The sequence below is a fragment of the Pseudorasbora parva genome, chromosome 20 (assembly GCF_024679245.1).
Source record: "Pseudorasbora parva isolate DD20220531a chromosome 20, ASM2467924v1, whole genome shotgun sequence".
NCBI lineage: Eukaryota > Metazoa > Chordata > Actinopteri > Cypriniformes > Gobionidae > Pseudorasbora > Pseudorasbora parva.
Window position 1 is genome coordinate 453,891 of NC_090191.1, and position 72,089 is coordinate 525,979.

The 72,089-nt window shown below is 40.1% G+C and overlaps 2 protein-coding genes across 2 annotated transcripts in view; one reads left to right on the plus strand and one right to left on the minus strand.

Annotated features, from left to right (window-relative positions):
• LOC137048996 (stonustoxin subunit beta-like) overlaps positions 1 to 2,003 on the plus strand; it is a 24,036-nt gene extending 22,033 nt beyond the window's left edge. Inside the window, exons 5-6 of the mRNA XM_067427380.1 lie at positions 698 to 733; positions 947 to 2,003. Coding sequence (XP_067283481.1) covers positions 698 to 733; positions 947 to 1,470 — 560 coding nt within the window. The 3' untranslated portion in view covers positions 1,471 to 2,003. The remainder of the gene's footprint in view (positions 1 to 697; positions 734 to 946) is intronic.
• An 11,356-nt stretch (positions 2,004 to 13,359) lies between these two features.
• Positions 13,360 to 23,826, minus strand: LOC137049935 (stonustoxin subunit alpha-like). The gene is made up of 4 exons (XM_067428679.1): positions 23,736 to 23,826; positions 21,892 to 23,574; positions 14,099 to 14,134; positions 13,360 to 13,880 (listed from the first exon to the last, which is right to left on the minus strand). Exons 1-4 carry the CDS (start codon positions 23,824 to 23,826, stop codon positions 13,360 to 13,362), a joined length of 2,331 nt encoding a protein of 776 aa, XP_067284780.1.
• Positions 23,827 to 72,089: the final 48,263 nt, after the last annotated feature.

A 72,089-nucleotide genomic window follows, 5' to 3' on the forward strand; every position in this document is an offset into this window, starting at 1 on the left:
CTCTTAATAAATCCAGCGAGAACGTGTCTGTCACCCAAGGCACCCTGTATGATTATTACTCTGTGATGCATTGTGATAAAAACGCCTTCAGCAATCTATTACTTGATCATTAATTCACTTCTGACATTGATTCTATTGATAACGAAGGTCGAAGGAATAGCTTATACGTTTTTTTATTGTTTTTTTATGAATTTAAGAAATATGATTTTAGAGTATTTGAAACCAAACATTTTTTTACAAATGTAATAATTTAAACAAAAATGAATACATGTCCATGTATTCACTGAAATGTTCATAGTAAACAGAATATTTTTTTACAGGCTAATCACATGATTGAGACATTCATTGATCAGTCAGTGTCTCTCAGAAAACACTAATAAGGAGTTGGAGGTTTAATCGAGTCTTATGAAGTGATTTGGTTACTTTATGATGAACAAAGTGAAATGTGAGTCGTATTCCCTCTCCAGTCAAATCTGTGATCAGTTGATGTCTACAGAAGCCAGATCAAAGATGATGACTTGTCAATAGTGTCAAACCCTCAATAGTGCTTGTGTCAGGATTTGGGCTCTGGAAACAGCAGGAACATTTCTCTAAATATCTTCTGTGTTGGAGGATGTTTGCATGTGTTAGCAATGGGTGCAGGATCATTTTTTCTTGAGATGATAATCACACTCTTCATGTCTGTTGATTTCCACAGTCCCTGCTCCCAAGACCAGGAGCGACTTCCTCCAATGTAAGTCACTGAGAACACAAGCAGAAAAACTCATGAGTGTGTTCATGTTCTTCCTGGAGAAGAGGAAACATGACAGAAGAGTTTTAGAGTAGATCATGTGAATGATGATTAAACTGAACTGAGACACTGCTGATATATTGAACATGAAGAGTTCAGATACAGTAAAAGATCAGATGCATAATTCCTGATGCTGATGTGTTTTCTCTCCATCAGATTTACCTCAATTCAATCTGGATCTTAACACAGCACATAGACGCCTCCGTCTGTCTGACAGGGACCGAGCGATTTCTCACAGTAATATTGATGAGTCGTATCCTGATCATCCAGACAGATTTGATTTTTATTGGCAGGTGTTGTGTAGCGAGAGTGTGAGTGGACGCTCTTACTGGGAGGTTGCGTGCAGTGGAGATGTGGGTGTATCAGTGTCATATAAGAGCATCGGCAGGAAGGGACAGGTTAATGAGTCTATGTTTGGAGCTAATGATCAGTCCTGGTGTTTTTCCTATTATCTCTCCAGGTACACATTCACACACAATAACATAGAGACTGAGGTCACTGCAAAGCCCATAGGCACTAGAGTAGGAGTGTATGTGGATCCCAGTGCAGGAACTCTGTCCTTCTACAGTGTCTCTGGAGACTCAATGAGCCTCATGCACTCAGTCCAGGCCACATTCACTCAGCCGCTCTATGCTGGCATTTGTATTTGGTCTAGTTCATCATCAGTGAAACTGTGTTGAAGAATCAGGATAGACTCATGAGAGATTCTGGTAACACTTAAGATTACAGCCCAGAAAGTACTGTGCAAGTAAAACAAATGTACAGCGTAACTTTTAGTAATTATAGTGTAATTATAAAGTATGTATGTGTTGGTATAAGGCAGTGTTACTCATTGCCAAAACAGCTGCATTACAAGATGGAAATATAGACTATAAAGGATATTTAAACATGCTCTACCCTTGCATCCATGACTCACTGCGGGGTTACTGGGGTTGACTTAACGCGACAGCAGCCATTAATGTTAGTCACTCACTGCTCTTGACTAAAGAACTTTTGTAGTTTTAATAAGGATTCATCTATATTTAATTCATTATTAATGCAGTGCAGACTGTTAACTTTATACTGATTACTGATAACTTTATTCAATTTATGTAGCCTATACACTGTAATGTTGAATAGCTATAAGTAATATTTGGGGAATAAAGGGGTAACTACCAGGAAAATTAACATGATTGTCACCCTCTTGTTTCATGTAGTTACAGGGTAAGTGTGAATCTGCAGGCTACTAAACGCCACTGTAATTTATAGCGGCAGATTCACTCTTACACTGTAACTACATAAAACAAACGGGAAACAAACACCCCTTTAATTTACAGCCCCAGATTCACACTTACCCTGTCACTACATGAAACAAGATTGGAACAAACACCACTTTAATTTACACCTGCAGATTCACACTTACCCTGTACCTACATGAAACAAGAGGGGAACAAACACCACTTTAATTTACAGCCACAGATTCACACTTACCCTGTAACTACATAAAACAAAAGGGGAACAAACAGCACTTTAATTTACACCTGCAGATTCACACTTACCCTGTACCTACATGAAACAAGAGGGGAACAAACACCACTTTAATTTACAGCCGCAGATTCACTCTTACCCTGTACCTACATAAAACAAAAGGGGAACAAACAGCACTTTAATTTACAGCCGCAGATTCACTCTTACCCTGTAACTACATGAAACAAGAGGAGAACAAACACCACTTTAATTTACAGCAGCAGATTCACACTTACCCTGTAACTACATGAAACAAGAGGAGACCAAACACCACTTTAATTTACAGCCCCAGATTCACTCTTACCCTGTAACTACATGAAACAAGAGGAGAACAAACACCACTTTAATTTACAGCCGCAGATTCACTCTTACCCTGTAACTACATGAAACAAGAGGGGAACAAACACCACTTTAATTTACAGCAGCAGATTCACTCTTACCCTGTAACTACATAAAACAAAAGGGGAACAAACAGCACTTTAATTTACAGCCGCAGATTCACTCTTACCCTGTAACTACATAAAACAAAAGGGGAACAAACACCACTTTAATTTACAGCCCCAGATTCACACTTACCCTGTAACTACATAAAACAAAAGGGGAACAAACACCACTTTAATTTACAGCCCCAGATTCACACTTACCCTGTAACTACATGAAACAAGAGGGGAACAAACACCACTTTAATTTACAGCAGCAGATTCACACTTACCCTGTAACTATATGAAACAAAAGGGGAACAAACACCACTTTAATTTACAGCCGCAGATTCACTCTTACCCTGTAACTACATAAAACAAAAGGGGAACAAACACCACTTTAATTTACAGCCGCAGATTCACTCTTACCCTGTAACTACATAAAACAAAAGGGGAACAAACACCACTTTAATTTACAGCCGCAGATTCACACTTACCCTGTAACTACATAAAACAAGAGGAGAACAAACACCACTTTAATTTACAGCAGCAGATTCACACTTACCCTGTAACTACATGAAACAAGAGGAGAACAAACACCACTTTAATTTACAGCTGTAGATTCACACTTACCCTGTAACTACATAAAACAAAAGGGGAACAAACACCACTTTAATTTACAGCTGCAGATTCACACTTACCCTGTAACTACATGAAACAAGAGGAGAACAAACACCACTTTAATTTACAGCAGCAGATTCACTCTTACCCTGTAACTACATGAAACAAGAGGGGAACACACACCACTTTAATTTACAGCAGCAGATTCACACTTACCCTGTAACTACATGAAACAAGAGGAGAACAAACACCACTTTAATTTACAGCCCCAGATTCACACTTACCCTGTAACTACATGAAACAAGAGGGGAACACACACCACTTTAATTTACAGCAGCAGATTCACACTTACCCTGTAACTACATGAAACAAGAGGGGAACAAACACCACTTTAATTTACAGCAGCAGATTCACACTTACCCTGTAACTACATAAAACAAAAGGGGAACAAACAGCACTTTAATTTACAGCCGCAGATTCACACTTACCCTGTAACTACATAAAACAAGAGGGGAACAAACAGCACTTTAATTTACAGCTGCAGATTCACTCTTACCCTGTAACTACATGAAACAAAAGGGGAACAAACACCACTTTAATTTACAGCCGCAGATTCACTCTTACCCTGTAACTACATAAAACAAAAGGGGAACAAACAGCACTTTAATTTACAGCCGCAGATTCACACTTACCCTGTAACTACATAAAACAAGAGGGGAACAAACACCACTTTAATTTACAGCCGCAGATTCACACTTACCCTGTAACTACATAAAACAAGAGGGGAACAAACAGCACTTTAATTTACAGCCGCAGATTCACACTTACACTGTAACTACATAAAACAAAAGGGGAACAAACACCACTTTAATTTACAGCTGCAGATTCACTCTTACCCTGTAACTACATAAAACAAAAGGGGAACAAACAGCACTTTAATTTACAGCCGCAGATTCACACTTACCCTGTAACTACATGAAACAAGAGGGGAACAAACACCACTTTAATTTACAGCCGCAGATTCACACTTACACTGTAACTACATAAAACAAAAGGGGAACAAACACCACTTTAATTTACAGCTGCAGATTCACTCTTACCCTGTAACTACATAAAACAAAAGGGGAACAAACAGCACTTTAATTTACAGCCGCAGATTCACACTTACCCTGTAACTACATAAAACAAAAGGGGAACAAACAGCACTTTAATTTACAGCTGCAGATTCACTCTTACCCTGTAACTACATAAAACAAAAGGGGAACAAACACCACTTTAATTTACAGCTGCAGATTCACTCTTACCCTGTAACTACATAAAACAAAAGGGGAACAAACACCACTTTAATTTACAGCCGCAGATTCACTCTTACCCTGTAACTACATAAAACAAAAGGGGAACAAACACCACTTTAATTTACAGCCGCAGATTCACACTTACCCTGTAACTACATGAAACAAGAGGGGAACAAACACCACTTTAATTTACAGCCCCAGATTCACTCTTACACTGTAACTACATGGAATAACAAGAACCACTTACCTTGTAACTACACACAGAATTACCACTTAATTAAAAAAATGCTTACAGCATGAATCATTTTTTAATTGTCCTGGTAGTTACCCCTTTTATTCCCCAAATATTACATATTGTTCCCTTATACCAGTGGTCGTCGCCTATTTTTTTCAGGAGAGCCACACTGATAGGACAAAATCAAGAGGAGAGCCATTTTTACCGCAAAGTATCAGTTGCATCCAATCATAAGTCATATCTGCTTATTAATCTGTCATCCCTGAACATACAATATGCAGTGCAATAAGCACAAAAGGTAGATAGATATGCATAATATATTTTTTTTATGTAAACTTTATTTTAGTGCTGTCAATCGATTAAACATTTTTTTTTAGAATAATCACACATTTTTGTGATTAATTGCGATTAATCACATGCAATTAAAAACAAGTGTTTATATGTTTTTATATAGTTTATGATGTGATAATTTCACAGTAAATTGCCAAATGAATGTAGAAAAAACATAAAGACAGTATATTTTAAATATTTGTTCAATGGAATCTTTTTATAAATGAAGGCCAGTATGACTTATTCTAGATATGTCTCTATTAAATATCCCTCCCCCCTTATTAAACATAAATAGTGTTCTCTTATACCTACATGTATGTACTTTATAGTTTCACTATAATTACTGATTCATTACACAGTACTTTCCAGGCGTTACCAAAATTCTACCCATAATGCTTTGAGCTCATGATAAATCAATGACAAATCAGATTCATGTAATAGATCTCTTCATTACATTGAACTATGGTCACTGAAACAACTTGTGTGGGTGTGGATGTGGGCATGTTTTAGTGAAATATGAGGACACAAATGTATATAATGACATGGGTATGACAAGGAGAGGGTGAAATATGAGGACATTACCCATGTCCCCACGTTTCAAAATGCTTATAAATCAGACAATAAAAGTCTTTTTGAGAAAGTAAAAGTGCAGAATGTTTCCTGTGATGGGTAGGTTTAGGGGCAGTGTGTGTGTGTGTGATGGGTAGGTTTAGGGGCAGTGTGTGTGTGTGTGATGGGTAGGTTTAGGGGCAGTGTAAGGGGATAGAAAATACGGTTTGTAGAGTATAAAAAACATTGCACCTATGGGATGTCCCCACTTTTCACAAAAACAAACAAGGTGCACATTTTACATTTTGTCAGTTCTTGCTTTCCCAGGGAATCAAATCCATGACCCTGGCATTGTTAGCACCACACTCTTACTGTTTGAGCTACAGGAAAATTGTATCAATGGTTTATAATTCATGTGTGTGTGTGTGATTGTGATGTGTTAATCATATTGTAATCCAGGTGTGTTTAGGGGTTCAAGAACATTATTGTGTGTGTGTGTTGATGATGATCAGGTTCATTTAAGTTGATCAATGGTTTATAATTCATGTGTGTGTAATTGTGATGTGTTAGTTATATTGTAATCCAGGTGTGTTTAGGGGTTCAAGAACATTATTGTGTGTGTGTGTTGATGATGATCAGGTTCATTTAAGTTGATCAATGGTTTATAATTCATGTGTGTGTAATTGTGATGTGTTAATCATATTGTAATCCAGGTGTGTTTAGGGGTTCAAGAACATTATTGTGTGTGTGTGTTGATGATGATCAGGTTCATTTAAGTTGATCAATGGTTTATAATTCATGTGTGTGTAATTGTGATGAGTTAGTTATATTGTATTTCAGGTGTGTTAAGGGGCTCAAGAACATTATTGTGTGTGTGTGTTGATGATGATCAGGTTCATTTAAGTTGATCAATGGTTTATAATTCATGTGTGTGTAATTGTGATGAGTTAGTTATATTGTATTTCAGGTGTGTTAAGGGGCTCAAGAACATTATTGGGTGTTTGTGCTGTTTTGTCTATGATTGTTGTTCTGCTCTAAAGCTTGGAAATAATAAAAACCTTCTTCTTGATTGTTTGTTCAAAGTCACTGGAAACACAAGATATGCAGAAACAGTGTGTGTGATGACCCTTTAATGATTGTGATGTTTTAGGTCATTAAAGCAACAGTTGTTCAACAACTCAAGAATATGTAAAGTATGGTGTGGCGAGGTGAACGAGCGAGAGACATGGGAGGAGCGAGCGAGACCGGGGACGTGATTGCGAAAGAGTGTCACCACGAGTCACACCGCTCTCGAGTCGTCTCATGAGGGAGCTCGGAGGCATATAAGGACGAGCGACACCAGTCAAGGACGAGAGAGGGCCAGGCCTGGACTTTATGTTATGTTGTGTTTACGTTTTATTATGTGTGTGCGGGCAGTCGTCTGTGAGGGGAACGGGTGTGAGAACTCGAGAACGGTGTGACTCGCAGGTGATGCTCTTTCGCAATCCTGTCCCCGGTCTCGCTCGCTCCTCCCATGTCTCTCGCTCGTTCACCTCGCCACATATGGTATTTGGGATAAAGACAATAATTAACATGATAATAAACAGACGGATGACTTTTCCGTTTGCTGACATGACATGGTTAAATTCCGATGGAAATATCATATATTGAGGTCCAGTGTAACAGATATCTCCATCTCTTTATTTTATTTTTTCTTTTCGTATTTGTTTATTTAAACAGGGACAGTGTAAAATATACATTAAACCTTAAAGGAAAGATGCATTTTACCAGGTTGTAGCACTTGTGCAAATTTACACCTGCAGTCCCTGGACATGCTGATGTAAACAAATCAAGTAAATAATACATTAACAACATTAAAATAATCAAACCCTACATTCATTCTATAACATACATTTACAAATACACTATGACCTACACATCAACTAAACATTATGTAAACATATTTGTTGTGAAAGAAGCCATTTTCTGACCCGCTGTGAAAAAGTGTTAAAATTCATACATGTAAGTAACTCTGTTGGCAGTTTATGAAGGATATTTTCATTTATTTCAAGGATATGTTCATTATTAGTCATGTGGCATATTATGATTCACAGTATAAAGTATTAAGTATACAGTATTAATTGTGTTTTTCATCATGAAGTATTGATGATTGAGTGATGTTCATTATGAATTGAGTTGTTCTTCAATTTGCTTGTGATGATTTAACTTACAAATGTGCAGAAGATTAGGAAATGTGCTGAGGATGTTGCAGGACGCTATAAAGAGTGTGAAACGTGTGTGTGTGTGTGTGTGTGTGTGTGTGTGTGTGTGTGTGTGTGTGTGTTAACCTATGTTCATAGAAATGCTGCCAGGAGACTGATGACGCAGGACACCCCAATTGGAGGAGACGGTACAGAAGGAGAAGGGGATGAAGAACAAGAATATAAAATATGCATGATAGAGTTGTGAATTCATTCATGAGCAGCCATAGTGAAGCCATCAGGACTTTCCTGATGCTGGTCTGGATCCTGAGCTCAGAAACCTTTTTTACTCGCTGTTACTTTAATAAATGTATACTTTAGATTGATAACTCGACTCCTGGCCGATCATTGAACTTGGGGAGGACTTTGGGGAGAAAAGTCCAACACTTATTCCACTGTCTGACGGCTACGCTAGAGAAAGCTGAGCCACCAAGTGCTGTTATTATCTTAGACAATAAACAGAGATGTGAATATATGATTATATTATCAAATATTTTAGCTATATTTTTTGAGAATATGACAATGATGAAATAACCTAGGCTACTTATCAAGAACCTTCAGAGAACTTTTGTACAATGATTCCAGAGGCCTCAATGATGTTTTACAGGCCTGTGACCAACTCGTCATGCAGTAACGAAAGTGGCGAGAATATAAAAGCATTTAGATATAAATTAGACGCCTCTATAGTCAAAGATTCCTAATATATCTAAACTGTGCAGTGTTAATTTTCAACGTATTCGTTATCTTTTTAATGTTTTTTAAAATTTAATTTTGGGTCAAGAACAACTACTAAATATTTAATTTGGTCAACCCTTGATATTTCTTGACCTTCAATTATAATTTTTGATTCAGGTTTACATGACAATAACTTATGATTATTTGTAAAGAACATAGAAACCGCTTTGTCGACATTCAACGTTAAGTGAGAGTTTTTCAGCCACCTGGATATCTTTTTCATTACCTCAGTTAACTTTCGGGCAACATCCTTAACAGTTTTACCATGAATATACACCACAGTGACATCAGCATACAAAGCAGCATTATGATCAAGATGTTCCACTAGTTGTGCTGCAACTACTTTTTCAAAGACTTTGGAAATAGTGGGAAGGATGCTTATTGGTCGATAGTTAAAGACCTGGAGCTTGTCTCCTGACTTGTGTATAGGGTTTACTATAGCTGAACATCAATATTTAACAGAAACATATGATATGAGTGTAATGTTTCTTAATCCAGTAAAGAAACAACAAGTTTTGAAGCAAACTTATCTTTTATTAACTTCCATGTTGGGTGCAGGATAATCAACAGCACATCTATTGTAACAGTCACTCTCGGTATATAAATCGGTAAATTGTGTTTTATGTGTGTTATTACCTTGCCTGCTAAAATTGGCATTCCTGGGTGAATATATCACATAATTGAGGTCACTTCAGAGTGTGTGTGTATATATATATATACGAATATACACACACACACAAACACACAGATAATATGGTTAATTAGAATCGCTTGAAGCATTGAAAATACATTTTGGTCCAAAAATAACAAAAACTATGACTATTCAGGATTGTCTTCCCTTTTGGTTTTGTTTTCAATCTGCGAATAAAGATTTGAACGGTTATGAATCAGCGTATTCATTCATGATTCGGATCGCATGCCAAACTGCTGAAATCACATGAAATTGCATAGAGTCTACATCTTGCAATGCAGAGCTGATATAAAAAATTGGATGAATAGTAATTTCCTGCAACTTAATTCAGATAAAACTGAATTTTTAATTATTGGACAGAAAAGCTCCACAAGTAGTAACCGAGAATACTGTCTAACACTTGATGACTGCTCTGTCAAGCCCTCGTCGTCAGTGAGGAACCTGGGTGTGCTCTTTGATACCAATCTTTCATTTGAAAGCCACGTTACTAGCATCTGTAAAACCGCATTCTATCATCTTAAAAATATATCTAAATTACGGCACATGCTTTCAATGCAAAATGCTGAACAGTTAGTACATGCGTTCATGAGCTCAAGGCTAGATTATTGTAATGCTCTACTGGGTGGTTGCCCTGCTCGCTTAATAAACAAACTCCAGCTGGTCCAAAACGCAGCAGCTCGAGTTCTTACTAGAACCAGGAAGTATGATCATATTAGTCCAGTTCTGTCAACACTTCACTGGCTCCCTATTAAACATCGCATACATTTTAAAATCTTGCTTATTACTTACAAAGCACTAAATAGTTTAGCTCCCCAGTACTTAAGCAAACTCTTAACGCATTATACTCCATCACGTCTACTGCGGTCTCAAAACTCTGGCCAGTTGATCATACCTAGAATATCTAAATCAACTGCAGGCGGTCGATCATTTTCCTATTTAGCTCCTAAATTGTGGAATAGTCTTCCTAGCATTGTTCGGGAAGCAGACACACTCTGTCAGTTTAAATCTAGACTAAAAACACATCTCTTTACTATGGCATACACACAGAACATTTTTAACTTTCATTATTCAGATCAATTGACTGATTGTTAGGCTGCATTAACTAGGTCAGCCGGAACCGGGAACACTTCCCATAACTTTTAATCAATCAATCAATCAACTTTATTTATATAGTGCTTTTACAATGTTGATTGTATCAAAGCAGCTTCACAGTGTCAAAGAGGACAATATTGCAACAAATATATATATATATATATATATATATATATATATATATATATATATATATATATATATATATATATATATATATATATATATATATATAATTGGTTTATGCAATACTTCATCTATCGCATTCTTTTCTGAAATGTAAACATGTATAAATGGTCTTTGTAATTATCATTGTGCATTTTGAGAAATGTCTTATGTAACTCTTGTTTATCTTGTACAAATCTAATCCATTAAAAAATATTACGCTCATTAGATAAATGTGTATAAAGGGTTGGCATAATAAGCAGTGGCTTCAGCCTACACCTTTAGCCTACATCAGCAAACAGTTCAATACTCCGCATACACAAACTACAGCTTCCTCTGTGCTTGAACTGCATTAGACTGCCCCCTACAGGTCATGCATATTCATATTCAACAGTTCACTTTTAAATTCCACATGGCAAAATTCCTGATTACTGTAGAAATGTACACTCCTCCCACCAACATTCAGCCCTCATGAAAAGTCTTACAGATAGTCTGCTATCATAATCTCTGAATGCAGAAAGAGCTGTGAGGCCAAAAACCAAAGGAAAGGGGAAAAGGAACACATAATAAAGGTTATGTGGCACATTGTTAAAGATTAAGAATGTTGTGTTAATGTTAAAATAAGAAAAAAATAATGCAAGTGCAACTATAGAAGAGAATAATAAATCAATGCAATGGCATGTGGAAACTATGTGCCAGCGTCGGCGGTCTCTACAATTTAGGAAGTCTACTTTTGCACAAAATGTCTTTTCTATTAAAGGGTGCACAAGTTGGAATACTTTACCAAACTGTAATTAGAGGAAGTCCCACTTTTATTTTGTTTAAGAAACATGGCTGTAAAAATGGCTGAATAACAACCAAAACTGTGAACATTAGGTACAAACTATGCACTGACACTTAGCACTTTAGGATGAGTATGCATAGGAATTTTTAAAATATCTTAAAGAATTATTATAACAAGTATTTTATTTAAGCACTGACACTTTTACCTCGATTTGTCTGTTTGGTGTAAGGTTTTCTTTTTGTTTATTTTTCTTTTTGTTGTTTGTTTATCCATATCTGGGACTACGGATGGAAATTAGCTTTGTGCTAAATCCGGTGTATCTGTTTCAATTTATATTGTATGTTTAATATGCATTGTCCCATCCAAATAAATAATGAAAAAAATGTTAACCAGAGGCATGAGGTTCAATGAAGGGTAAGACTCTCTTTTGGCCAGCGGGGGGCAACCTAAGGTAGGACATCACTGCCCTGAGCATAAGGGAAGTGTGTGTGTGAGATGGATAAAAAAGATCAAGTGGATATGACGCTTTTAGGCCAGAAGCATAAATGGAGAATCTGTTAGAAATCGCAAGCTAAAAAAGCCTCAACAAGAATCCCTATGAACCAGATCCCTTTACAACAACCACTTCATCCCACATTTGGCATATAAGAACCTAAATACCATCAATCAATTATAGTATCTATCTATCTATCTATCTATCTATCTATCTATCTATCTATCTATCTATCTATCTATCTATCTATCTATCCATCCATCTATCCATCCATCCATCCATCCATCCATCCATCCATCCATCCATCCATCTAGTATGAATGTGTGTATTATGTGTAGTGAGTAATCTGTACACATCACTAGTGGGAGAGCACAGAGAGTTCAAGTTTGCAACTATACCACCCTGGAATGTCACTCAGCAACTCGTTACTGAATGAATTTCCCCAAAGGCAACACAGGTTAGCTCACTGCAAATAAACAGGTGATGTAGATATAAAAATTAAACTTATATTACAGATAGAAAGGTATACTAAGACAACACCTACAAACTAGGCATTAACTACAAACAAATACCAAATACGACCCCAATAAAGGTCAGCAGGTACTGCACACACACACACACACACACACACACACACACACACACACACACACACACACTGTTCTCACTGTCTATATGAAGATTTATTACACACACTGATCTCACTGTCTATTTCCACAGGAATATTTGAATTGTAGGATTTATTTTTTGTCTTAAAATTGTGCTTTTCTTCTTTTTAGGGGGGGTGTGTGACGGGTCTCCTGTTATTATTGGTGTTGCTGACCGGTGGGTGTGGCCTAGGCTCATCGGGAGAACGATGTGCACCTGGGCAGGCTCTTTGAGCAATTTATGTGCACCTGTTTCTTCTTCTATTTAAGTTGAGCCTTTGAGAGTCGATGGAGGGGGCTTGAGGGACTTTGAGAGAGCTCCAGCTTGTGCAACACCATCATGAGACCGTCCTGAGTTGGTTGCTCCTCTTTTCAGTTTTGTTATGGTTTTGTTAATCTTCTTTTTGATATTACTTTGAATTTGGTTCTGTCTGATTTTCCTATCATTTGTTCAACGGAGATTTCTAGTTATTTTGGCCTTGATACAACATCTTGTATATTTTATGATTTAGGTAAATAAACCTTATATGCTGCAAAACCTCACCAACCTACTATGTCCTCCACTAATTTGTCGCGGCTTTGAGCCGGTCGTGACAGTATTTATTACATACACACACACACACAAGTTGTTTCAGTGACAGAAGTTCAGAAGTAGTATTAATGTAATGACGATGCTCTATAATATCTCACTGTCACTGATTTATCATGAGCTCAAAGCATTATGGGTAGAATCTCTCATCAGCCTATCCTGATTCTTCAACACAGTTTCACTGATGATCCAATAGACCAAACCCAAACCCAGGATAGAGCGGCTGAGTGAATGTGGTCTGGACTGTGTAGATGAGTCTCATTGTGTCTCCAGAGACGCTGTAGAAGGACAGAGTTCCTGCACTGGGATCCACATACACTCCTACTCTATTATCTTCACTGCTGATGGGCTTTACATGGAGAGGAGTCTGTATGTTATTGTGTCTGAATGAGTATCTGGAGGGAGAGCAGATCAAACTCCAGGACTGATCATTACCTCCAAACACACACTTATTACGCCATCCCTTCCTGCTGATGCTCTTATATGACACTGATATATAAACACCACCACTCCACTCAATCTCCCAGTAAGAGCGTCCACTCACACTCTCACTACACAACACCTGATACCAATAATCAAATCTGTCCGGATGATCAGGATAGGACTGATCTGTGCCAGTGCTAATAATCTCTCTGTTCCCCTTAGACAGGCGGAGGTCTTTATTCACTGTGTTCAGATCCAGATTGAGCTGAAGTGAATCTGATGGAGAGAAAACACATTAGCATCAGGAATTATGAATCTGATCTTTTACTGTATCTGAACTCTTCATGTTCAATATATCAGCAGTGTCTCAGTTCAGTTTAATCATCATTCACATGATCAACTCTAAAACTCTTCTGTCATGTTTTCTTTCCTCTTCTCCAGGAAGAACATGAACACACTCATGAGTTTTTCTGCTTGTGTTGTCAGTGACTTACATTGGAGGAAGTCGCTCCTGGTCTCGGGATCAGGGTCTGTTGAAATCAGCAGACATGAAGAGTGTGATTGTCATCTGCAGATCATAAATTCAGATTGTGGATGTAACTGACTATTGACATGATTTGTATTAGTTCAGAGACGATTAAATGTTTTGTGTTTGGAGAGTTTGGGCAAGTTCAGCAGATCGCTCCTACTAAAAATGGAGTGAGTGTAAATATTACGGCCGCCACTGTTAATGAAGAGAATAACAGGCAGGCAAATACGGCTGCTGTATCATCCGAGTGGTCAGCTGTTCAAGGAGCCACACCAAGTACCTCGCATGAGGAGAGTGTGTGTCAGACGTGCGTGTGTGAGTGAGCGAGCGAGCGAGCGAGCGAGCGAGTGTGAGTGAGTGAGTGAGTGTGAGTGAGTGTGTGTGTGTGTGTGAGTGAGTGAGTGAGTGAGTGAGTGAGTGAGTGAGTGTGTGTGAGTGAGTGAGTGAGTGAGTGTGTGTGTGTGTGTAGTGAAGGTGATGACTTGCACCTCCACCACTGGGTGAATTTATACAACAGAAGAACAGAAGTGGCAGGGCAACATAGTAAGTTTGGTCAAACTTTCTCGGGCCAGTACGGGCCTCAAATTATTGGAACTGCCTCCCGATGGAACTCTGAGAGAGCACCAGCTATTTATTATTTAAATTTACACTTAAGAAATGGATTAAAAACACTCAAAACTGTCATCATTAATAGTTGGTTTATCTTATCTTAGGTACTGCCCTTCTTTGTATTGTATTCATTATTATGTATCCATTTTGTTCAATAGTATTTTTGTTTTACATGTTTTTTATTTATTTATTTTTTATTATGATGCTGTGTCTACCTGCCAAGGGACTACAGATGAAAATTAGCTCTCTAGCTAACTCTGGCGCATTTACATTTTGAGTGTAAAACCAAAAATGTTAATTAATGTGCATTGTCCCTTTTAAATAAACAATAAAAAATAAAATAAAAATAAAAAAGTACATCTTACAAGGCCAAGGTCAACCAACCATCCATGAGAGAATCTTCTGTAGGGTAAGCATGAATTCATTCAAAGGGTTGTTGACCGATTATTGATTTTGTATTGTTCATTAAAGGGTAGAGAATCATTCACATAGATCACTGGTAAAGACTAAACAAGATAGTGTAGGTTTAGACCTAATTCTGACCTGACAGCACAAGGCTACTTCGCTGCAATTATTATTATTATTGTATTCTAAGGCAGTGGTTCCCAAACCTGTCCTGGGGACCCCCACCACTGCACATTTTGAATGTCTCCCTCATCTAACACACCTGATTCAACTTATTAGCTCATTAGTGGAGACTGCAATACTTGAATTAGGTGTGTATAATGAGGGAGACATACAAAATGTCCTGTGGTGAGGGGTCCCCAGGACAGGTTTGGAAACCACTGTTCTAAGGGTTAATCAGGACCTGAGATAAATACCAGTGCTGCGTTCCACTCCACTTTAAGACACGGACTTGCAAACTTCCCTAAGCACTTCCCCTTGGGGGAATCCCTGCCGCCATTTTGAAGTGCGTTCCACTTCGTTAATTGGACAAGGGAAGTTTATATGGACAGACCCTTACTCCCTCGATTTTGACCGAGTGAGCGAGTCTACTTCATATGTACACTTCAGGCAGCTTCATATACCACAATGCAACGTGATTGTGACGTCACCACATATCACTTTTAATTTACCCCACCACAAACAACTATGATATTTTTAAAAACATTTAAAACAACCCAAACACATCCATATACATATAGAATGCTGCATTAAACAGTTTCGTAAATGAAAAAAAAATAATAATAAATCAACTCCATAGTGGATTCCAAGTGATCAAGGGTTTAGGGCGTTCCAGTTCAGGCCATTGCAAAGTTTCCGCCAGTAGTGGGCACTCATGCAACGTAAGCAATGACGCACATCCGAGTGAACGAGACGGAGGGAAGTTAGCGAGTTAAGGGCATAATAAAAACGAACTGGAACGCAGCACAGCTCTCACCACAGTGCCCATGTTAACGGATTACAGCTTTCACACTGCACGCGGATGCGGTCCGTCAGTCCGTTCCAGGAGCGGTCGTATTTTTTGCTGTGCTGCACTGCTGCATTAAAGAGACAGAACGTTATTCGCATTTTATTTATTTATTTTGTATTTATTTATAACTTTTTTTTAATTTTCTTTACAACTGTTTCTATTTTTATTTTTACACAATGTATTATTTTTCTTATGCATGTGTTATCCCTATTTTAATTCCTTTCTATGTAAAGCACTTTGAAATGCCATTGTGTATGAAATGTGCTATATAAATAAACTTGCCCTGCCCTGCATTGAAATAAATATGTACTGACGTGAAAGTCAAGCAGTTTCACCACAGATGCATATAATTTAAAATATACTAGTTTCAAAGTCAAAACATGGCTTTCTTTCTCAAGTAAAGCAACGAAATGACACCTTACCTGGCATTTAAGTAAAAATGGATAGCACTCGTCCTTTCTTGGAGGTGGAAAACAAAGTTCTTTATGACCTGCAGTATTTCTTTTAAAAGGGTTTAAAAACGAAAGAAAAGACAAGAGTCGGTTGTTTTTGAATAGCCTATTGTAAGTTTCTAATTTAAAATGTTTATGATTTTAGGCTATAAACTATGTTTAAATGTTTTGCTACTTGTGTGAGCTAAATCTAAAGCACTAGGCTATATAAATATGAATTGCAATTCTGACGAGCCACGTTCAGTAACAACTTTTGGATTTTAAATAAAAAATAATGAATTAATGCTGTTTGTGGAATGCAACAGTGGATCAGATTCGCACTGCAAGTGCAGCATATGTGAAAGCACAACGGGGTGTGCGGCTCCTTTACTGCATACACAATGCAGACGGAGTACGTGTGAAACGGGTGTGACTGTTTTGAGAAAAGATTCGAAGGGCCGAGAGTGTCGAGAACAGTGCCATCTGGTGCTTATTTAAAATAACAGCCAGAAGCATGTGAAAGATAGCCTGACAAACCAGACCCACATCAAGATGTTTGGTCTGGAAACTCACCATTGACAGGGCTCAATCCGAGGGGCGGGATAAATGGCTGTCTTTCAAACTCCCTCTGTACGCGATAGGATAGCGCTATAACCACGGTCCACTGTAGCATCTTGTAGTTACATATATCTCAATAATAGAGGGGCCCACCAACATAGACAATTGGAAAAGTTTTTGGGGCCTGTTGAAGATAGACGGCATTCATCCCTCCTGGGCTGGTGCTGCTCTTCTCTCTAGTAATTTGGCACATAGTCTTAGAGTTAAACCTTGACTCACTGGGGCCCAGGTCAGGAAGCAGACAAACTGGCTAAACCAACCGTCTGCTAGCTGTCTCACGTCACCAAAGTCAGCTAAATCCCAGCACATAGAGACTCTTTCACCTAGATATTATCACATAGAGACCGTGTCTGTTCCCCGAATTAGTAAATACAAAAAAACATCAAAACCATTCAACAGTAAAAATTTAATTGATGTCCAACAGATATAATACGGATGAACAATTGATAAAGCTTGGGTTGCTGAATATTCGATCCCTTTCGCCAAAAACGCTTGTTGTCAATGATATGATTATAGATCATAACTTAGATGTGCTGTGCTTGACAGAAACCTGGCTAAAACCTGACGATTACATTACTTTAAATGAGTGCACCCCCCGAGATTATTGTTACAAACATGAGCCACGTCTGAAAGGTAAAGGGGGAGGTGTTGCTGTAATTTATAATAATATTTTCAGTATTACTCAGAAGTCTAGTTTCAAATATAATTCCTTTGAAGTTTTGGTGCTTTATGTAACGCTGTGTAGTGTAAATGATAAATCCCTTCTGACATTTGTGTTGGCTACTGTATACAGGCCACCAGGGCACAATACAGACTTTATCAGAGAATTTGCTGGTTTTGTATCAGAGTTAGTATTAGCTGTAGATAAAGTACTAATTGTTGGGGATTTTAATATCCACGTAGACAATGAAAAAGACGCATTGGGATTGGCATTTAGAGACATTCTAAACTCTATTGGAGTTAGACAACACGTATCGGGACCCACTCATCGCCTTAATCATACTTTAGATCTAATAATGTCACATGGAATAAATGTTGATACTGTTAAAATTCTGCAGCAGAGCGATGACATCTCAGATCATTACCTAATATCATGTATACTTAATTTACCTAAGGCTGCAAAGCCATCCCCTCGCTTCAAATATGGCAGGACGATAACCGCTGCGACTAAAGATTGCTTTGTCCATAATCTTCCTCATCAGTTCCATCTCCTCAGCATTACAGATAGCCAAGAGGAACTTGATGCTGCAACAGAAACTATTGACTCTCTCTTTACTAGCACTTTAGACATAGTTGCTCCCCGGCGCTTAAAGAAGATTAAAGCAAATAATCCAACGCCGTGGTACAACGAGCACACTCGGGCCCTTAAAACAGCAGCCAGAAAAATGGAGCGCAGCTGGAAGAAAACAAAACTAGAGGTTTAACACAGTTTGTGGAAAGAGAGCATGATGGCATACAGAAAGGCCATAAAAACTGCTAGATCTGCTTATTTCTCATCTCTTTTAGAAGAAAACAAACACAACCCTAAGTATTTATTCGATACAGTGGCCAAATTATCAAAAAATAAAGCTTCAGCTTCTGATGTTTGTAAACAGCACAGCAGTAATGACTTTATGAACTTCTTTACTAGTAAGATTGATAATATTAGGAATAAAATTATAACCATGCAGCCGTCTATTACAGTATCACTTCAGACAGAGCATTGTAGTGTCACTGAGGAAAAATTACACTCATTCACTACTATAGGAGAACACACACACACACACACACACACACACACACACACACACACACACACACACACACACACACACACACACACACACACACACACACACACTGCTCTAGGAGGAGAAGAATTGGCTAAACTTGTTAAATCATCAAAATCAACAACATGTATGCTTGACCCTATACCGACTAGGCTATTAAAAGAGATACTTCCAGAGGTCATAGATCCTCTGCTTAATATCCTTAATTCATCTTTGACATTAGGATATGTACCGAAAACTTTTAAGTTGGCTATAATTAAACCACTTATTAAAAAAACGCAACTTGATCCTAAAGAATTAGTCAATTACAGGCCAATCTCGAATCTACCGTTTCTATCAAAAATACTAGAAAAGGCCGTGTCTTCACAATTATGCTCCTTTTTAGAAAGAAATGGTATATGTGAGGATTTCCAGTCAGGATTTAGACCGTATCATAGCACTGAGACTGCTCTAATTAGAGTAACAAATGATTTACTCTTATCATCTGATCGTGGTTGTATCTCTCTATTAGTGTTACTCGATCTTAGCGCTGCATTCGATACTATCGATCACAATATTCTTCTGAATAGAATCAAAAATTATGTTGGCGTTAGTGGAACTGCTTTGGCATGATTTAAATCGTACTTATCTGACCGTTATCAGTTTGTAGCAGTAAATGAAGAGATGTCACACCGATCACAAGTTCAGTATGGGGTACCGCAAGGCTCAGTGTTAGGACCGCTGCTCTTCACCCTGTATCTGCTCCACTGGGAGATATCATTAGGAAGCATGGCGTTAGTTTTCATTGTTATGCTGACGATACTCAGCTCTATATTTCCTCACGCCCTGATGAAACCTACCAATTCACAAGATTAACAGAATGCATAGCTGATATAAAAAATTGGATGATTAGTAATTTCCTGCAACTTAATTCAGATAAAACTGAATTTTTAATTATTGGACAGAAAAGCTCCACAAGTAGTAACCGAGAATACTGTCTAACACTCGATGACTGCTCTGTCAAGCCCTCGTCGTCAGTGAGGAACCTGGGTGTGCTCTTTGATACCAATCTTTCATTTGAAAGCCACGTTTCTAGCATCTGTAAAACCGCATTCTATCATCTTAAAAATATATCTAAATTACGGCACATGCTTTCAATGCAAAATGCTGAACAGTTAGTACATGCGTTCATGAGCTCAAGGCTAGATTATTGTAATGCTCTACTGGGTGGTTGCCCTGCTCGCTTAATAAACAAACTCCAGCTGGTCCAAAACGCAGCAGCTCGAGTTCTTACTAGAACCAGGAAGTATGATCATATTAGTCTAGTTCTGTCAACACTGCACTGGCTCCCTATTAAACATCGCATACATTTTAAAATCTTGCTTATTACTTACAAAGCACTAAATGGTTTAGCTCCCCAGTACTTAAGCGAGCTCTTAACGCATTATACTCCATCACGTCTATTGCGGTCTCAAAACTCTGGCCAGTTGATAATACCTAGAATATCTAAATCAACTGCAGGCGGTCGATCATTTTCCTATTTAGCTCCTAAATTGTGGAATAGTCTTCCTAGCATTGTTCGGGAAGCAGACACACTCTGTCAGTTTAAATCTAGACTAAAAACACATCTCTTTACTATGGCATACACATAGAACATTTTTAACTTTCATTATTCAGATCAATTGATTGATTGTTAGGCTGCATTAACTAGGTCAGCCGGAACCGGGAACACTTCCCATAACACCTGATGGACTCGTTACATCAGAAGAAGAGTGGCATCTACGCTAATGTTAGTCTCTCTGTTTATCCCGAGGTTTATCCCGGATCTGGGCCCTGTCCGGATCGGATGGTGGACCTACCTGGACATGACCAGCTCATCCTGGAGTGTCTGCTGAGCCGTGTCAATTGGTGTCCCCTTCGAATTTGCCTCACCGGCACGTCATGCTCAATAAACCCGTCTTCGGCGCAATAATTCCGATCTTTCATGTATTCATACTCTTGTGTAATCGACGCCCCAACCTAAATAAATCCGTCTCTTCCGTGATACCCTGAAATTTTGAATATTCCGATCTAATATGATTTCTGACCTGTAAGGTTGCCAGAATAATAATCTTACACGGTGTGTTAATAGGCCAGAGGAGAACTGGCACCCCGACTGAGTCTGGTTTCTCCCAAGGTTTATTTTTCTCCATCACGCCCTGATGGAGTTTTGGTTCCTTTGGTCGCCTTTGGCTTGGCTTGCTCAGTTGGGGACACTAAAATTCTGATGAAATTATGATCACTGTTTTCTCCAGAACTACTGTACAGCCAAAGCTAATTTTGTTGCAATACTGTCTGGTTTGACACTGTGAAGCTGCTTTGACACAATCGTACAAAACAGTACAGATCCTTTGCATAATTAAACACTATTGTAAAATCTGTACAATTCTGTTTAAAAACCACACTTTGTTACCATATGAAACACACACGTTTCCCATTGCTAAACTCTGTTTGCACGAGTTACACTCTGCTGTGATAAACCTAAAACACTTTTAGCACTTCTACTTCTCTATGATTAGAGTAGGCTACCATCAACAAAGTACAAATATGATGTATATCTTCCAAACACTTCACAAGACCAATGATGCAGACTGATTGCAAGGAAGTGAGTTCATAATAGAATTTTGTGTGTTTTGCAAATCACTGTGTGTAGAGTTTTGCAACAAGTGTGAGGTTGACAATGTGCTTATAGTTGTGCAAATATGTGCTGATGTTTTGCTTTTTGAGTGTAAGGTTTTGCTAATAGTGTACTACTTTTAATTTTTGTGTGTAAGCAATCCAAAAAACTGTAATAACCACAACTGTGCAGGAAATACTGTATGGTTGTCAATACAAACACTGAGTGAGTGAAGCTAATTATAATTTTATATATATCAGGAAATATGCATATGACACTTACCTGGAGTCGTTATGGGGCCGATAGTGTCGCTGGCTTCACTCACTCCCACTTTACCCACTATCCTGCAGCGGATCAAGTACTGCTGTCCAAACTCCAATCCAGTCAGAGTAAAGTCTTCATCAGGTGTGTTTATGAAATGCCACTGTTCCCTGTTCACCTTCTGGTACTCCACTCTGTACTGCACAGTTTCTCCAGTTGGGGACTTCTGCAGTTTCAGGAACACACTATACGCCAGGACCTTCTTCACTTCTGGTGGGGGAGGCTTCGACACGGGCTGGAACTGAGTGTCTGTCAGCTTCCCTTTTTCATACAGACGGATGGAGGAGCGTGGACTGGATGGATCGGAGATGGCAGAAATAATGAATCTGTATCTCTTTTTATCTTTATTAGCCTCTGAAAAACTTCTGAAAAGAGAAATGGTCTCTCTCATCTTTAAGACATCAGTATTGTTGAAACACTTTTCTAATATAGACAGTGGATTCTTTACCACATCTAGCTCTTTGAATTCTTCAGATTCCAGAAACTTCTTCAGGGCTGAAAGATACGGGTCTTCATACTTCAGAGATGTGAAGGCCAAGCACACCACAACATTAATATTAGGATTAAGGAGACGGTTTAAGTCTTGAGTTTTGATTCCCTCCAGCAGCTCGGTGTGAGAACTCAAGAGGTTAAGTTCAGACTTTGCACCTTTTAACCACAGTTTATGCCTGTCATCTGTAAAAGGGGAGCTGTAGTGGATCATCAGGACATCTTCCAGTGACTTCTCCTCCGTCTCTCCTCCTCGTATAGCAGGCAAGACCCTGGCCACTTCTTTCATGAGCATCTTTTGGTAAATGTTAAGAGAGCTCTGAAATAAGCAAAGCCTCTCTTTGATGTCTCTGAAAACATTTACCAGTGTTTTTCTGGACAGGTCATTGCATGTCCTCTCTACTTCTCCCAGATCTTCTATTATAGCTTCAGTTTCAAAAACCAGACGTGTCGTGATTTCTCTTTCCAACCGAGCAGCTTTTGAATCCAGTAGAAAAAGAGGATAGAGCCAGACCCTTATTGGAACTGCATTCTGTGGATTCTCCTTCAGGATTACAGGGAGTTTCTTGTACACCTCTAGGGCCTCCGTGTAAGTGGTGGGGTTCTGCTTAAGGCGGAAGTCACCATGAAATCTGCAAGCAATGCTCTCAACCATTTTCTTATCACTATCTGTCATTTCCACAGCTCCTTTTCCCTCAACAGAAAATTCAGGGATGCTCTTGACCATGACATTCAGTTCTCCCTCAATCTCCTGCTTGTTTTCCTCTTCTGAAAATGTCCGATCAAACACCATGAAGGCCTGAGCTCCATAGAGTACAGCCGTGACCACATGAGTTGCAGTTTTCTGGTCAAACACCTGAGGGTAGGTGATCTGGCCCAGATGGCTCATAGTGAGCTGATCAAATCTGGAGGTTTCTTTGTAATACAGTGTTACTCTGGACTGTTGGTTTGAGGATCTGGTGTCATGCAGAAACTTGGCAGATCCTCCCACCTCCACCAGCCCTCCTAAGAAGCTGGCCTTCAGGGAAGCACTCACATCCAGGAGACTGAACTTACTAGACAGAGAGTCGGAGCTACTGAACTTCACATCTGTCCTGAGCTGTGGACGGGTGTCTAAATCTTTACTCAGTGACTTCTTATCCCACAGAGTTACACCTGAAATGAGAAATTACTTTAACAATCAAGTATGTTGGCACAATGAACTGTTGAAGAAACATGCAGGTTTTATCATGTTGTTACACAAGTACGGGTGATGCCACATTTGGGTAAGAGGAGAAAATAATATTTTATTTATTTATTTTAGGTTGGTACAACACCTGGAATGAAGGTATCCTTGCGGCAGTCATACAGCATACCAGGATACAGAGGTCTTCCTAGAGCTGCCACTTCAATGTGCTCTGATGCCATGGCTGCAGCAAATAACAGTGAACAATGGGGATATTTATACATTTGAAGTTTAATAGTGACTACTTTATCATTAGGGCCCAAGCCCTGAAAGGGTGCAGAGCCCTATTGTTCTTCTAAGGATTCTTCTTCTTATTATTTTTTTTCAAGGTTTTTGTCACTTTTGGAGCCCTTACCATGTTCAAAAACTCTTGAAACATTGCACACACATTGGAATCTGTGGCTATCAGGGCTGGGCGGAAGCTGGTACCCCGGAGTGACAGGAAGTGAGCTATTACTGGTTGTTTGAAAATGCATGCTCTGGAATTTGATATACTCCTCCTAGGCGATTCACCCGATCAGCAACAAACTCGGTCAGCATAAAGTTGAGACATTGAGGATCCTAAATTGATGGCAGCTCTTTGATATCTCAAACGGTTTGGCCATGGCAAGGAGATTAATTTATGGCGAGAAAAGAGAAACAGGAAGTGTGCTATAACTTCTGCATACATGGATTAATTTTAGTATGAGCATATTAACCTTGTTCAGTCAACACTGCACTGTCTCCCTATCAAACATTGCATACATTTTAAAATCTTATTTCTTACTCACAAAGCACTAAATGGTTTAGCTCCCCGGTACTTAAGCAAGCTCTTAACGCATTATACTCCATCACGTCTATTGCGGTCTCTAAACACTGGCCAGTTGATCATACCTAGAATATCTAAATCAACTGCAGGCGGTCGATCCTTTTCCTATTTAGCTCCTAAACTCTGGAACAGTCTTCCTAGCATTGTTCGGGAAGCAGACACACTCTGTCAGTTTAAATCTAGACTAAAAACACATCTCTTTACTATGGCATACACACAGAACATTTTTAACTTTCATTATTCAGATCAATTGACTGATTGTTAGGCTGCATTAACTAGGTCAGCCGGAACCGGGAACACTTCCCATAACACCTGATGGACTCGTTACATCAGAAGAAGAGTGGCATCTACGCTAATGTTAGTCTCTCTGTTTATCCCGAGGTTTATCCCGGATCTGGGCCCTGTCCGGATCGGATGGTGGACCTGCCTGGACATGACCAGCTCATCCTGGAGTGTCTGCTGAGCCGTGTCAAATGGTGTCTCCTCTGAATTTGCCTCACTGGCACGACATGCTCAATAAACCCCTTTCCGGCGCAATAACTCTGATCTTTCATGTATTCATACTCTTGTGTAATCGACGCACCATCCTAAATAAACCTGTCTCTTGCGTGATACCCAAAATTTTGAATATTCCTATCTAATATGATTTCTGACCTGTAAGGTTGCCAGAATAATAATCCTCCACGGTGTGTTAATAGGCCAGAGGAGAACTGGCACCCCGACTGAGTCTGGTTTCTCCCAAGGTTTATTTTTCTCCATCATGCCCTGATGGAGTTTTGGTTCCTTGCCACTGTCGCCTTTGGCTTGGCTTGCTCAGTTGGGGACACTAAAATTATGATCCAAGTTATTCAACTAAATATACAAATACAATTTATTAATTTGGTCATATTTAATTCTATAAACTATCCAAATCAAACTAGCCAGATCTTTGAAACAATCGTCATTGTAAAAGCGCTATAGAAATAAAATTGATATATATATATAATCCTCATTAGTGCCTGCACGGATTGGTCGAATGAGGCATCTACATGGTATATATTTATAATCGCGTCCGTTTGACCTTATCAGACAGAATTACTAGACGATGGGAACACTTGATGAGACTCGTTGGGTTATGAGGTAAAAAAATAACACAAATACTGTTGTGTTTCTCACAGAAACCAATCAGTTCGTGTCTTAAGATATCAATGTGTCATCAGGAGCAGCAGGGTTTTTGAGCACGTTGCCTAAGCATGTTTTTTTTTTTTTGTATGTTTTGCTCTCATAGAACCTTACCCATTCACATGATTATATGCCTGGCACACAGCAACTGTTGGAGTTAAAATTCTTCATTTGTGTTCTACTGAAGAAACAAACACACCTACATGTTGGATGCACTGGGGGTCAGCAGATAAACATCTAATTTTCATTTTTGGGTGAACTAACCCTTTAAGCAACAACATAATGCTGAAATTGCTGTGGATTACCCTTGCGATTTTGTGGATTATCAAGAATGGCACAGCGCTCACGCCACTACAGTCATTTGTTACCAGAGGCGCACTACTCACCTACAGCTGGGATGAGCCTCTGCAACTCCGGTCATCTATTCTCTGTGTAACAGAGGCCAGCTAGTAGTTGCTGTGCAAGAAAAGCTCACTCCTCTGACCTCAAGAGACGGTCTAGCGACTGACGCTAGAGGTTGCAGCCTTTAGCCTCCTTGTTAGAGCGTCTGACTCTGATGCCGGCGGACCCGGGTTCGAGTCCCGGTCCGAACAGTAGGGGTTACATTGGTGCTGTGACCCGGATGGGAGTGAGGTTTAGGGGGTGAGTGTAACCGAGGCCAGCTAAAAGTTGCTGTGCGAGTAAACCTCACTTCTCTGACCTCAAGAGAAGCTCTAGCAACTGACGCTAGAGGTTGCAGCCTTTAGCCTCCTTGTTAGAGCGTCCGACTCTCATGCCGGCGGACCTGGGTTCGAGTCCCGGTCCGAACAGTAGGGGTTACATCTGCAACAAAAAAACGGCTGACATCCCTTCGGAGATCCGACGTAGGAAAAGGGGCAGCCATGGCAGTGTCCGTGGCAGGGTAAGAAGGTGTCTTTTTAGACTACTGTTACCCTCTGTCATATTGGCCAATGTACGTTCCCTTCATAATAAGCTGGATCAACTTCATGCCAAGTGTCAGGGGGAGAGACTTTTCAGGGACGTGTGTATCATTTATTTTTACGAATGATCATGTTTGGAGAGTAGGGTTTCATGAATTGGTGTACCTATGGGATGTATGTCTGTGTATGTTGATGTGCAGCAGTTCTCTCATCCAAAACAAATTTCTCCTAAGGGAGACAATAAATGATACCTTGACCTTGACCTTGATTAACTGAATCCTGGCTCAATGAATCCATCTCTGACTCTGAGATCAGCCTGGACAACTTCTTGACCCTTCAGGCTGATAGGACCCATCAGTCAGGGAAGAAGAGGGGTGGAGAACTATGCGTCTATAAATAAGCGCTGGTGTACTAACATAAAAATACACAGCATCATATGCACACCGGACGTCCCTTCTATCCAAGATAATTTCCCACTGTGGTTTTAGAGTGTGTTTACTGTCCACCAGATGCTAACACACGAGCAGCAGCAGAGTTAATAGTGGAGAATTCTAACTCACTCAATGCTTTGTAAATACCCCTGAGCCCTGATGTTTTATATGGGTGATTACAACTACTTCAGTCTTGACAGCGTACTGCCTTCCTTCCATCAGTATGTGCATTGTCCCACAAGGAAGGGAAATATTTTGGATCTGTGTTACGGGAATGTTTTGGATGCATTTACTAGGGATCTCCCGATCCGATCACGTGATTTCAGACTCGATCGGAATCGGACGTTACCTCCCGATCAGGACTCGGATATATATGTATAGTGTCATTATTTTTTTTAACACATCAATAGGGTTGGGCATGGAGAACCAGTTCCAACTTGGAATCGTTTAAAAAATAACGATTCCATTGGAATCGTTTAGAAAATTTCTTTTGGGTTCCGATCATCGGTTCAAAACGCGCAAGTTTTGGTTTCCATGGCCACCTGATTTCCGGTGCTTGCGCGCCCGCTTGTTCTTTTAGCCATGGAAGCCCAGTAAGCGGCTCTGAAGTGTGGATTTATTTCACTTTTAAAAAGCCTGGGTTGGCACAGTGCAACTAGTGTTGTCAAAAATATCGATACTGAAATATCTGAAAAGATACGATAGCCTGCTCAGTTTCTACAGTATCGATCCCAGCTGCGCCCTCCTCTCCTCTCTGACTGACAGCCGCGCAGCTGCATATTCTCACTCAGCCCGGTTAACCCTCTGAACACAACGGACGCTCGTTCTGCTGGACTTTTCCTTACGACAGCGTGTTAGTATTAGTGTGTGATCGGTCTGAATTTCGCGTGGGATTGCACATAATTCTAAGAATCCCTCAGATTTCGCGCTCACATCTGAAGCGCACACACACACACACATACACATACCGTAATAAAGCCCCCTCTGACATACAAGTGCAAATATTTGCTTCTTTTTCCAGCTTATTATTGGTCAAATACACTCAAAGAATTATCAGTGCACATTTTGAAGAGTATTAATGTAAACACAGTCGTAAACAATTCAGGAAGAAATGACGAATGAGTAACAGGAACAGTGTTCAGGATCCATGAGTGCGGCAGGTCTTAAAGGGACAGCAGTCATTTGTTATTCAAAGTCAAACTACAAAAAGACAAACGATCACACTGCTCTTGACTGATCAACGTGTGTAACGTGTGTATGGTTTTATATGAAACTATTTAATTTTTGCAAAAAACATTATCCAATGTTATTTTAAATTTAATTAGCCACTTTGCGTTTTTTAATTCAGTTTCTTACCTGAATGTTAGACCTACCTGAAAAAATAAAGCAGTCTTTCATTTATATATTTTATTCTATTTAATTTATTTGTGCTATTTTTTGTAATATGTTTATTTGTTCTTATTTAATTACTGTTTAGTCGTCTTTTTAAATTCAATTTACCATTCGAAATCAAGCTTACTTGTGCTGTGTGTAAGCTATTGCAACACAATAACCCTGTTGTAAAAAATACATTGAGTTAGCAAATATTTGTGAGAGAATTTTAATAGTAATTGATCAATGTTTATACAGGTGGAAAAGCTTAAAAGCTTTATCATATAAAGTTATTTGTTAGTGTTTTTCAGTTATTTGATGCTATAAAAACGGGTGTGTGATGTCATGTTTGACAGCTGAGATCGACATCTTTGATTGAAGTTGTCACTGAGGCACTAACAAACTTTTTTCTAAATTTCTACATTTCCATAACTGTTCATTTCACATCAACATAATTAATTGTTCTGCATCTGTGAGAGTATGGGCGGGCTTTTGATATCGCCATTGAACTTCCTGCTCTCTACTGCGCAACTCCAGTCCCTGACTTTTTTTATATTTACTGTTGCACTAAAATCCAAAAGTGAAGAATTTGTTATTTATTACTTGATTGTTCACACTATCAAAGAAAAACTTAAATACAAAGAGAAAATAGAACATGAGTTTTCCACAATGAACACAAAACAAGCCTTCCAGAAAGACAGGACAGAATGTGAAACAAGATCATAGCATAATCACCTTTCCCACAACCTTTGCAAATAGTCTTAATACCTTCTATTTTAGATTTGAGGTCAATGACTATTAAGCTTAGCCTAGAAATCTAGACGCACCCTAGCGGCAGCAAATCTAATCTGCCACAAGTCTCATTTAGCAACTCTCAATACACTTCTGAGCTGTAAAAACCAAACTCTGGTCAGGCCAATCACATCGTGTATAGAGTCGATGGGCGGGGCTTAACATAATGACAGCCGAGTTGCGCTTACGTGCTTCTAGTGAACACAGAAACACTGGCAAACAGTGGTCTTTCAAATCACTTCCGCAACTCTGGAAGTCTTGGAGTTAAGCTTTTCTCTGAGAAAAGAACAAAGAACGGCACTGAATTCATTCATAAAAAGGGAAGATGTGTTCGGAGTTTAGCCGACCGGATACGGCGAAAGTTTAATCTGTCAGTTAGCGCCGCTTCACCTTCGTTGCTCTGGTTGGTTGTAGCGCTATCCTATCGCATGCAGAGGGAGTTTGAAAGACAACCGTTTATCCCGCCCCTCAGATTAAGCCGTCAATGGTGAGTTTCCAGACCAAACATCTTGATGTAGGTCTGGCTTGTCAGGCTATATTCAGCTGTCTGCAATGAGCTACTTAACGCTCTCCCTTTAAATCCATCAACAACTCCTCCCTTTACAGAGATGGATGTTTGACAGGAGCTGAGAAGGTGTAAAATTGGCAAGACCATGTGTGCCAAGCATTGGAGAAGGATCTTCTTTGAATGGTGTGTTAGAGGTCCCGAATCCAGTTATCAATGTTGACGACATAGAAACCCCAAACATTCCTTCAGTCAGTGATAACCCTTTACCAGTGATTGAGCCAGAGATTTCTGGAAATGCAGAGACCTGGACTACCAGAAGCCCAGTGAGCACCGCACCCTCAGAGACTGTTGTTCATAGATATCTGTATTAGGGTCGTACTGCTCCAAAAAGATTAGATCTATAAGTTTCTGTTTCTACAACTAATGATTCTTAAAGAGTTCTTTGAAGTTCAGTGATGTAATGTGCAATCTGGTTACCTGGACTTTTCTATGCACACACATAGATATATAAATATTTTTTAAAACATTGTTTAAATCTTAAAGGTGGGGTAAGTGTTATTTCAAAACCGTTTTAGAAAAAGGACTCGGGCCGAGTGGAATAACAAAATTGTAGCCAATCAGCAGGTAAGAGGCGTGTCTACTATTGATGGTGGGAAGAGCGCTCACTCTCGCTCTGTGTACGTTATTATTCAAAACACACATGACGGACATTAGCCGAGAACTAGCCTAATATTTGCTGGCTTTTTCTTGAATATGCTCGTGTGTCATGTTCACTTGTTAGTCCATTTGCGATCGTATTGTGGCTTGCTTCATCGATGATAAAGACCCATTCATTTCCACACCGTATGGAGCATCTAAATCTCCTCACTGTGTGCTTCAAGATCAGCTCACAAAATGTGTCCAACAAGTAAAATACTATACTCCTAATATATGTTTGATTACTCTTTTCATGATCTATAACCCTTATCCGGTCATAATAGTCATGTCGTTAGTTGGACAGTCGTGCTTGTGTTCTATAGAGTTGTTCATGAAAACAGTTTGTGTTTTTGTGATCGCTATAACTCTAATCTTGTCATAATTGTAATATGTCGTTAGTTGGACTGTCGTGCTTGTGTACTATCGAGTTGTTCATGAGAACGGTCTGGATTAGTTACACTGATTCTGCTACAGTCGTTGCCTGGGTTACGTATGTGTGGGGCAGAGCTATCAAAATAGGGCCGAGACCCTTTTGGGGGTAGAGGCGTGTTTGTTTTGGTGATTTGAAATATCAACAACGGTTACCAGATAGCGCTTACCCCACCTTTAAGGAGTTTTGGTTCCTTGCCACTTCGCCTTCGCCTTTTGGCTTGCTCAGTTGGGGACGCTACATTTTCAACTATATTACAGATATGCCCACATTGTCACTATATGATAACTTGAAATGAGCTGAAAACATCACCGTTTCCACCAGAGCGCCTGTACAGCCGAATCAAATTATGTTGCATTATCTTCCTGTTAACAATGTGAAGCTGCTTTGAAACAATTGGACTTGTAAAAAGCTCTATATAAATAAATGTGACTTGACTTGACATTAGTTCTCATGTCGTTTAAAATTCCTTAAAATGTAATCTAATCCAGTGTTTAAAAATCCATAAACAAATAAAAGCTTAAAATCTTCATTCACTGATGCATTCAATAATTTCTAACCGTTGCCTGCGGTGAAGTGACATCTGCATCTGATTAGTTTGAGGATATATTTGAGTTCCTAATGCATTTTGAGTCTTCCTGCAATACAGTCGAGATCTAAACAGCTCATAATCTGCAGGTGGCTGTTCACACTGTCATAACCCTTACGAAACAAAAATATATTGCAATATACTAGAATTTATATTGCAATACATTAGAAAATATATTTCAATGTATCAGAAACTTCCTCATATATTTGAAAATATATAGCAATATATGGATGGACAACCTATTGCTATATATTGATTCATATATTAAAATACATTGATATACAAACAAAACTGAATTATTTCATGTATGTTTATTGAAACAAAGTATTTTTTGTGAGTTAAGCAAGCTCCTGCATATGTTTACAGAGGTTGATTAACAATAGCCCAAATCAGATGGTGCATGACATTCAATATATTTTCTATATTTAGAAAATATTTCTATTAGGACCGGGACTTTAACGCGTTAATTAAGATTAATTAATTACGTGACTTTAACGCGATAATTATGTGACTTTAACGCGTTAATTAATTACGCAAAAAAAAAAAAAAAATTACCACACTTATTTTTGCACCGCGGAACGTTTTTCAATGAATGAGTTTCGACGGACCAATTATACTGGAACACCAACTAGCGCTCCGGAGTCACGACAACAACGAACCATGTGAACATGAACGAAGCCATGGAACGAAGAAGCTGATGAGACCGCTTTGCTTGGTCCCGTGGATGGGAAATTTTGTTTTAAAAAACGAAAGAATGGAAGCGTCGTCAAGAGCATGGTTGTGTGCAAGCTATCCAACAAGGAATTCGCGTATCACCGCAGCACATTGAGCCTCAAATATCACAAAAATGGTTTTGCTAAACTGGCAAACATGCACTGGTCTGCTGGACTGAAATAAATAAACAATATTTTGTTGATTACGCTTATGTATTCAGTCATTATTCAATGGTATACTAAAAATACATGTGAAAAATTACTTCTCATTGTTCTCAGGTCAAATATTTATATGCAATTAAAATGCGATTAATTAATTACAAAGCCTCTAATTAATTCGATTAATTTTTTTAATCGAGTCGCGGCCCTAATTTCTATATTATATTTTAATCTGTTATATTTTAAAATATATGACAGACAGTGTACATTAGATTATTTCATATTTACCATGTATACAATATATATGTTAATTATATACTATGTAATATAAATCAATATATTTAAGACATATGTTCCCATATAAATCTGATTATATTATCCAGTACATTGAGGTATATTATCTCATATAATTTTACATATATATTTACATATTTATACATGACTCTTCCAATATATAATTTCATATATTGTAGGATATATTTCAATATACATAGCAATATATTGAATAGTATAATGATATGTATTTATTCAATATATGAAAACGGCAATAATTGCAGTATTGTCCCATATATTGCAATATATAACTTGCATATATAATATATTATTATATAATATATCATATGATATATTACCATGTAAATTTCACAATATATGGAGACACATGAAATATATTGTCAACTAATATATTGAGAAATATATTGTCAACTAATATATTGAGAAATATATTTTTGTTGCGTAAGGGAACACTGCCTGTTCGTATCATTTTAAAGCGGTGTCTCACCTGGGCTCCTTGTGTGTATTCGGTATATTGATGAATGAAGTCGTCTGGTACGCTCTTCAGTTGAAGTCTGAAGTCAACTGGGTTCTTTGGTCATATTTATAGTGCTAATGTTCAGGAAATGTTTCCCTAGAGCATTTTGATTGGTAGAAGACAGAGAAATGTATCTGGTTAGACGTGTATTGCTCAACAAGAGGGGAATTACCTGGCTCTATATTTCAGACTAAAAAAACTTCCTTCTGTGTTCTTCGTACTTCACTTAATACATCTGAGATGATTTGACAGATCCCAGATATTCTAATTGTGATAACTGATCTCTGGATAATTTGGTTATGCAAAAAATGTGCGGATTGGATCAAAATATCTGGATTAAAGGGGGGGTGAAATGCTGTTTCATGCATACTGATCTTTTTACACTGTTAAAGACTTGGAATCCCATACTAAACATAGACAAAGTTTCAAAAGTTAAGGTGGACGTTTGATGGGAGTATTTCTTTGTCAAAAATACTACTTCCGGTTAGTCATAAGTTTCGGCAAGTTTTTTGAGATCATGCGTCCCCTTTGACGTTAATGGGGGCGGAATTTCCTTGTATGGGCCTTACGGACAATTCTACCGGAAGCGTGTGAGAGAGAGAGAGGGAGAGAGCGAAAGCAACAGCCTATGCCCATCAAAGCGCTGGCTTGTAGGCTGCTGGACAGGTGATGTGCACATAACAATGTCACCAAAAAAGTGGGTTTTTGGTTGCCAGACCAAGACAGTCCTGCACAGATTCCCCCAAAACCCCGCGGTAAGGCAACAGTGGATGTAATTTGCTTTTCCGGATCAGCAACTGAGTTGCGCGAATGTTTATATCTGTTCGCTGCATTTCGGTGCAGACTGTTTCATAAACAAGGCCCAGCTCGACGCCGGATTTTCCCGATCGCCTAATGCTGAAGGATGGAGCAGTCCCAACGTTAGAAGGGTGAGTGAGACTGCTTCAAATGTCTGTGTTTTTTTTAGTCCGCTTACTGTCTACACAAACCACGCGTAAACACACAAACACACGTGCACAACTGCACTTCCCACATGTACACCTTCAAAGACAAAAATACGACGATATAATTCAAGTATAAATATGTAAATAACACAAGCCGCTAAGCATATTATATAGTTAGTGTATAACTTGTACCACATAGAGACGTCCTGCTCTAGTCGTTTTTGCTGCTGCTCCTGTTCAACTGCAGCCTCTGGGTCTGATTCCGGATCATAGATGTATGGCTGGATCTGATTAAAAGCCATCTTTTTATTTTGAATAAAGTTTTTTTCCCGCTGTTGACACAGCTTTACGACGCACTCGACTCAACATAGCAGCAGCGCGCACACGTCATTATTTAGCTCCGCTCACACGACACGCCCCCACCCGCTCGGCTTTTTTCGGAAAGACTCGGAACAGCGCATCTTTCTTATATAATTATAAAAAAAATAAAGACTTTTCGGAGATATGCAGGATGCAATGCTACTCTATAGGTACTCAAGATTGACATGACACTGACTGAAACTGAGTGTTTCACACCCCCTTTAAGTTATCTAAGATTACTGCATGTTCTTGTGTTCCCTGAAGAGGGGAGATGATCGATACGCCAAACCACAATCAGCAGTGCAGCAATTGGCTGGCGTCAAGACAACATAATGACATCATATATTTACAAAAGCCACCTGGCAAAAAACTTGACAAATAATAAAACACCTATTTTCTGGGCCTTTATAAGGAAACAGCCAAGTGACCAAACCAACATAAAAGTTATAATAGATAAATGAAATGTTTTTTGAACATGATTCCCAATAATTTATATTCATTATTTTATAGTATTTGTACCCCATTTACATTTTTATTTCAATGATGTAATTAGCAATCAATTTAATTCAGTAAATTCAATCAATACATTTAAATTCAATTTAAGCAGATTTGTTTCGTAACAGCATTATTTCAAGTTTCTTAATAGTCAAGATCAAATTATCTTGTTACATGCCTAGCAACCGAGGGGGAGAGGACGCTGGCATTGGCACTGCAGGCGGTCGATCATTTTCCTATTTAGCTCCTAAATTGTGGAATAGTCTTCCTAGCACTGTTCGGGAAGCAGACACACTCTGTCAGTTTAAATCTAGACTAAAAACACATCTCTTTACTATGGCATACACACAGAATATTTTTAACTTTCATTATTCAGATCAATTGACTGATTGTTCGGCTGCATTAACTAGGTCAGCCGGAACCGGGAACACTTCCCATAACACCTGATGTACTCGTTACATCATAAAAAGAGTGGCATCTACGCTAATGTTAGTCTCTCTGTTTATCCTGAGGTTTATCCCGGATCTGGGCCCTGTCCGGATCGGATGGTGGACCTGCCTGGACATGACCAGCTCATCCTGGAGTGTCTGCTGAGCCGTGTCAAATGGTGTCTCCTCTGAATTTACCTCACTGGCACGACATGCTCAAAACCCGTCTTCGGCGCAATAATTCCGATCTTTCATGTATTCATACTCTTGTGTAATCGACGCCCCATCCTAAATAAATCCGTCTCTTCCGTGATACCCTGAAAATTTTGAATAATCCGATCTGATATGATTTCTGACCTGTAAGGTTGCCAGAATAATAATCCTCCACGGTGTGTTAATAGGCCAGAGGAGAACTGGCACCCCGACTGAGTCTGGTTTCTCCCAAGGTTTATTTTTCTCCATCATGCCCTGATGGAGTTTTGGTTCCTTTGGTCGCCTTTGGCTTGGCTTGCTCAGTTGGGGACACTTAAATTATGATCCAAGTTATTCAACTTATTATACAAATAAAATGTATGAATGAGGTCTTATTTAATTCTATAAACTATAATACTGATCTGCCAACATTGTCTCTCTATGATAAATTAAAATAATCTGATAACATCACTGTTTACTCCAGAACGACTGTACAGCCAAATCTAATTTTGTCGCAATATTATCCTGTTTGACACTGAAGCTGCTTTGACACAATCGTGATTGTAAAAGCGCTATATAAATAAAGTTGATTGATTGATTGATTGTCTGTTTGCCGCTTCTCCACCCAAAATCAAGTTTACCTTTACTGTTAGATTTAGATTTTATTTTATTATGACTGTGACTAGCCATACACTCAGAGCTACAATTGGGACTGTTGCCGATTGCTGGCAGCCACTGAGAGGACGTTGTTTGCCGTTCGCTGTTTTTCGCCACTTCTCAGCTGTTTTTGTATGAATTGTTATGTTACTTCTAGTTTGAAGAACATTTAACTTTACTCACTGCTGCTGCTCTCTCTTCTGGGTGTCGACTGCTCACCGGTGTTCTCCCTCAGGCTTAAGCTACATGGTGTATTCCTTCAGGCAGCCTTTCGGCTGTCTCGCTGTGGTTCGACTTTGAACCAGACCTGGTGCATAGCAACCTTAGCTTTCGGTGCCGGTTGATCATCTTTGTCCCGCTGTTGGTGAGCCTTCATTTAGACCGTCGAGTCACTGGTGTCCCTTGTTGCCAGAGGAAAACTATAACTGCTGTTAACCTAGCTCAACTTGACTGCTGAGCTTGTGTTGCCTGAAATTGATGGTTGATTAGCAGCGTTTGCACAGGGCTAACGTCATCAGCGTCCGGCACAATGTTAAAATATTCCGCTTCTCAACTGCTGAGTCTCAACTGCATCGCTGCTCCTTCTTGCATTACAACCAAGAAAAAACTTGGACTTCTGCACTGGCCCCGGTATACCCACAGAAGTGCCCAGAAAAACTTTGTTTACCTCCTTCATAGTACAGCGACGAACCTCTCCATCTGATCTTTCAGTTGCGCATCGCACCTCAGCGACGTTATCAGGACACTGCTGCATTGGGAGTATGTAGCAATAGAGCCTCTAGCGCTGGAAGACATGTAAAACATGGAGTGGACCACAGTGTACGGCGGAGCTTACAGAGACTTCTACAGCAGCTCTGTCTCCTGCCACTATAGATTTATTCAACACACAATCCCTCACCAATAAATCCCTGCTCATCCATGACCCGAGCCTTTTAAACCGACTTTTAACCTTTCCAGATGCAGAGAAACTTGTCCATGCCTTTGTCTCCACCAGGCTGGACTACTGCAACGGACTCTTCAGTGGGATTTCTGGCAGAATTATCCAGATGCTCCAATACATCCAGAACGCCAGAGTCCTTATGACAGTCCGTAAATGTGATCACATAAATCCCATCCTACGCTCATTGCACTGGCTTCCTGTTTCATCCCGGATCGACTACAAAATCCTCCTGCTCACACATAAATGCATCAGCGGACATTCACCTCCATATCTACAGGACCTCATCCCTCTGAAATCCTCCACCTGCACCCTCAGATCATCAGGCCACCTGCTTCTTATTATTTATTTATTTTTATTTACCTTTATTTTACCAGGAAGTCTCATTGAGATTAAAATCTCTTTTACAAGAGAGACTTGGCCAAGGTAGCAGCCATACAGTTTGACAACATATTAAAATACAACAAGTACAAAAATAAAAATAAATAGCAATACATCCTCTCAACAAAAACAATCACATGCCTTCATTACCACTTTCTTTATGATGCCTTTAAATTCACAGATAGACACCAATTTCTCTAGTTTTATATCTTTTTGCAAATGATTCCATGCCAAAGGTCCATAATAGGAAAATGCAGTTTTCCCCAGTTCAGTAAAAACTCTCGGTACATTTAAAAGCAAACACTTTGAAGAGTGCAACTGGTAACTGCCAGAACTAACACAAAGAAGAGTACAAAGATACGCTGGAAGCTTACCTAGCATTGCTTTGTAAATTAAAATGTACCAATGCAGATTTCTTCGTATAGTTAGTGATGTCCAACCAACCATCTCATAAAGAATGCAATGATGAGTAAGGGATTTTGCATTTGTAATAAAGCGTAAAGAAGCATGGTAGACTGAATCAAGACGTCTTAGAATGGAGGAGGCTGCATGCATGTATAATATATCCCCATAATCTATCACACTTAGGAAGGTAGCTTCCACAAGTTTCTTTTTAGCATGAAATGTAAAATTAGATTTATTTCTAAAATAAAACCCAATTTTCACTTTGAGTTTTCTGATTAGATTAAGAATATGTACATTAAACAAAAGCCATCAGATGTATAGATGCTAAGATGCTCAATCACTTCTGAATGACCCCTTGAAAATATCATAAACTTTGTTTTCTGTGAATTTAAAACCAATTTTAAGCTCTCAAAAGCACTCTATAATGACTGAAATGCAATTTGAAGTTCTTGCACTGCCTGTGTTACGGACAGAGCAAGTGTATAAATAATAGTATCATCAGCATAAAAGTGTTTTTTTGCTTAAATGTCATTAGGCAGGTCATTTATATAAATAGAAAATAAAATAGGACCCAAAATAGACCCCTGAGGGACACTTTTAGATATATTAAGAAAATCAGATTTTTGACCCTCTACATGAACACACTGAGACCGATCTGACAAATAATTCCTAAACCATTTCACCGTCCCAGGTTCAAAACATGCACTTCTAAGTTTGTTCAGTAGCAATTCATGATCCACTGAATCAAACGCCTTGGAGAAATCAACAAACAAGGCTGCGCGGTGCTGTTTTCTGTCCAGGGCACCAATAAGGTCATTTAACACTATGGAAGTAGCAGTTATAGTGCTATGGGCAGTTCTAAAACCAGATTGAAAAGAGTTTAAAATATTATTGTCAAATAAAAACTCTTTTAACTGTAAATTTACCTGAGATTCAAGGATCTTAGCCCAAATTGAAAGTTTAGAGATTGGACGGTAGTTGTTCATGTCTGAGGGATCACCACCTTTAAATAATGGTAGAACATAAGCAGCTTTACAAACTTTAGGTATGGAATGCGACAAAAGACTCAGATTAAAAACATGAGTTACTGACTCTACTATAACGTCCGCCGCCACTTTTAAAAGATAAGGATCTAGGTTATCTGGGCCTACAGATGTCTTGTGGTCAATGCCCTTCAAAGCTGTGCGAACTTGACTTATTGAAACAGGTTTTAAAACAAACACATCAAATTTACAAAATCACTGTGATACCCACAGAACATGGGTTAATCACATTTGTATTTAAACCATCAAAGGGAGGACCAGCATGAATAAAGTGTTTATTTAACTGATTGATCATAACATCTCTATCCTTTATTTTATCCACGTCAACCTGAATATATTCTGGAAGACTAGAGGCTACATGAGAATACAAGGATTTAATTAATTTACAACATTTTGAAGGGTTATTTAAATTCTCTGAAACAGACTTTAAATAAAACTCAGATTTAGACTTTCTAATCATCAACGTGCACTTATTCCTCAGTGTTTATTTATTCCTCGGAATTATTGCATCTCCGCTGCATTAACTCTGATCTTTCATGTATTCATACTCTTGTGTAATCGATGCCCCATCCTAAATAAACCCGTCTCTTCCGTGATACCCTGAACTTTAGAATATTCCGATCTTAAATGATTTCTGACCTGTAAGGTTGCCAGAATAATAATCCTCCACGGTGTGTTAATAGGCCAGAGGAGAACTGGCACCCCGACTGAGTCTGGTTTCTCCCAAGGTTTATTTTTCTCCATCATGCCCTGATGGAGTTTTGGTTCCTTTGGTCGCCTTTGGCTTGGCTTGCTCAGTTGGGGACACTTAAATTATGATTAAAGTTATTCAACTAATTATACAAATACAAATAAAATGTATGAATTAGATGGTAACTAATTCTATAAACTATAATACTGATCTGCCAACATTGTCGCTATATGATAAATTAAAATAAGCTGATAACATCACTGTTTACTCCAGAACGACTGTACAGCCAAATCTAATTTTGTCGCAATATTATCCTGTTTGACACTGAAGCTGCTTTGACACAATCATGATTGTAAAAGCGCTATATAAATAAAGTTGATTGATTGATTGATTTTTTTTTTTTAAATGTAGACCAATCAGCAGGAGCATTTGAGAATCTGGCTTGCGCCCATGATTTATTTCTCAAATGAATTAGCTCTGAAAGACTGTCTAAAACCAGGGATTGTCCCTACCGCTGGTCCTGATTTTAATAACAGGAACATGTTTATTAGAGATAGACAAAAAAATTGATTAAAAATATTCCCATGCTAGTATATCATCCTATATTAAAAGTACTCTTCTTAAGTCACTGTGAAACATCATGCAAGAAAGCTTGCTTTCTTTTAAATTAAATATTCTACAAATTTTCCACTATTATGCGCGCCATCTGCTCTTATCAATATCATATACCTTTTCATTTTATCCCCTCTTTTAAACATTTCACTACATTTTCTGCATTTGCAGAGTGCATAGGCCAGACCATCATTTTATCATTTTCTTAGAGTGGTTGTCAATGGCTAAAAGGAAATATCAGTTTCCTGGTTTAGTTTTGGGCCTCAGGGGACCTGCAAAATGAATGCTGTCTTCCTGGCCGCTGTACTCTTTTGGTAGCTCGCTCTCTTTGGCTCCTCGAGGCGTCAAACATTTCCTGCATATCTTACATTCCTTTTTTACTTCCCTATTCCTCATTCTTCATGTCATAACCAGGGTGACAGTTCATCATGCAGTTTCTCAAATAACTCAGTTACCTTCTCTGCCTATCATGGTTTAAATCATACTTATCTGTTTATATGTTACATACGTTATCAGTTTGTAGCAGTAAATGAAGAGATTGACTCATCCCTGCTCTAGGTCTTTTATTTAGAATGGACTTTTATGTTGAAGTGCTTTCTGTTTTCATTGTTTCTATGATCTCTTCCTGTTTAGTTTCTGTTTCTCCTGTGTGTCTTGGTTACCTTCATAGTACACACCTACAGTCTATCTACTCATCGTTTTGTGTATTTAAAGGTGCCCTAGAATGAGTTGAAACAATATGTTAAATTGTTCTCTGATATCTACATAGAGGGTATGTGGCTTATTTAAGGGCACAAATTGTCCAGATCAGTTTTACCGGTCCATTTACAGTACAACCCTATAAATTGTCCCTAGGATGTAATGCTCTGTTTTTGCCTTATTTGGAAGAGTCATGAAAATTAATGTTGAGCTCTGCTCTGATTGGCTTATTTCAGCAGCTCACAGCAGTTTGGTTGTTCAGTGAAGTGGCTCGTGAGTCCTGACAGAACACAGACCGACTGAATGACAGTTTACATTTACATTTATGCATTTAGCAGACGCTTTTATCCAAAGCGACTTACAACTCAGGAGAACAGGACGCGATCCGTCAAGAAGAGGCAACGAAACGCAGAAAGTGCCCCAAATACCCAGATTTGTATACTGCTCAGAGTAGCAAAAAACAGAAAAGGGAAGAAGAGAGGAGAAATAGAGGAGGAAAGAGTTTTTTTTTTTAATGTAAGATTAAGTGCTCATGGAAGAGATGAGTTTTTACCTGTCTTTTGAATGAAGCGAGTGATTCTGTCGTGCGTATGGAGGACAGAAGACCGTTCCACCAACCAGGAACAATGAAAGAAAAAGTTCTGGAGAGGGATTTCATGCCTCTCTGTGATGGTGCCACTTCACTGGTACCTGCTCCACTGGTACGAAGCTTCCTGCTTCGCTACTGTTCGGACGCTCTTGCTTACTGCTCCGCGCTTTGCTCTATCGCTTCTATATTTTATCTCATAACTTCAACTTCAGCAAATCAATCACATTGCTCAAACAACAAAGCTTGACTTTAATGATAAAACTTGAAACTCTGGAGACTGGATTACTACAAAAAAGCGAACATTTCATCCGACCATTAATCGATGGCACAAACAGGGGGCAAGACCCAAACGCACTCGAGACGTCAGACTGTCACGAGCTTCATATATTGCTGCCGTTGCATGCTCTACCCCAGACACAAGGATTGCAAACACTAGTTTCCGACCACCATCGATACATCTCGAAAACAGATTTGAAGTATTAATGAATGAGGGTGATGAATCCCCAAACGTGATGAATGTGATCGAACACAGATTGCATCAGCCCGCAGCTAACACTAATGCTAACAGGCGCTCAAGGTCGAGCAGACAGCGGCCCTCAGCTCAGAGCGCAGCCGAGCCAAGGACTCTGATAGTGGGTGACTCTACAGTCAGAAACATTCGCAGCAGAGATACAACTACATGCTGCCTTCCACAAGCAACCATTTCTGATGTAAACAGGGAAATTCAGAACATCCTGATAAAACATAAGACCGCAAATCGACTTATCATTCATGTAGGAAAGAACGATATTCAGAGAGAGCAGTCAGAACTCATTAAAAGGGATTTCAATGAACTTTTTGAAACACTTAGCAAACTGAAAGTTCAGCCGTTCATCAGTGGACCACTGAGGAACAAATAGATTCTCACGGTTGCTTGGGCTTAATACATGGCTGCAAAAAACCTGAATGATGAAGGGAGTGAATTTCATCGACAACTTTAATCTCTTCTGGAGTCAGAGACAATTGTTTACATCAAATGGCCACCACCCAAACAAACTTGGTGCAAGAGTGTTAAAGGACAATATTTATTTTTCCCTTCATCATCCTTCAGCTGTGTGTTTTAACCCACTCAACCTGATACAGAGTATGGACGACCACAGGACTTCATTTCAGCTCCTGAATGGACATTCGGCTGACACATCCCACAAGGACAATGATAACACCACGCCACCAAAACTACAATTGCCCACGGACACACTCCCAGCTGAGCCCTGCCCACAGAGCTCACCACAGACTGACTGTGAAGGATTAGAACTGCTCCAAGATTCAGCACCCAAGGATGATTTTCTGGAAAATGGACAGGGATATCAGACTATTCACACTCGATCTATGAGCCCCCAAATATCGACCAAAAATCGGCGAGCCCCACAACCACCAAAGCCTGTGGGCCCAGCTCTCCCTCGCCCTCCTCCTGTGAGATTTCTTCGGTCACAACGCCAGGGCCCACACCCTCCTCCATCTGTTGTAGGTGAACCAAAAACAACTGATTCCAGCTCTCAGTGATGTGTTTTGGGTCCCCGCTATGATAACAGTAACTTTATCAAATGTTTACAAAACAAGTGGGAACCCAGTGTGCCTGCCTCTTTCTCTATCTCTGTTCTGTTACGTGAAAGAAAGTCTAAGGCCTTGTCAGGCCGTTTAACAAACCAATATAATCTGCTGCCTGTTACCTGTCAAACTAAGACTAATGTGGGTGAAAAAATTATTACTGTTAAGTTAGCGCTTTTAAACATCCGTTCACTTAAGAACAAATCATTTCTAGTCAATGACTTAATAACCAATAACAACCTAGATTTTCTGCTTCTAAATGAAACGTGGTTAGAAGAAAACTGTAGTGCAACAGTCCTCAATGAAGCAGCCCCTCCTAACTTTACTTTTATGAGTGTTTGCAGATCTGTTAGGAGAGGTGGGGGTGTTGCTGCTCTTTTTAAAGATTTCTATCAATGTAAGCAAGTATCATTTGGTGACTATTTGTCTCTAGAATATCTGGGTATTGTGTTAAAAGGTTCTCCACGCATCCTGCTTATCATTATTTATAGGCCTCCGAAATACTCTGCAGGCTTCACTGAGGACTTTACAGAACTGTTATCAATAATTTCCTCAGAGTTTGACTGTTTTGCTATTGCTGGGGATTTTAACATTCACATAGACAATATTGAATCCAGTAAAACAAAAGAGCTCATGACTGTTCTTAACACTTTTGATTTGACACAGCATGTAAATGGACCCACACACAATCGTGGACACACCCTAGATTTACTTATCAGTAAGGGTCTAAACATTTCATCGATTGTTATTAAGGATGTGGCACTGTCTGATCATTTCTGTATTTTCTTTGACATATCAATCTCTCCTGCCATTGAAGCTAGATCTGTCTCTGTCAAAAAGAGATGCTTAAATGAGAACACTAATGTGCTGTTTATGAAGGCTTTATCTCTAACACCAAGCATATCTGCAGACTCTGTTGATTTTCTCCTTGACTCCTTTAACTCAAAAGTTAAGAGTGTAATTGATGATATTGCTCCTCTAAAAGTCAGGAAAAAGAGTACCAAACAAAAAGCACCTTGGAGAAACTCAACAGCAGTTCAAATAATGAAAAGACAATGCAGAAAATCTGAACGCATGTGGCGGAAGACAAAACTTGTAGTCCATTATAACATCTATAAAGACACCCTTCATGCTTTCAATGTTGAACTAGGCAAAGCTAGACAGACCTTCTTCTCAAATATTATAAACAGAAACATAAACAACACGCGCACTCTTTTTGCTACTGTCGAGAGACTAACAAACCCCCGGAGTCACACTCTTATTAAAAAGGTTTTAAGAAAGTAAATGCAGTGAGTTTGCTTCCTACTTGAACAGGTTGCTAGGCAACGTGGGGGAGAGGACGCTGTTGTTGTCTGTTCGCCGCTTCTCCACCCACAAATCAAGTTACTGTACTATTAGATTTAGATTTTATTTTATTTTATTATGTTTGTGACTAGTCTAACAGTCAGAGCTACAATTGGGACTTATGCTGATTGCTGGCAGCCACTGAGAGGACGTTGTTCACCGTTCGCCGTTTTCCACCGCTTCTCTGATGTTTATGTTTGAATTGCTGCGGTTGGTTCTGGTTTGAAGGACATTTGATGTTGCTCGCTGCGACTGCTCACTGGTGGTCTCCCTCGGGCCTTGGCTGCATGGTGGCTGAAGTTCCGCTTCTCGGCTGCGCCGCTGTTCCGTCTTGCATTGCGGCCGTGGAGCGGCTTGGACTTCTGCGCCGACCCCGGTGTGTCCACAGAAGTGCCCGGAGAGCTTTTTCTGCCTCCTGCATGGTGCTGCGGCGATCCCCACCGTCTGAATCGTCATGAAGACCCATCATCTGGTCTTCAGCTGTCATGCCTTGACGACATCATCAGGACACTGCCGCTGGGAGAAATTTAAAACATGGAGTGGACCACAGTGTGCTGCGGAGCTAACAGAGACTTCCACCATCAGCTCTGTTTCTGTTCACCATCAGCTCTGTTTCTGTTCACCATCAGCTCTGTTTCTGTTCTGTTTTTTGTGTTGGTTGATTGTTTGAAGTATTCTATATTTTTACATGTTATTCATTTTTTGTTATTTTTCCCCCCCTTTGTTGCACTTTGAGATTCTTCGGAATGAAAAGTGCATTATAAATAAAATCTATTATTATTATTATTATTATTATTATTACTTCTCCGAGAAAATCCATAATATCAGAAAGGTGATCAGCACATCCTTGAGTTGCTCTGGGGTCAGTCAGATCATACCAAACCCTCGGAAAATTACCATGTCAGATTTCGAAACAATTGACTGCAAAATTTTAGAAGACACAGCACAGCATCTTAAAACATCAACCTGTGCCCTTGACGCACTCCCCACTTCTTTTTTCAAAAGTGTGTTTAACTGTTTAGAAGCAGATCTCCTAGAAGTGGTAAACTCCTCACTTCTCTATGGGACTTTTCCAACCGCCCTTAAAACTGCAATAGTTAAGCCTCTTCTGAAAAAGAGAAATCTGGATAACTCCATACTGAGCAACTACAGACCAATCTCAAATCTCCCCTTCATAGGCAAAATCATCGAAAAAGTTGTTTTCAATCAGCTGAACAAATTCTTACGCTCAAATGGATACTTTGACAATTTTCAATCTGGTTTCCGTCCACATCACAGTACAGAGACAGCGCTCATAAAGATTATAAATGATATTCGCTTAAACACTGATACAGCCAAAACATCAATTCTGGTTCTACTCGACCTCAGTGCTGCATTCGACACTGTTGACCACACCATACTTCTAGACAGGCTGGAAAACTGGGTTGGGCTTTCTGGAATGGTCCTCAAATGGTTCAGGTCATACTTAGAAGGGAGAGGTTATTATGTGAGTATAGGAGACCATAAGTCTGAGTGGACGTCCATGACATGCGGAGTCCCACAAGGGTCCATTCTAGCACCACTCCTGTTTAACCTGTATATGCTGCCACTGAGCCAAATAATGAAAAAGAACAATATTGCTTACTAGGGATGTCAACGATTAATCGATGATCGATTAATTGTCGATAAGACATTTGATCGATAAGACTTATCGATCATCGATTAAGCAGGGTCATGCGCGTGCGTGAGGAAACGGGAGGAAAAATGATGCGTGCGCACCCGAGTTCTATTTGGAACCATTTTACAGCTGGAGTCACACCTTCATCATGACTGCAAGTTTGCATGTGCATTCGCAGCCTTTTGTTTTGTGCAAATGTAAGTTGTAATATTGTGTTTATTTTGTGCAGGCCTATCTATAGCTGATTTATCTCATAAGGATGCCTTTGGTTAATAATTAACGTTAGAGGTGAGCGGTAGTCAAAGCGTGGCGGTGATCAGCTTCAGCGTGCAGCTCCAACAGCACTAATAATGACTATGAGTGGGACTGTCATATTACACCACATTAATGAGAACACTATTGTAATAAAACATTGTGATTGTTAAGTATTTGGGTTTATTTGCCGTGTGTTTCATTGCGTTGATCCAGGAAGAGCGCGTGCACAACATGAGTCACCCATTTCGACTCGCGCATGTAACTTAGTTCAAGTTCACTTGTGCATTCGCATCAGATTGTGCTGAAGTAATTTGTAATATTACATTTATTTTTTGACATTATATATGTGATCAATCATATAGGATGGGTTTTTTTCAGCGAAATAAAACGCACTAACAAATGGCTTCAGTCAGTGATGGCTACTGGTTTTCATTCAGTGCTTTAGCGCATGCAGAGCAATGCATAATAACGATGATTGGGACAGTCATATTATATAACAGAAATGAGAACACTATTTTAATAAATGGTTGTAAAGTCATTGGGTTTAGGTGCCGTGTTCAGAGCGTTGTTCCTAGAGCGCGTGCAAACCATGCGTCTCCCATTCTGAATATGAATATCAGCAACTCAATTCAAGTTCACTTGTGAATTCGCATCATTTTGTGAAGATATATAATTTGTAATATTTTGTTAACTTTATATAAATCTGATTAATCTCATATAGGAAGCTTTTTGTTGAGTTAAATAATGTGCTAGCAAAGTTTCAGTGTAACTTACCAGTGTTGATTCAGCGCATCGGCTTCAGCTCGCGCTGTTCAAACAGCAACGCACGACTAATAATAACTTTGATTGGGTCTGTCACATTACATAACATTAATGAAAACAATATTTTAATAAATCGTTTTGAATTAAATGGGTTTAGGTGACGTTTCAGCACGTTGCTCTTGCAAGTGCGTCTACAAAATCTGAGATCTGAGGTGGCGTTCCTGTTGTAGCCTATTACGTTATATTCGGTTATTAAATAAGTAATTTCATTAAATTATAAATAACATCGACTAATTTTACAATCCCATAGCCCTTTGTTTAGATAAAAAAAATCCTTCTCATTCATTTGGTGAAGAACATGGCGTTTTGAGCAGCATTGCACATAGGCCAACTGTCATGCTGTCGGCTACAAGCCACTGCTGTAGACGCATATTTCAGTATTATGGTTAACGATTAATCGATTAATTGATCGTTAATTTAAACGACGATTGATCATGGGAATTTGTGAAAATTGACATCCCTATTGCTTACCACAGCTATGCTGACGATACCCAGCTCTACTTAGCACTGTCACCTAATGACTACAGCCCCATTGACTCCCTGTGCAAATGCATTGATGAAGTTAACAACTGGATGTGCCAAAGCTATCTTCAGTTAAACAAAGACAAAACCGAAATCACTACATTTGGAAACAGAGATAAAATTCTCAAGGTAACGCATATCTTGAGGCTAAAGGTCTGATAACAAAAAATCAAGTCAGGAATCTTGGAGTGATTTTACAGTCCGACCTGAGTTTCAGTAGTCATGTCAAAGCAATAACTAAATCAGCATACTATCATCTGAAAAATATTGCAAGGATTAGATGTTTTGTCTCCAGGCAAGACTTAGAGAAACTTGTTCACGCTTTCATCACCAGTAGGGTGGACTATTGTAATGGCCTTCTCACTGGCCTTCCCAAAAAGACCATTAGACAGCTGCAGCTCATACAGAACGCTGCTGCCAGGATTCTGAGCAGAACCAGAAAATATGACCATATCACACCAGCCCTCAGGTCTCTACACTGGCTTCCAGTTACATTTAGGATCGATTTTAAAGATCTTCTACTTGTTTATAAATCAGTCAATGAGCTAGGACCTCAATACATCGCAGATATGCTGATTAAATACAAACCCAACAGATCACTCAGATCAGCAGGATCAAGTCAGTTAGAAATACCAAGAGTTCACTCAAAGCAAGGAGAGTCTGCCTTTAGCTATTATGCCAGCCGCAGCTGAACCAGCTTCCTGAACAGATCAGATGTGCTCCAACAGTAGCCACATCCCAAATCCATTATAAATCATCCTGTTATGCTCTCCGACGCGCCGTTAAAGCCGCAAAGCTCCGTTATAGGAATCGTGTGGAGTCTTTTTTTCCAGCTCAACGACTCCCGGCGGATGTGGCAGGGACTGAGGACCATCTGTGCTTTTGGAACGAAATCCTCTGCAGAAGTGAGAGCTGATCCGTTGCTTGTGAACGAGTTAAACTCTTTCTACGCTCGCTTTGATGGCAATCGCGGCAGCGCGACACCGCCGAGTGACGCGTCAGAGAGAATCACTCAGAGCTGCAACAATCACGTGATCTCTGTCTCGGAGGATGAAGTTCGTAGGACACTCAAACGTGTGGATGTTAGGAAAGCTGCTGGTCCGGATGGCGTTTCAGATCGTGTCCTGCGGTCCTGTGCTGATCAGCTCGCCGGACTCCTCACGTCCATCTTCAATGAGTCCCTTGCTACATCTGTGGTCCCAACCTCCTTCAAAAAATACACCATCATCCCTGTCCCTAAGAACAGTAAACCCTCTTGCCTAAATGACTATCGCCCAGTGGCTCTCACGTCTTTAGTCATGAAGGTCTTTGAGAGACTCATCAAAAACAACATTTGCTCCTCCATCCCCGACACCTTGGACCCTCTTCAGTTTGCCTATCGTCCCAATAGATCGACTGAAGATGCCATCTCTCACGTCCTCCACTCCTCCCTCACACACATCGACAGCAAGAATGGGAACTATGTAAGACTGCTATTTATTGACTATAGTTCAGCCTTTAACACCATAGTTCCCATTAAGCTAACTAACAAACTCCTGGATCTCGGACTGAACTCTTCTCTCTGTCACTGGATTGAAGATTTCCTCACTGGCAGACCTCAGGTGGTGAGAGTAGGACAGTTCACCTCCACCTCCATCACCGTGAGTGTGGGAGCTCCACAGGGCTGTGTCCTCAGTCCCCTGCTCTACTCTCTCTACACGCATGACTGTTTGTCCACACACAGCTCCACCTCTGTCATCAAGTTTGCGGATGACACTGTTGTCCTGGGCCTCATTTCCAACAACAATGAGACCGCGTACTTGGACGAGGTGGAGTAACTGACATCATGGTGCCAAGACAACTGTCTCCTTCTGAATGTGAACAAGACCAAAGAACTGATTGTGGACTTCAGGAAGAGACAGCAACGGTCATATTCCCCTCTCATGATCAGCGGGACACCAGTAGAGAGAGTGAACAGCTTCAAATACCTGGGTGTGAACATCTCCGAGGACCTGACCTGGACTGCACATATCCAGTCTCAGGTGAAAAAGGCCAGGCAAAGACTGTACCACCTGCGCCAGCTGAGGAAATTCCGGGTCTCACCAGCTATCCTGAAAACTTTCTATTCAGGGGCGATAGAAAGTTTACTGACCCAGTGCATCACAGCGTGGTAACAGCACCAGTCACGACTGCAAAGCCCTGCAAAGAGTGGTGCGCTTGTCCGAGCGCATCTCAGGGTCAGCTCTCCCACTCTGCAGGACATCTACATCAAACGATGCAGAGGCAGGGACATTGCAAGGACATTAATCACCCGGCCAACCCACACTTCACCCGGCTGCCTTCTGGTAAGCGCTTCCGTAGCCTGATGGCCAAAACTGAGAGACTCAGGAGGAGTTTCTTCCCACAGGCCATCAGACTCCTGAACGCTGTCACTTAACAACATGTGACTTCACCTCACTTCAGTATTAACAAACTCACATACTGATATTGCACTGCACTTTATTCTTGTGTTCCATGTAACTACTCATTATAATGCTGTTTGCACATTACACTCCTGCACTTCTGTTATCCACGTATTTATTTTTATAGTCTCCAGTTTACTTTATCTCACTTATTTTATTCCACATCTCTTATTTTCTTTTACTTGATTTATTCATAATTCTACATATGTATATATATATATATATAGCACCTTATCCTATTCCTATTTTATCCTATCCCTATTTTATAATTTATTGTGCTTTTTTTGTTAATTGTTATTTGCTGTCCATGGAGCGGACCTGTTTACATTTCACTGCCGGTTGTATTCTGTATAACTGTGACAAATAAAACTCTTGAATCTTGAATCTTGACTCAAAACACATCTGTTTAGCTGTGCATTTACTGAATGAGCTCTGAGCACTGTATGTCCGACTGATCGCACCCTATCTCTTTATTCTTTTTATAATTGTTTTAGTTTACCTTTGTTCTTATCTCTGGTTATTGTTTATTTTATATGTTCTTTTGAGTTAAATATGATGAGTGAAAACTGGGTTTGATGGAAATAGTAAGTTTGACAATAAGGTTTGAGTGTGTGTAAATATGTGGAAGGTATGATGAGTGAGAATGGGTTTAACAAGAAGGTTACTGAGTAAAAATCAGGGAATAGTGATTAAAATGGATGATATGAACGTGTTTGAGAAAGAAATGAATGAGAGGTGTTCTAATTACGATGGTACATGTATGTAGGCTGTAAACTGAAGAATGTTTATTTTTATATCAGACCATTATTGTGGATCTGACCATTTTATTTTATTTTATCTTATTATTTTTATTATTATTATTATTTTTTATTTTATTATTATTATCTTTACAACTGTTTTAACTATGCTTGTTTTAAAAATTGTATTCGTCCATATGGTATTCTTTTTTCTCATGTATTTGTTACCACTGTTTTTTTTTTAATGTAAAGCACTTTGAATTGCCATTGGGTATGAAATGTGCTATACAAATAAACTTGCCTTGCCTTGCCTTGCCTTGCCTTACCACAAGCCTTCACTCATTAGCTGAGCGAAGGCTTCTGGTGGGGGTGTAGACTCGTAGGAGTGAGTTGAAGTATGCAGGTGCTGCGCTTGTGGAAGATCCATAAGCAAGAGTCAGGGCTTTGAATTTGATCCGAGCAGCGAGTGGTAGCCAATGCAGAGAGATGAATAGAGGTGTGACATGAGCCCTTTTGGGCTCATTGAAAACAAGACGTTCCGCAGTGTTCTGGATCATTTGCAGCGGTTTGATTGCACAAGATGGAAGTCCAGCCAGAAGCGCATTGCAGTAGTCAAGTCTAGAAATGACCAGGGCTTGGACAAGAAACTGTGTTGCATGCTCCGTAAGGAACAGTCTGATTTTCCTGATGTTGTGCAATGCAAACCTGCATGACCGAGCCGTCTTTGAGATGTGGTCTTTGAAGGACAGCTGGTCATCAAAGATTACTCCAAGATTTCTGACCGACCCCGAAGGAGTAATCAAAGATGAACCTAGCTGGATGGTAAAATCGTGTTGTATTGTGGGGTTAGCAGGGAAAACAAGCAGCTCAGTCTTTGCTAGATTGAGCTGCAGGTGGTTTTTTCATCCATGCCGAGATGTCCGCCAGACAGCTTGATATTCGTGCAGCTACTGTGGGATCATCTGGTTGAAATGATAGGTAGAGCTGTGTGTCATCAGCATAGCAATGATATGAGAGGCCATGTGCCTGAATGATGGATCCCAGTGATGTAGTGTAAATGGAGAAGAGGAGAGGTCCAAGCACTGAGCCCCGAGGAACCCCCGTGGTCAGTTGATGTGTTTTGGATACCTCTCCTCTCCAGGCAACCTTAAAAGACCTACCTGTGAGATAGGACTCAAACCAGTGGAGTGGAGTCCCTGTGATGCCCAGTGATGAGAGGGTGGACAGAAGAATCTGATGATTCACAGTGTCAAAGGCAGCAGACAGATCAAGGAGGATGAGGACTGATGATTTGGATGCAGCTTTAGCAGGTAGTGGGATGGCTGGAGAGGAGAAGCTTAGATACTTCGTCCTCAGTGAGTGTAGAGAAGGAGGAGAGAAGATGTTTGGCTGTGGATGTGGCTGATTTAAAATTGTGTGTGTGTGTGGAGGTGTGAACTGACTGCTGATGAGTGTGGTTTTATCTGTGAAAAAATGGGAAAGATCGTCTGCAGATAGAGATGTGGTGGGAGGTGGTGGAGGGGGACAGAGGAGAGAGGTGAAAGTTCTGAAAAGTGTGCGTGAGTCTGAGGTGCTGTTGATTTTGTTGTGGAAATATGCGGATTTAGCTCTATGGACGTCCTGTGAGAAGGAAATGAGCAGAGATTGGTACTTACTCAGGTCAGATGGGTCGTTTGATTTGCGCCATTTTCTCTCTGCTGCCCTAAGTTTGGTCCGGTGTTCACGAAGAACATCAGATAACCAAGGGTTAGAGGGAGTAGCGCGAGCTGGCCTAGAAGACAGAGGGCAGATAGTATCTAGACAAGTGGTTAAAGTGGAACATAAAGTGTCTGTTGCAGTGTTGACATCCATAGAGGAGAATTGTGTGGGTGACGGAAGAGAGGATGACACAGCGGAGGAGAGGAGAGAGGGAGAAAGAGAACGCAGGTTTCGTCTGAAACTAACTGGTAGAGGAAGTGGAAACGTATGAGTAGTGTTACGGCCCGCTCGAGACCGCAACAAAGATGGGATCACCACAACACGGATTGAATATAAAAAACTACATTTATTAAACAATCTAGGGGTTTACAAAATTCCAAATGCTGACAACAATACAATATAGAAGCGAGGCAAGCGGAGGCCAGCCGGAGATGATGTCAACTCTCCGTCCTCCCTCCATTGCATGAAACCACGACATATATCGCTGCCTCCTAATTGGAGTCAGGTGTCCCCCATCTCTGCGGCCACCTACAAGAGAAGACAGAACCACACAAAAACACACCCATACCCATAACACCTCCCCTCTTAAGAGAGAGGATCCTTACCAAGGACCTCTAAAACATGAGAAAATTATTATTTAATTATTAAATTAAATAATAAAAATTATGAAAAACATAACCACTTACACAAAATCATTAACCCACAACAAACCCAGTATGGTCTTTCTTAATCTGATCGCCCTCTGCAACTCGAACCAGCAACTCCCGATGCCCAGGAAAAGCCACGGTCACAATAAGAGAAGACAGAAAAAAAGAACAAACAAATTAGCTGCAAAGACTCTCACACGGGGCACGAGATAAGGCATCAGCCAGTACATTCTCCACCAGTAAACAAGGTGATGCCCAACTTGAAAATGAAGGTTTGGTTATGCCATTTTCAACCATATACTTAATTTCAGACTCAATATGCTGTTGTTTGTCCAAAGAGACACGATAAAACCGCTGGCGTATTGGTTTTGCATCACCAACATCTATATCGTGCTCTATCAAATGTGTGCGTGAAGGTGAATCTGAAAACAACGTAGAAAAATCCGAAATCAAAGACAGTAACTCAGCTCTCTTGTGTAAGGACAAATGCTGCACAAAACCCTCAAAGTTATTTAGCGTTTCAGAGTTTTTAAGCCGGGGCTGCAGGATGCAATCCTCAGGTACTTTAACATCCTCAACAACCTCCACAGATGAAGCTGCCGCCACCGCTACAGGAGCCTTCTCTGACACTAGCGAACGAGAATGAAAGGGTTTTAACAAATTAACATGGCACAATTGTGTGCGTCTTCTCCGTTCAGGTGTCGAGATCAAGTAATTCTGGTCACAAACTTGACGTACCACCGTATAAGGACCTGAAAACTTGGCACAGAAAGGAGAAGCAGGAAGAGGTAACAGGGCCAACACCTGATCACCTGAACAAAACACACGAGTCTCTGTGCATCGATCAAACAAACGCTTCATCTTCTTTTGTTTGTTTAACAAGTTGTCTTTGGCCATTTGACCAGCTAAGAGTAAACGTCATCTAAAACCATCAACATACTGTAACAAGCTCTGAGGTGGGTCAGGCCCCTGTTTCAGTCCATCATGAAGAACAGCCAAAGGTCCACGCACTTTATGACCAAAGACCAACTCATTTGGACTAAAACCTAGACTATCCTGAACCACCTCCCGAGCTGCCAACAACAACCAGGGTAAACCATCCTCCCAGTCACGCTTTAATTCCACACAGTAAGCCCGAAGCAAAGACTTCAGTGTTTGGTGGAAGCGTTCCAGAGCTCCCTGGCTCTGTGGGTGATAAGCAGTAGAATGGTTGCACTTCACACCAAGCTGCCGCAAAACTTCCTGAAACATATGTGAAGTAAAATTTGATCCCTGGTCGCTTTGAACAACCTCAGGAATCCCAAAAACAGAAATAAATTGTGTCAAAGCTTTAACAATTGCATGAGTAGTGATTGAACGAAGAGGATAGGCAGCAGGATATCTAGTACTCTGGCACATTACTGTAAGCAGATAAGCATTACCTGATTTAGAAGGGGGTAATGGACCCACACAATCTACAATCAGATGATGAAACGGTGGTTCAATCGCTGGTATTGGATACAGTGGAGCTGGTTTTAGACCCTGGTTAGGTTTTCCTGTAAGCTGACAGGTTTCACAAGTTTTAATATACTTCCTCACATCTCTTTTTAGACGAGGCCAATAAAAGTAATGCAACAGACGATTATAAGTTTTATTAACTCCAAAATGACCTGCAATGTCGCCATGTGCAGTACTTAACACAGTATCTCGAAGAGACATTGGTACAACCACCTGAATACAGGGCTCACCCAAGGGTACTTCACTACCAGACAGCCATTTCCTTAACAGGATCCTATCCTCAATAAAACAGCCACTAGCTGCACTCGCCATCTCTTCAGCGGACAACGTGGCGGAAAACATTTCCTTTAAGGTGGAATCCTCTTGTTGCGCCACCACCAAATCCTGCTGAGAAACAGAAGGGAAGAGATACGAAAGACCAGGAATCATTCTCTTTTTTTCACAATCAGACTTCTCTAGACTCTGAATGTCAGACACATTTTTGCTCATTGCCCGAGTAACAGCACAAGTCGCAAACACTTCCGAAAACTGTTGATCAATATCAGCTTGTGCTGGTAAGGAAGGAGAACCTGTTACAATAGGAGGAGGTGGCACATCCCTCCAGACACGCCCTCCAGCCAAATTATTACCAAGAATAACAGAAATGCCCTCCACTGGCAGAGAAGGTCTCACACCTACAACAACCGGACCAGTGACCAAGTCTGATTCAAGTACAATAGTGTGTAATGGAACAGGCAAAACATGTAGCCCAATTCCTTTTATTAACACCTCATTTCCAGTACTGGAATGCTCAGAAAAAGATAAAGCAGACTCTAAAATGAAGGTCTCCGAAGCGCCAGTATCTCTGAGAATTTTAACAGGGACTTTTTCATCACTTCCAACCAGAGACACAAAGCCGTCTGTAATGAAAGGAGCATAGCTCACCTTTTCTTCATTACCCAACACAAAACTTTCCTGAACACAGGCCAAATCATCACCAGAAACATCAACCAATTCGATAACTGAAGACGCTGCAAGAGCAGATTTTGGTTCAGATTTTGACCGGTTCATTTTTGCTTTAAGAGCTGAGCAGTCTTTTTTCCAATGTCCTTTATTCAAACAATAAGCACACTGATCACTTTTATCAACCAAACTTCTCTGCTTTTTCTCAAGTTTCACATTGCCAGGCAAAAAGGAAGGATTCTCCATAGGAGCACTTTCCACAGAGCCATTTAAACGACGCCAATTATTCTTTTTTACGTCTCTGTGAATCAAAACATATTCATCAGCAAGGACAGCAGCGGCCTCTGCATTCTGAACATTACGCTCAGTTATGAAAACAGCCACATTTTCAGGTAAGGTGTTTTTAAACTGTTCCAACAGTAACAATTCATAAAGAGACTCAAAATCATCTGCCTGTGACACAGAGCACCAACGATCAAACTGAATCCTTAACTCTCTTGCGAACTCTGTTAAAGACTGCTGCATACCTTTTCGTAAAGTCCGAAACCGTTGCCTGTAAGCTTCTGGAACCAACTCGTATGCCTTTAACACCACGTCTTTCACCCTACTATAAACTTGACTGTCACGGACACTAAGAGTCGAGTAGGCTTTTTGAGCTTTTCCACAAAACACGCACTGTAAAAGTAGCGTTCTTTCACAATCTTTCCATCCCATAAGATCTGACAAACGCTCAAACAGAGTAAAAAAAGTATCTAAATCGTTCTCATCAAATTTTGGCATGAGGTTAAGGGAACGAGAAACATCAAAAGCTTTTGGAGCTGAACTAACTATTGGGGCCTGCAAACTCTCAGAGTGGTCTCCCAACATACCCTCTTTAATCAAAGCAAACCTTTGAGCTTCAATATCTAATTTACGCAACTCAACTTCTTGACTGATTCTACTCTTCTCTATTTCCAAGAGCAACAACTCCTTCTGCTCTTCAAACGACAAGGATAGAGGTGTATGAACAGGAACATCCCTTTGTGCTTGATCTCCAGTGACACTTAAAGATCTCCCTGATTCAGACACAAGAATACCCAAATCAATAAGAGCAGCTTTAATAACAATTCCCACTCCCTCCTTCAAACTCTTTTCCTTAGTGGAAAGGCTGATTTTATAATTTTCTGCTACTTCTAATAACTGTTTTTTAGAAAGCTTATTAAAGCTCTCCTCAGTCGGACGCTCAAAAAACTCATCTAACAACGAAGTCATCTTAAAGAGCACAATTGTCAACCTCTAAAACATCAGTTTCAACGTTTCAAACCTCTCACATTTAGTGACTTCCCCCACTACCTACACACAACACTACCTCAACCCTAAACTTCATGCTTCCACCAAGAGCTAAGTGACTTTAAGCACTCTAATACCGTCAGTACAGACCTCTCTCGGATAAACCAGAGAGAGACTGATAAAGCGGCAGTGCCCTCAGCCCAGCGTCAGCACAAAAATAACAAACTAAAATAATAAAGAGTCAACGCATGCGTTGCTTAAGCCTAACAAGGGAAAAGTCACCAATATGAGAAGACAACCAATTTAACCTCGCTATAATCTCCCACAAACAGAGACTACAAACAATGCACATATACCACACACAAAAGTTATTATAAACAACCTTCAAACATGTACAACGACCACAAATCCCAACTGCCTTTATCAGTCAAACAAACAAATGCCAAACAAGAGTAGCCTAAAGTCTAACTTCACAGCATTTCAATATCGCATTACAAACGTAGGTTAGGTTAAAGTTAAACTCACCTAACTTACCTCACTTTTCTCTCATATAGATGAGTGGAAAAACAATTGCGATGCACAATTGACAAAGAGCAGTACTAACCAATTGATCTGTCAGCACGTTCTCCTGCAAACAGCTGAGCTGCTGAAAATACCAACAGGTGCTTCTAATTACCAAACGCGTTTTTACAACACGAACTCAAACCCACGTATTAACGCCTCCTATCTCTCTAAAAAAAAAAGAAACGGACGAGCCCCCAATTTGTTACGGCCCGCTCAAGACCGCAACAAAGATGGGATCACCACAACACGGATTGAATATAAAAAACTACATTTATTAAACAATCTAGGGGTTTACAAAATTCCAAATGCTGACAACAATACAATATAGAAGCGAGGCAAGCGGAGGCCAGCCGGAGATGATGTCAACTCTCCGTCCTCCCTCCATTGCATGAAACCACGACATATATCGCTGCCTCCTAATTGGAGTCAGGTGTCCCCCATCTCTGCGGCCACCTACAAGAGAAGACAGAACCACACAAAAACACACCCATACCCATAACAGTAGTGAGATGTAGATTAAATGTGATGAAGTAATGATCAGAGAAGTGTAAGGGTTTGACCAAAGTGTTTTTTCTGTAGTGCAGTTGCGTATGTATTTTATATTTTATATTTATATATTTTTATATTATATTTTTATATTTCAGGAGAAGCGCGTCGGTCAGAGAAGGAGCTCGAATCGCAAGTAAGTCTTTCCGAAATACTCTGTATTTGCTGTATTGCTTGGTGTATTAATTACCAGAAGGAAGATACATTTCGTTTCTGCACTTATTTCTTCTATTCATAACTTTATTCCGGGAGCTATTTACAGCTGCACTTTAACCAGGGCAGTTTTGAAGCACGCTGTACGCAATTGTCAGCCGTTATCAAATAATAATTGTTGGCTCCATACGCATGACAGAATCACTCGCTTCATTAAAAAGACAGGTAAAAACTCATCTCTTCCACGAGCACTTAATCTTACATTAAAAAACAAACAAACAAACAAACAAACAAACAAAAAACCTCTTTCCTCCTCTATTTCTCCTTTCTTCTTCCCTTATCTGGTCTTTGCTACTCTGAGTAGTGTACAAATCTTGGTATTTAGGGCACTTTTTGTGTTTCGTTGCCTCTTCTTGACAGATCGCTTCCTGTTCTCCTGAGTTGTAAGTCGCTTTGGATAAAAGCGTCTGCTAAATGCATAAATGTAAATGTAAATGTAAGTATAGGGCTTCCCTGTACATTAATAGCAGCAGAAGTGTCGCGTCATACACGCTTCTGGTGTGCAAAGACAGAGAAAACGCCAGGAAGCCACCCCACGGTTGACCTGCAACAGAAACGCTGCGCTCACACCATGCTTGTGCAGTGTGTCTCCGGCCTTAGCCATGCCAGAAGCAAATTCCAAACACGTGCCACAGGCAAAGCCTGTATATCCCAGATTCTCTTGAGGGAAGATATCGCAAGCAAAAATATATTTTTCAGAATAAGAAATTTCTCGGGAACTTCTTTGAGTGGCTCAAATGGAGCCTCAGAAAGGCCCTGAAGGACAATGGTCAGGTCCCATGTTGCACTCTTATGCATACTACAGGTCAAAGTGCCACGAAGGAAACAAGTAACTAGAGGGTGTCGCCCCAATGACACACCACCCAAAGGAGTGTGGTAAGCTGCTAAGGCCACTACATACACCTTTATTGTGGAGGAGGCTAGCCCAGTGGAGAATCTCTCATGCAGGAAATCCAGCACTGCACCCACTGGGCAGTTAACTGAGCCCCACTGGTAGCCTCTACCTCTGTATGATTTCATAATGTATGCAATAAGCCTATGACACACAGAGAACTTTTGCAGAAAGTGACTACACTGTTATCACCAAGTGAGCCACACGAAACAGGACAGTGAAGCCGCAGAAGGAAACAGAGAAGTTGACAGGCAGAGTGAAGTTACAGGAAGTAACTGAGTTATTTGAGAAACTGCACGATGAACTGTCACCCTGGTTATGACATGAAGAATGAGGACTAGGGAGGTAAAAGAGGAATGTAAGATATGCAGGAAATGTTTGACGCCTCGAGGAGCCAAAGAGCGAGCTACCAAAAGAGTACAGAGGCCAGGAAGACAGCATTCATTTTGCAGGTCGCCTGAGGCCCAAAACTAAACCAGGAAACTGTTATTTCGTTTTAGCCATTGACAACCACTCTAAGAAAATGATGGTCTGGCCTATGCGCTCTGCAAATGCAGAAAATGTAGTGAAATGTTTAAAAGAGGGGATAAAATGGAAAGGTATATGATATTGATCAGAGCAGATGGTGCGCATAATAGTCAATGATCATAATTTTAGTGTCCCCAACTGAGCAAGCCAAGCCAAAGGCGACCAAAGGAACCAAAACTCCATCAGGGCGTGATGGAGAAAAATAAACCTTAGAGAAACCAGACTCAGTCGGGGTGCCAGCTCTCCTCTGGCCTATTAACACACCGTGTAAGATTATTATTCTGGCAACCTTACAGGTCAGAAATCATATTAGATCGGAATATTCAACATTTCAGGGTATCCCGGAAGAGACAGATTTATTTAGGATGGGGCGTCGATTACACAAGAGTATGAATACATGAAAGATCGGAATTATTGCGCCGAAGACGGGTTTATTGAGCATGTCGTGCCAGTGAGGAAAATTCGGAGGAGACACCATTTGACACGGCTCAGCAGACACTCCAGGATGAGCTGGTCATGTCCAGGCACAGGTCCACCATCCGATCCGGACAGGGCCCAGATCCGGGATAAACCTCGGGATAAACAGAGAGACTAACATTAGCGTAGATGTCACTCTTTTTATGATGTAACGAGTACATCAGGTGTTGTGGGAAGTGTTCCCGGTTCCGGCTGACCTAGTTAATGCAGCCTAACAATCAGTCAATTGATCTGAATAATGAAAGTTAAAAATGTTCTATGTGTATGCCATAGTAAAGAGATGTGTTTTTAGTCTAGATTTAAACTGACAGAGTGTGTCTGCTTCCCGAACAATGCTAGGAAGACTGTCAGTGGCAGAGCCAGAGGGCTAGTTGGGGTGGCAATTGCCCCCCCAGACGAAGTCCTTGCCACCCCTGTTGCCACCCCGCTGAAAACATTACACTGTGTGAATTTTACTAACATTTGCCAAATCTCCCAGCGGACGTGAATACATCCTGGCAGCGCGCATAAGCGTGCAGCTGCAGTGTGCTGTTGCTGCTACACTTTTCATTGGTTAAGCTGACACGCAGCTCCTTCGTGACGTGCCCCAAACGACTCCAAAACAACGCGGGAAGCAGCACACACATAGTTTCCAGGGTCGCGGTTTTCCCGCACAATTGGGCTATTTTAAAAAAGGAGTTGCGGGAAAAATTACGGAGCCGCGGGTTGTGGTTTTTTGGGCTACAAATAAAAAGTACCGCGGCCGCGAAACAATATAAAAGAGCCAAAGAAAAAATTAAATGGAACGGTTTATTAGTGGGTATTGATCCCCGGGAACGAATTCACTTGGCAACAACCGCTGCACGTGAGTAGACACGTCACTTGAGCATTTCACAAATCAAGCATCATCACGTCACATGAGTTATGCCTTTGGTGGTTGAAGCATCCGTTCGGTTGTCCGTGGATAAACAAGCAGCACTATAAAATGTCAGGTAAATGGAGAAAACCATCACCACAGATGCTTTCTCTCTTTACTGCTGAAATCTATTCAGCACCACATGAGAAGGGTGGGGAAGAGACTAGCATATGTCTAAATGAAGACAGCCCTGAGATTGTAAACTGTACACACACACACACACACACAATTTTGGAATCGACTATTTTGATTGTTTTTGAAATAAGTATCTTCAACAAAACTGCATTTATTTTATTAAAAATAAAAAAGTAATGTTGACTGTAATATTGTGAAATATTATTAAAATATAAAGAAACTGTTTTCTATTTGAATATAGTAAAGTGTAATTTATTCTGTGATTTAAAGCTGTGTTTTCAGCATCATTACTCCAGTCTTCAGTGTCACATGATCCTTCAGAAATCATTATAATATAATTATTTCCTCCTCAACAAACATATGGTTATTATCAATGTTAAAACACTTTTAGGATTATTTAATTAATAGAAAGTAAAAAACAAAAACAAAACAGTATTCATCTGAAATAGAAAACTTTAGTAACATTGTACTACCGGGGGTAGGGGTGGGTAAACGAAGAAAGGAATACATTTATTCAGCAAGGATGCCTTAAAAATTAATTAAGTGATGGTATAGACATTTATAAAGTTGAAAAAGCTTTATATTTCAGATAAATGCTGTTCTTTTGAACTTTCTATTCATTAAATAATCCTGAAAAAAAAACTGTTTTCAACATTGATAATAATAAATAATTCTTGAGGAGCAAATCATCATATTGCAATGATTTCTGAAGGATCATGTGACACTGAAGACTGGAATAATTCAGCTGAAAATTCAGTTTTGAATCACATAAATAAATTGCATTTTAGATTATATTAAAAGTTATTTTTAATAGTTATTTATTTTATGTACAAATATTTCACAATAATACTGTTTAGCTGTATTTTTGATCAAATAAATGCAGCCTTGGTGAGCAGAAGAGACTTTTTTTTTTAAAAACAATACATTTTATATCAATTTTATATATGAGTTTATTTGTGGGCCCTTTATGGGAATCCAGTGGTTGTCTAATCTGATTGGACACTGAAAAATTGGGCTAGTTTTCATTCCATTTGGGCGGGTTTTGAGTTGTCATTGGGCTAGAAATATTTCTGAGACCTGGCAACCCTGAGCACACAGGATCGATGAAGAGCATTTTGCTGGTATGTACGGCTTTTATTGGAATTGAATTAAACGAAGTACTGTTTTAACGGGAAGTAAGGGAGACGTTGCACTTTAATGCTTAGCATTAATACTTCAATGAGCATTACTAGTCGTGAGACTGACTGACTGATACAGTCGCGCCTGCGTAAATATGCTTAAAACATGTCGTTAATGTTCAAATGTTCAGCAACAATCAAAAACATTAGGGTGGCTTAAAACTTAATAAAGCTTAAGGCTAAAAAACGAATTGCTACTCCTCTTAGACTGTTCAAGCTACAAACTCGGCTCAGACTTTCAAACTGTTCTGACTCGGGTTGCCTTATCTTTTCAGACTGATCCGACTTAGGGTTTTTTCTAAAAATGCTGATTTAAAACTCTATCTATCTATCTATCTATCTATCTATCTATCTATCTATCTATCTATCTATCTATCTATCTATCTATCTATCTATCTATCTATCTAAAACTTTAAACTTATCAAACAATTTACAACTTTAAACTTATTAAACTAACTAAACTTATTTCAAACCTTTTCAAACTTTCTGATCAACTCTCTTCCAAGCCAACTTAAAGTTTGTCTTCAAACTTTTTAATCTAGTTCAAATTGGCATGTGTAATGCAGCACTAATCTTAGGATAACAGACCGTTGTCATGAAAAACAGAGCGTTGCCATGGACGTAGGATTCTAACCTTAGAGACCGAACAGATTATTTTCTTTAGCGGAAGCAATAGTTTTTAAATCAATAAACTCCCTTTTAAATCAATATGTTGTGTCAAATTATTTATTTATTTGGTAGGTAGTAGCCATGTAATAAGCGCAATAATGTATAGCGAGGCGGTTGTTATAGCGAATACAACCCCTTTCAAGATTTAAGATTTAAGGCTGATTTAAGATCCCTCTGCTTCACGCCAGGCTCCTAAACAACCTGTCGGTGTTGTATTCGCTATAACAACTGCCTCGCTATACATTATCCCTTACTTAACATAACATACATGTCTATGTCTTTAAGCAATTTCCTTGTGTTGTCAAATAGGCTAGACCTCAATATACTCAGATTTTGTCGTAATGTATTACTTTAATATTTGTATTATTATTAGTAACTGTGTACACATGGTAAATAATAATAATAAGCAAATTGTTCCAAATTATGGTTTCTTCATGAGGTGTGTAACCAAGCTTTTCTTTGAGTAGAGACAGCAGAATGAAGAGAAAAAGCGCTATCACCAACTTCTTTCTAAAGAAGCAAAAGTCAGGTGCAGATCAGGGCCAAACAGATCCCAGTGCCAGTGTCAGCTGTTGTAGTGAACCATATGTAGGTGGTGGACAGGGAAGTCAAGATAATGACACACAAGAACCCAGTGTATCACCAGCAGGTCAGAGCAGTGAGCAGAGGCAGTAAATTGTGTCTTAAATTCAGATTTAAGTTTCAAGTGCATTATATAAGTGAGTCATCTCCCATTCCCTTTAAAAGCCAGTTGCGCTTGCACCCTGGCGGATTCGCTACATTTTGTGGGAAATAATTTATTTTTAGTGTAATTGAACACTTTGTATATTGACCCCCCAAAATAACACCTTGCCACCCCTTTGCCACCCCTGTTTTTTAAGTCTAGCTCCGCCACTGAAGACTGTTCCAGAGTTTAGGAGCTAAATAGGAAAAGGATCGACCGCCTGCAGTTGATTTAGATATTCTAGGTATGATCAACTGGCCAGAGTTGAGACCACAATAGACGTGATGGAGTATAATGCGTTAAGAGCTCGCTTAAGTACTGGGGAGCTAAACTATTTAGTGCTTTGAGTAATAAGCAGGGCCCTCATTTATCAACAGTGCGTAGAAAAGGTTCTATATTTCGTCGTATGACTGAAATTTATAATGTGTCTAAGTACAAGAAAATCCGTATTTATCAAACGTGCGTACACAGTTCTTACGCACGAGTAAGCAATCGCTGTTGATAAATCCCACATGTGCGTAAGTGCCATGCTCGTTCACGTTCACAGTCATTAGCATTCAGAAACGCCTCCAATGAACCATATATGGGGACAACACATCCCTTTAAAAATCACCAGATTGTTTTTTTTTTTTCTGTCACCGCAATTATGGCAAAAAGAGGAACTTCACAAACACAAAATGAGTCAATCATTTTTACGTTGACGACAATGACGTTTAACAACAACAACAACAAATTTGCAACACAAATGATTATTTGTCTAGGAGAGAACAGAATGAAACACTTTTCTATTTACATAATTAAATGTGTTGGTTTATGATGGTGCTTTTATGGCGATGTGGGTGCAGTCTGTGGATCCGATTCTGTTTGGAAATCTGGCGATAGCATGCAAGCCGCATTTTATTCTGGCTTGTTGAGGATTTCAGTGAGGGAACTGTGGGTCGGGTCCAAGGAAATAATTGCATCCAACATTTGTCACAACTGTCTTTTTTAGGGTTAGAAACCAATTACGCATTGTGTTTAAAATGACTTTATATCTATATCTATATATCCATCCATCTATCCATCTATAGATAAAAATATAGTCATTTTAAAGACAATGCATCATTTTATATATAAATTTAGTGTCAATTCAGCACGATCATTCGAATATACTCCCAGGTTTCTACTGATGCAAAGCCATGTGTTAATTGCTGAAGTAACCCTTTACATGCTGTGTTTTGTGTAGTATCGCTGTTCTACCACTAGATTCTCTGCCTAAGCATGCTCAGAGGTGTACTTATATTTACACACATTTCTACGTATAAGTACAAGTTGGTAAATCCCACACTTTGCGTGAAACTGTTCTTACACACTCACTACGCACAGAACTGTGCGTACGCACCCTTGATAAATGTGGGCCCAGGATTTTAAAATGTATGCGATGTTTAATAGGGAGCCAGTGCAGTGTTGACAGAACTGGACTAATATGATCATACTTCCTGGTTCTAGTAAGAACTCGAGCTGCTGCGTTTTGGACCAGCTGGAGTTTGTTTATTAAGCGAGCAGGGCAACCACCCAGTAGAGCATTACAATAATCTAGCCTTGAGCTCATGAACGCATGTACTAACTGTTCAGCATTTTGCATTGAAAGCATGTGCCGTAATTTAGATATATTTTTAAGATGATAGAATGCGGTTTTACAGATGCTAGAGATGTGGCTTTCAAATGAAAGATTGGTATCAAAGAGCACACCCAGGTTCCTCACTGACGACGAGGGCTTGACAGAGCAGTCATCAAGTGTTAGACAGTATTCTTGGTTACTACTTGTGGAACTTTTCTGTCCAATAATTAAAAATTCAGTTTTATCTGAATTAAGTTGCAGGAAATTACTATTCATCCAATTTTTTATATCAGCTATGCATTCCGTTAATCTTGTGAATTGGTAGGTTTCGTCAGGGCGTGAGGAAATATAGAGCTGAGTATCGTCAGCATAACAGTGAAAACTAACGCCATGCTTCCTAATGATATCTCCCAGTGGAGCAGATACAGGGTGAAGAGCAACGGTCCTAACACTGAGCCTTGCGGTACCCCATACTGAACTTGTGATCGGTGTGACATCTCTTCATTTACTGCTACAAACTGATAACGGTCAGATAAGTACGATTTAAACCATGCCAAAGCAGTTCCACTAACGCCAACATAATTTTTGATTCTATTCAGAAGAATATTGTGATCGATAGTATCAAATGCAGCGCTAAGATCGAGTAACACTAATAGAGAGATACAACCACGATCAGATGATAAGAGTAAATCATTTGTAACTCTAATTAGAGCAGTCTCAGTACTATGATACGGTCTAAATCCTGACTGGAAATCCTCACAGATACCATTTCTTTCTAAAAAAGAACATAATTGTGAAGACACTGCCTTTTCTAGTATTTTTGATAGAAACGGTAGATTCGAGATTGGCCTGTAATTGACTAATTCTTTAGGATCAAGTTGCGTTTTTTTAATAAGTGGTTTAATTATAGCCAACTTAAAAGTTTTCGGTACATATCCTAATGTCAAAGATGAATTAATGATATTAAGCAGAGGATCTATGACCTCTGGAAGTATCTCTTTTAATAGCCTAGTCGGTATAGGGTCAAGCATACATGTTGTTGATTTTGATGATTTAACAAGTTTAGCCAATTCTTCTCCTCCTATAGCAGTGTGTGTGTGTGTGTGTGTGTGTGTGTGTGTGTGTGTTCTCCTATAGTAGTGAATGAGTGTAATTTTTCCCCAGTGACCCTACAGCGCTCTGTCTGAAGTGATACTGTAATAGACGGCTGCATGGTTATAATTTTATTCCTAATATTATCAATCTTACTAGTAAAGAAGTTCATAAAGTCATTACTGCTGTGTTGTTTACAAACGTCAGAAGCTGAAGCTTTATTTTTTGATAATTTAGCCACTGTATCGAATAAATACTTAGGGTTGTGTTTGTTTTCTTCTAAAAGAGTTGAGAAATAAGCAGATCTAGCAGTTTTTATGGCCTTTCTATATGCAATCATGCTCTCTTTCCACAAATTGCGAAAAACCACAGTTTTGTTTTCTTCCAGCTGCGCTCCATTTTTCTGGCTGCTGTTTTAAGGGCCCGAGTGTGCTCGTTGTACCACGGCGTTGGATTATTTGCTTTAATCTTCTTTAAGCGCCGGGGAGCAACTATGTCTAAAGTGCTAGTAAAGAGAGAGTCAATAGTTTCTGTTGCAGCATCAAGTTCCTCTCGGCTATCTGTAATGCTGAGGAGATGGAACTGATGAGGAAGATTATGTACAAAGCAATCTTTAGTCGCAGCGGTTATCGTCCTGCCATATTTGAAGCGAGGGGATGGCTTTGCAGCCTTAGGTAAATTAAGTATACATGATATTAGGTAATGATCTGAGATGTCATCGCTCTCTGTGACTTCCGGACGCATCGGACGCAAACAAACACCCGTCGTAACTGCCGCCGTAAATGTAGAGAATCTTTTGATATGAGTTTGCACACAGCACTCCTGATTATGTGTTTGATAACTTCCATCAAAGTAGCCTTTAAGCAGGCGATACAAAGTGGCAAAATTTACAAACACCACCGGCGAGTCCTGGATCCAACCCCAGAACATCTACCATCGGCCTGTAGCAGTCTATCTACAGACCTGACAGATTATGAACGACTGTTGACAGAAAATGAGTGGACACATTTCCAATATCACGAAAGACAATTTAGAAAATTGTCTTTCGTCTTTCGGGGCGGCAGTGGCTCAGTGGTTCATGTAGGTTGTCTACAAACCAGAAGGTTGGTGGTTCGATCCCCGGTTCCACCTGACCAAGTGTCGAGGTGTCCATGAGCAAGACACCTAACCCCAGCTGCTCCCGATGAGCTGGATGGCGCCTTACATGGCTGACATCGCCGTCGGTGTATGAATGGGTGAATGTGAGGCAAAAGTGTAAAGCGCTTTGGATAAAAACGCTATATAAATGCAGTCCATTTACCATTTACCATTTAGAAAAAGCCTGGATACAAAACGATTACAAGAAAAACAAAACTTTGTACTCACCGGAGATTTCAGGAAGTGGTCAAAGTTGTTTACAGTTATCAATGGCGCTTTCTTTAAAACCGGAATATTTTCCATAGAACGCACAGATGGAAGACAGCTTGGACTACCGCTGCTCAAGTATGTAATGCGGATTTTAAGAACTTTGCCACTGGAAGATAAGGCGCGATATAAATCAGTCCATGTTACAAACCCGGCTGACTGGATCGAAAGAGAACTGCGGTACCTGCGGGAGGTGATACAACCGGCGATCGCCTCTGCCACTGCACAGCACCGGAGAAATCCTCAAAAGGTAGGCAAAAACAAACTAACCTATCTATGGCAGCATCGTAGAACGAAGGCGATTGATATTATTTTAAATGACTGCATGTTTCCCATGCCACCGCTAGAATCTGGCAACACTGAGCAGGTGTATGATTATTATCGGAAAAAATGTCAGTTTGATCCAACTACTATCCCGCTTGAGTTACCCCCGTGGAAGGATGACATAGCCGGAGTAATGCCGGAGCTGCCGCTTCCCACATTGCCGTTTACAATATAAGAGATTGAAGAAGTAATTGTAAATCTGCCCAAAAATAGAGCTAGCGGTTCAGATGGTGTTACTTATGAGAATCTGAAAGCCACTAGACAAACATCTCGCTACATATTGAAGAGCATATTTAACACCTGTTTGATTAATGGCAAAGTCCCTAGTTCATGGAAGGGAGCACTTATCCACAGAATACCGAAGAAAGACAATGTACCAGAAGACCCCTCAACATGGAGGGACATCTCTCTACTGCCATCTGTATATAAAGTCTTTATGAAGTGCTTGCTTTCAAGAATATTACCATGGCTGGTTGATATGGGAATTCTGTCTAATAAACAAAAAGCTTATATTGAGCGACAAGGCATGAATGAACATGTTTTTTGCTTAAAGACTGCCATTGATGATTTTAAGCACGAATCTGCTAAGCTATACATCGTCTTCCTTGACTTCAGAGATGCCTTTGGCACATTGCCTCATAGAGTCATGATTGATGCTTTAGAAGAGATACAGCTCCCGAAGATCTACGTGGACATAATAAAGGATGTGAATTGTGACTCCTACCTACAAGTGATCTGTGGAAAAGATCTCACCAGACCAATACCACTGGAGGTGGGAATCAAAACTGGCTGTCCATGGAGTGCTGTAAACTTTATCATTGCAATAAATCAATGGCTAAAATGGCTGTGTGCACATGCCCCGCCCCACGTGCTGTCTCCGAACCCAGTCCAGGGCTATGCTGATGATGTGGTCGTCGCATCTCGAGATGAAGGCGTGATTAAACACATGTTGTCATGCACTGACAGATTCCTGATATGGTCTGGCCTACATGTAAAGCACAGTAAATGTGCAGTCTTTTACGAGAGGAGGAGCGGCGGCAACCGTTAGTATAGGTCGAAGGCCGACCACCCTCCCTCTTTTGGCATCTTAGACCAGCCACTCAGAGTGTACTCTAGACATGAGACCTATAACTATCTGGGCCACAAGTTTAACATCGCTGGAGAATGGAGTCTGCAAGTGACTGACATGGCACATCAGTTTATGGCCAGACTGGATCTCATTGACGCATCACCTCTTCCTGTAATCCTTAAAGTGCAAGCAATAAGAGACATAGCTTTCTCTAAAACTCAACATCTTTTTGCAAATGTCCATATTCCGCAAAAAGTTCTGCGTGAAATGGACAACAAGACTGTAAATGTGGTTAGGAAATGGCTTTGTCTCAACACACACTCCACAAGATGTTTTATCTTTCAGAAAAGACAGGACGGGGGGCTTGGAGTTCCACACTGCATGTGGGAGTATACACACACACACACACACACACACACACACACACAGCCACGAGACAGTCTCACCTCACCAACATGCTGAACTGTGATGATGTTAGTATGAGGCAAATGCCCAGAGCATCCTTACTGCTGGATTTTAAAAGACGGAAGGTGCAGCAGGCATGCGGTGGGGAAGATGGCTTCCTGGGCTTTAAGAGGAAGACCAATGGGAAGCTGGAGGGAAGGGCACAGGGATTTGGTGTGTCCTCAGACTGGCCGGATTTGAATGACCTATGCTGGAGGACAGGCACTGACCTGAGGTGGACATCACATTATACACCTGTAGAGGTCTCTGAGGCGGTGGTAGAGGACCCATCTGTCATCGTGGAGGCCAGGCTGCACCATAATAATATTGTTCACCTGCTCCAGCCCAGAACATCGAGACAAACTATTCTGTCTACTCGAAGAGCCCAAAATATGGAGTACTGGCCCAGCCTAAAGCTCCAGGGAAAGCTGGCAAACCTGCCCTGTGCGGACCACTCTGTATCACACACCATCTATAGTAATGCCACCATCAGTGAGGAGATCCTTACTTTCTGTGTAAAAGCACGTCTGCAGGTTCTTCCCACTAAATATAACTTATCTCTGTGGTTTCCCTCCACCCATTCGCCTCTCTGCATGCTGCACGACCCTCCTCAACACCTGGAGTCAGTCGCCCACATCATGAACAGCTGCTCATCTCTGAAAGGATTATATACCGCCAGACATGACCGACTCGTGGACCTCATCGCTGCTCAGATTCCCTGAACGGCTGATGAGCAGATTTTTAAACACACTACTGTACAGTGTAAATGGTTCAATTCACCTGCTAACACTTTTGTAGGAATTGCAAATACACCAGACATTGTTAACATCTCTCAGAATGGCAAAACAGTCAAATTATTTGAAGTGTCATGTGCATTTGACTTATTTATGGAGGACTCTTACTGCTCTAAGACTCTGAAATATCAGTCGTTGGTATCTATAATTGAGAACATTGGGTATAAATGCCAGCTTATAGTGTTAGTGTTTGGTAGTTTGGGTCATGTGCACAGGCTGGCGACCCGTGGACTTCGTATTGGGGGGATTTCTAAAACAGGGGCCAAACAGTCTCAGCTACATTAGGAAGCTGTTTATCTGGAAGAGGCGATGCTTCCTCTACCCTTAGAACTGCATAATCTATGATGATGTGCTGCTGTGTTTTAATCTGTCAGATAATTCAAAAAATTTGGTCCCTAATGCAATCACTTGTAATGTGGAATCAAATAAAGTATATATTGTGTGTGTGTGTGTGTGTGTGTGTGTGTGTGTGTGCGTGTGTAATAAATCCTCATATAGACAGTGAGATCTGTGTGTGTGCGTGTGTAATAAATCCTCATATAGGCAGTGAGGTGTGTGTGTGTGTGTGTGTGTGTAATAAATCCTCATATAGACAGTGAGATCTGTGTGTGTGTGTGTGTGTGTGTGTGTAATAAATCCTCATATAGGCAGTGAGGTGTGTGTAATAAATCCTCATATAGACAGTGAGATCTGTGTGTGTGTGTGTGTGTGTGTGCGTGCGTGTGTAATAAATCCTCATATAGGCAGTGAGGTGTGTTTGTGTGTGTGACTGAGTGAGTGTGTGTGTTTGTGTGTGACTGAGTGTGTGTGTGTGTTTGTGTGTGTGTAAGATTAAGTGTGTGTGTTTGTGTGAGAAAGAGAGTGTGTGTGTGCGTGATGGGTAGGTTTAGGGGCACACACACACACACACACACACACACACACACACACACACACACACACACACACACACACACACTCCAGAGGCCAGAGAGGAGCTGCTTACTGAAGGACAAAATGATCATATTTGACCAATTTAGCAGCAAATCATCATTTAATTGTTTTTCATTTGTAATTCTCATTTTTGTGCGCAAAAACCTTATGAAATATCTACTTTATCCACTAAGTATTGTCTTCCTATTGACAAGTATTGTCGACATGCCTCGGACGTGAACTCACGAAGCACCACGACGCATGCGCGAGAATATGACGCAGTCTGCCGTTCGGACACCTGACCCAGAAGCGGACGTTTGTTTACAAGCAGAAGAAGGGAAGACGCGCCGTATCTAAGCGGTTGAATTCTACACTGATTGTGCTTTACATCATTCGTAAATATGTCAGATGATTTCTACGAAAAGGAGGATTTGCATTTTGTTGTTCATCCGTACTTATTCGAACCGGAGTTGTTTGTCTGCGTTTCAATGTCGGATTTGGGGGTGTGTATGCGCCGGGCCTCGCCCTTGTTTGTCTGCGTTTCAATGTCGGATTTGGGGGTGCGTATCAGCCGGGCCTCGTCCTTGTTTGTCTGCGTTTCAATGTCGGATTTGGGGGTGCGTATCCACCGGGCCTCGCCCTTGTTTGTCTGTGTTTCAATGTCGGATTTGGGGGTGCGTATCCGCTGGGCCTCGTCCTTGTTTGTCTGTGTTTCAATGTCGGATTTGGGGGTGCGTATCCGCCG

Bases quoted from the DNA above. Each gene is read 5' to 3' on its own strand.
- LOC137049935 (XM_067428679.1), bottom strand. From the start codon at position 23,826: ATGGCATCAGAGCACATTGAAGTGGCAGCTCTAGGAAGACCTCTGTAT. The intron at 23,575-23,735 runs GTGTTGTACCAA...TTCTCATTTCAG, and splicing joins CAAGGATACCTTCATTCCAG to GTGTAACTCTGTGGGATAAG. The intron at 14,135-21,891 runs GTAAGTGTCATA...TGATTTCAACAG, and splicing joins CGGCCCCATAACGACTCCAG to ACCCTGATCCCGAGACCAGG.